This window comes from Apostichopus japonicus, chromosome 15, assembly GCF_037975245.1.
Source record: "Apostichopus japonicus isolate 1M-3 chromosome 15, ASM3797524v1, whole genome shotgun sequence".
NCBI lineage: Eukaryota > Metazoa > Echinodermata > Holothuroidea > Aspidochirotida > Stichopodidae > Apostichopus > Apostichopus japonicus.
This window is the reverse complement of record NC_092575.1, coordinates 12,334,750-12,386,537: the sequence shown is the minus strand read 5'-3', so window position 1 is coordinate 12,386,537 and position 51,788 is coordinate 12,334,750. Positions and strand designations below refer to the sequence as shown.

Below are 51,788 nucleotides of genomic sequence, written 5' to 3'. Positions count from 1 at the left end.
ATCCCCTACATGGAAATCGACTTCCCCCTTTGTAAACCACTTGGATCCACCCCTCCGATATCATATATACGTCATGCATGGACAATAAAGAAGATTAAACTTCTTTGTGCGTTCGGTGAAAATATAATCATATGCATACCGACGAGTATTACTAACCAGAATGCAAAATGCATTGAGGTTTCGATGACTTCAGTGCACTAGACTTCTGGATGTTAGTATAACCAGAACTAGCTGTTACAATAGACATGGCCCGAACCACCATTTTGATACAATAACATAATGGCATGATAAACACAGGTCAGTGTGGCTATACACACCTCCACCAAAAACAATAGTGGTCTTGTACTCAATATTATGAATCCACACACCAAAGTATTAGAGGTATCCACGATTTCCACCGTTAGATATCATGTATAAAAGGTTTTTCAGAGTTTGACCTCTGGTGACCTATAGGAGATTTGACCTTCCGGCCAAGTAGCATGATTCTTTTTTACTCAATATGGCAAATCCATCTACCATTATGAAAAGTAGCCATGATTTTACAATCATGTTTTCATGGTTTTCAGGCTTCGACAATTTTTTTTTAAAGTACTCGCTACTTGGCGACCGTGACTAAAAATTCAAATTTAGGCATATGACTGTTGTTCGAGTCTGCAACATCAATAATTTCTGTGAAGAAAGATTAGACACTTAGGCAGATGCATGGTGCTACGTAATTGCACATTGGAAAAGTATGTTCCTGTGCAATATGAAATTTAACCTTTTCCCACCAAAAGTATGAACAAAGTGAAACATGACGCAGAACCATAAATAAGCAGCTAGGCCGCCCACCCGCCCACTGAAGTGTCTCAAACAATTAAACATAGGCCTACAACATCTGTTAAAATACCTACGAAGAAAGCTTGGCTTCTGTTATATTAGGGCTCTTCTATTTAACTAGGCATATACTATACAGTAACTAGGATTGCGTGAGTCATAAGCCTATGCAGTACCTCACTGCTACTTTGAACTGCTCCTCGATTAGAGCGACTGCGTAAATTTTCCCAATTATTTATCATGTCTTTTAGCTGCAGATTGATGCGCGAAAAAATATCGCTATTACTCCATTACACTGCCTAAATCAAAACGATCTTTTACGCAATGAAAATCTGAGGTTGTAAGAGCATCTATTTTCCAAAGTCCTAGCAGCAACAACAGCAAACTTGTTGAACAAATTGTTCTATACTTTGCAAATTATGACTGATAGCCAGTAGGAAAATTACCGTAAGAAATCATTAAGGAGATCCTAAGAATATTGATATTCTGACTGTTATTCTTCACGTAGTTGTGTGAACGAATCCTATTTTACACAGGTTAAGTTCAAGTTGTCCCATAATCATAAACGTGACGAAAGTCGAACGTTTCTTTTAAGGCCTAGCTATGCTGAAACTGGTGGAAGAGACTGATCAAATTGAGATCAATAGCCGATCCAAACTAAGAACGTTTTACACAATTATTTCGCACTGGTCATAGTAAAAATCTAACGAGACGAACTGTTGAGTTTCATAAACGCTGCCTGGTCTCAACGAAACTACATCCAACCTGAAATAAATACGACGGAAAATCTCCAATATAACCGCTGTACTACAAAGAGTACGTACACCTTTTTTGCCCGCAAAGTAAGACTTCCGAGCGACACGTTGAAGCCAATGCAATTTTGTCCTCGCTTTCAGTTTTAGATTCTAAGGATGCCCATTACCTCATTACCAATTGCCAAAAGCCTCCTATTCGTATGAGGCGTAACGCACATGTTATCTGATAGGCTGGTTGGTGGGAGATACGGTAGCTTATAAAAGAAGACATCCACAATTTGGCGTCTAAATACTAAATACATACTAAATATGAGATTCGTCCAACCTTCCCTTCTTGAGTTATCGTGTTCACAAAGTTTTCACAATTTGACCTCCACCAAAAACAATAGGGATCTTGAACTTAATGTGGTACCCCTTAACACGAAATACGACATTGATCCAAGTTTTTCCTCCTTAAGATATCGTGTTTACAAGGTTTACACAATTTACGCCTGGTGACCCCAAATGACCTTTGACCTCCACAAAAAACTATAGGCTTTTGCTTCTTAATGTGGTCCATCTACTCACGAAATATGAGTTTGGTCCAAGCTTACCTCCTTGAGATATCGTGTTCACAAGGTTTCACTATTTGGCCCCTGGGGACGTCAAATGGCCTTTGACCTCCCCACAAAACAATAGGGTTCTTCTACTGAAAAAAAGAAAGAAAAAAACAAAAGAAAAACAAAAGCACACAAACACACACACACAAGACGTAAAATAACCAACGCAGTGCTTGTTTCGTCCTTAAGTATACTTTCATTAAAATTTCCAGTAAAAGACGACGAGCGAGACAGATATCAAATTTACTATACTCAGGTCTTAAGTTCCGATCGGTTTCTATTGACAAGTTGTGCAAAATATTGCAATGCCCTACCGTATTTACGCGAAACAATATACCAAATAATAAAACCCATCCCCCACCCCAAAAAAAAATAAAATAAAATATAAAAACAGACAATCAAAGCGAAACAAACCTAAATCATCATGCATAGGCATACAGATATTAACAACAACCCCAAAAATAAATAATAATAATAATAATAATAATAAAAAAATAGTGCTTCGGCGGGGGGTCGAACCTAGGCAGACATGAGCATATATGTAACCTTAAATCAAATGTGATTACTTAGCGAGAAAAAGACGAATGAAGAAGGCAATAATTAATTTATATTAATATATTATAAAATGGAAGACAGAAAGCTAAAATAACAAGAGATTACGCCTCATCGAGGCCATGGTTTCACTGAACGTTGAACATCAACCCAGTCCGAATCGACGTGAGCCCTCCATTGCAAGTCAGCTAGCCCACTTCTGGCCTGGAGGCCGGACTCTCAACGTAATCTCCCGGATGCTTTTGCGAACTAAGGGAGGATATGGAATTGGGATCCTAGGCCCGTATAAAAATACCACCTTGGCGATGCCATTGTAAACAAAGCAGTGTCTGTCATCCGATCGGCGCGATTCACACAGCCTGACAACAAACACCGACGCGCAGTGCTGTCTTCCTACCGTTCAGGCCACCACGCCAGCCTGGTGATTATTGTGTCGAAATAATACTTAGACTTCCAGTTTGTTCCAAAACAATGTGATATGAATGCATAAAGATACCATGCCCCAATTGGAGTATTGTACATTCGCACAAAAGTTTAACTGTGGAAAAAAAAAACAAAAAAAAAACAAAAACAAAAACAAAAGCACATACTCCAGACGTCCCTTCTGTAATTCCACGATGTTACCATAGCAACGGAACGTTAGATTCGAAACGGAGCTATTTTTAGACGAATATACAAGTCCCATGGAATTGTCGTGAATTTCATATTTGTTTTGGTCATAATACGTAAAATACAGAGCAAAAGCTTGATAAGGTAAAACTTAGATAGATTTATTCGACAATGAGTAAAGTTTACCAGTAGAAAGTCCTAGTATGTCATAATTGAATCCTCCACGCTACTAGGTTTTATTCTCGGCTATATCTGCTGTATCCGCATTATATACTTAGTGTACTGTCATGATTACCGCACATTTCGATCGTTTTTAATGCACGGAGAGCTCGTGGCATTGTTTATGACGTTACTGTACCTTTTTGTATCACACTGTCTTTCAAACGCCTGCCTCAGTAAATCAGCATTTAAGAAATGTGAAGTTGTTATAACAGGAGCAAAGCTGTTTCCACACTTAACGGTTTATAATATAAAGGCTAAATAATGACACAACATTCCCGAAGAACAAATATCATCAAGCTTGTCAGAAAAGATGTAGCGGTGGCCTTACACTGTACAAAAGAAGCATTTCTTTTCATTGCAGGTACAGTTTTCGTCCTTATGTATATACTTTCATTAAAATTTCCAGTGAAAGGCGACGAGCGAGACAGAAATCAAATTCACTACTCAGGTCTTAAGTTCCGATCGGTTTCTATTGACAAGTTGTGCAAAATATTGCAATGACCTACCTACTGTGTTTACGCGAAACAAAATACCGAATAAAAAAACCCATCCCCCCACCCAAAAAATAAAAAAATAAAAACAGACAATCAAAGTGAAACAAACTTAAATCACCATGCATAGACATGCAGATATTAACAACAACCCCAAAAATAAATAATAATAGTAATAAAAAAATAAAATAAAATATTGCTTCGGCGGGGAGTCGAACCTAGGCAGACATGAGCATATATTTAACCTTAAATAAAATGTGATTACTTAGCGAGAGCAAGACGAATGAAGAAGGCAATAATTAATTTATATTAATATATTATAAAATTGAAGACAGAAAGCTAAAATAACAAGAGATTACGCCTCATCGAGGCCATGGTTTCACTGAACGTTGAACATCAACCCAGTCCGAAACAATGTGATATGAATGCATAAAGATACCTTGCCCGGAGTATTGTACATTCGCACAAAAGTTTAACCGTGAAAAAAAGAAAGAAAAAAAAGAAAGAAAGAAAAAAAAAGAAAAACAAAAGCACATACATATAAATACTCCGGACGTCCCTTCTGTAATTCCACGATTTTACCATAGCAACGGAGCGTTAGTTTCGAAACGGAGCTATATTTAGACGAATATACAAGTCCCATGGAATTGTCGTGAATTTCATATCTGTTTTGGTCATTATACGTAAAATACAGAGCAAAAGCTTGATAAGGTAAAAATTAGATAGATTTATTCGACAATGAGTAAAGTTTCTCAGTAGAAAGTCCTAGTATGTCATAATTGAATCCTCCAAGCTACTATAGGTTTTATTCTCGGCTATATCTGCTGTATCCGCATTATATACTTAGTGTACTGTCATGATTACCGCACATTTCGATCGTCTTTAATGCACGGAGAGCTCGTGGCATTGTTTATGACGTTACTGTACCTTTTTGTATCACACTGTACAAAAGAAGCATTTCTTTTCATTGCAGGTACAGTTTTCGTCCTTATGTACATACTTTCATTAAACTTTCCAGTAAAAGGCGACGAGCGAGACAGAAATTTTAACGCAACCACCTTCATTTCCATATTAAATCTTCTCCTTGAAAGGACTTTATTCAAGTGACAGCTTTCTTTGGTACTTCTGCAGTTGGTGGAATAGTGACCAACCTAACAATAGTCCAGGACCGCAGGACTGTATATGGTATGTACAAAACCAGCAAATGGAAGCTCGGAGACAAACGGTGCATTATGAACTATTATTGTGCATTGTGCATGGATGCAAGTTGTGATTAAACCAGCGATAATGTTACACAAAGGTTTATGATAGAAATTATACTCCTTCTTTGGTAAACCTGTAAAGATGTATCTTTTATTGATTTGTGTCTACTTGAAAATATGAATAATCGAGTTTTTATTTTGTTTTAATTCATATCATGTTTTAATGTGCTTTCACTCTCCCCGGTAATTAATCATTTTCTTTACGCATTTTCCGACAACAAGTTTCAAAAGTGACCGGTAATATGTTCCCAAATTGGCTACCTTTAGCCTATGTTATTTACTCCAATGGAGTGGAAATTCACTCTTACACCGGAATGTGCTCAGTGATCACTCCCATGGAGTGAAATTCACCTATGTTTTTATCAGTACAGTACAGTGCATATCATCATAGACGTACGTACGTACTACGTACGTTCGTATATCAGATGCACTCGATACCCACGATACGATACGGTCCTGGGGAAACTATTTCCACTCATCATTTTTTTAAGACGATACAGTAGTGAGTATTGAACAGGCACAACAGGAATTTCAGAATTCCCAACATTTTATATCTCTACCAGTAGTGAAAATCATGTTTCGACAGTTTCGTGGGCATAAAAAAGTTGTTTTAGGGAATATTCAATGACATATCAGGGGCGGATGCAGGATTTGTGACAGGGGGGGGTTCTGACTGGTCCAGCCGCGCTCGAACGTAAGACTATCTAAGCGGAGCGCCATCATGGGTTGGCGCGGAGCGTACAAGAAAATTTTTGGCTTTACAAACCCCCCAGATGGCCGGAAACGGCACTTCCCGAGTATTCTAAGCAGCATGTACCTAGCCTGAAAATATGGATCTCATGTCTGCAATTTCTCAATTGATGAGAAAAAAACAATCTATGAAATATGGTAATACATATCAGATGAGGTGAGATGATACAAAAATCATAATGCCTTTAGCCCCCAATGCCCTCCCGTTCCGTCACCACTGTTTGATGCAGGGCCGGATCCAGGATTCTGGAAGGGTGAGGGGTTTGCTCATGAAAAATTCGTTAGCGCATCCTAGCAGCCTACCGCTCTGTAACCTCACCGCCCAAAAAAATTCGAACACCACCTCAATTTTGAAACTTTTCGGTCTGAAAATTGAGATCGTTAGGCATTTTTGGCAAGTGTAGCACGAGTGCACACTATAGTTCATTTGACGGAAAAGACACACCTGGATGACTTGTGAGGATAACCGCTTTTCTGACGTCCTACATGTTTAAAATTGACGTTTAATTTAATTATTTTTTTTCTCTCTTTTTTTCTCTGTCTTTTTATTTTTGGCCAAGAGCAGGGGGGTCCGGACCCCCTGGACCCCCCCCCCTGGATCCGCGCCTGCATATATTCATTTGACTCGAGGTAATATATGAAAACCTGATACCTCGGCTCAGTACAAACGGAGCCAATCTTTTGATAGATTGTTGCGCTAGGTGGAAGCACTGAACATATTTTCAGCAGATATCGATATCGCGCAGCACAACAAGGTTCGTGGTGTATGGTCGCAATCGTCGCATCGACCATTGCCATGCCATGCTGTGTGACCATTCTCATGATTACTACAGATATTGTATTATTCTTATTCTGCCAGATGCAGACGAGATAATTGTGTAACTCTATTTCCCAAATTATTGAACAAAAAATATAAGTGAATCGCACTTATTTTTTATTTTTTTTACAAACATTTTTTTTACCCCATTCCCAGTGGGGGCCAGTGGGGGGCCAGCCTATTTCATGGGGGGCCTAGGCCCCCATCCCCCCGTAGCTAGGCCACTGATCACGCGTGGGGCCCTTTCCCTCGAACGCGGTAAAAAAAAATCAGGATTTTCAAAAAGGGGGGCCCGGGCCCCCCGGGCCCCCCCTGGATCCGCCCCTGCACATCGCTGTTTTACATTCTAACGTCTTGTTTTAAACATATCATATTCTCATCAGCATTGTATTTAGCTATTTGGAATCACATATACGTGTTGTATACCATGTGAAATGTGCCATGAGTTTGAAACAGGTGTGAAATATTTTGATCAAATAGCTTACGATCATTAAGCAATTTGGTTGAAGTTTAATGTGAACATTTTTATCACAAGTGTATTCGTTACTCTGCTTCTTTGTGATAATATGACGGTTTCCTTAAATCCGACTTGCTCAAGTCTCCATAAAGATAATCTAGTTCAGAAAAAAATACTTTAATGTGAGTTCAATGTTTCCTAAAATCACGTGAATGCATAGTTAATGGTCATTGCGTGTTAGTGATAGACTGTCATAAGCAAATAAGAAGAAGATAAATTAGCTTGGGTCTATTATTCCACGAAACCATTAGACAACACGCAACCTAAAGGAAAATATCAGTGATGTTTTTATTTGCCGTTAAACATGGTATAGGCAGTTTTGGGTTTCTGTAAGAATCATATTTGCAAGTTGAAAAAAACATATAAAATATAGAGACATGAAAAATGTGGTAAAGATGATTATAATAAAACGCCGTTTAACTGAAGTTACAAAAGCAGACTTGGTTAGCTTATATAAGTTTATGTTTAACATTAGTTATGGGTGTTTGCATCAATACAATACACAACGTTGGTACGTCACGTGATTGAAGAATTAATCACAACATGTGTTTACTTTGCATTTAAATGTTGTAGTCATGACACTAATGAAATATCATTTGCAGCGTTCTTTGGCTATACTTGTTGTATTGAGAATAAATGGAATTAATTATATTACATAGGCAACCACTTACTTAACATTATTTCAGCATTTCGGCTCTCTCCTGTAGTGCGATCACGATTACTCTTTAGTGCTATGATGTATTTACTGGGTTAAATGGACTACAGCTATAGAAACATTATATATAAAGGGAGAAAAAGATGATGATGATGATGATGATGATGATGATGATGATGATGATGATGATGATGATGATGATGATGATGATGATGATGATGATGATGATGATGATGATGATGATGATGATGATGATGATGATGATGATGATGATGATGATGATGATGATGATGATGATGATGATGATGATGATGATGATGATGATGATGATGATGATGATGATGATGATGATGATGATGATGATGATGATGATGATGATGATGATGATGATGATGATGATGATGATGATGATGATGATGATGATGATGATGATGATGATGATCATGATGATGATCATGATGATGATCATGATGATGATCATGATGATCATGATGATGATCATGATGATCATGATGATGATGATCATGATGATGATCATGATGATGATCATGATGATCATGATGATGATCATGATGATCATGATGATCATGATGATGATGATCATGATGATGATCATGATGATGATCATGATGATCATGATGATCATGATCATGATGATCATGATGATGATGATCATGATCATGATGATGATGATCATGATGATGATGATGATGATCATGATGATCATGATGATCATGATGATCATGATGATGATCATGATGATGATGATCATGATGATGATGATGATCATGATGATGATGATGATCATGATGATGATGATGATGATGATCATGATGATGATGATGATCATGATGATGATGATGATGATGATCATGATCATGATGATGATGATGATCATGATCATGATGATGATGATGATGATGATCATGATGATGATCATGATGATGATGATGATCATGATGATGATGATCATGATGATCATGATGATGATGATCATGATGATCATGATCATGATGATGATGATCATGGTAGTGATGTCGGTATAGAAGTGAGCCGACCTTTACATATTCCTCCGTATTAGAAATATTTGTTCTGCCTATCATATAAGGTACATCTTAACTGCAATACATTGGACTTTCCTGTGGATTCTTCATAATTCGTCCCTTATTTTCACACGACTACGCATGCGTATACGTGCAAATTTGCTTTATCATATAATTGTATACGAACTTGTTGCTAGTAATCATACTGTCAAACATATGCGTGTGCTGGCGCGCACACTTGCACTGGTGTTCAGCGTTTGTGTAGATATGAGAACGGCACGGGTCGTGAAGCGAGCGCCTTCAGCTCTAATAACTATTCCTTCGGTTACACTTGTGAAGGTTGCAAGTCAATCTCATGTTTCCCATTGGAGATCCCCTTTGACCTCAGTTACCATGGTACCACATATTTTGTAGAAGGTGACATGTCCAGCACAACTGTAAAGCTTGGAAGTTACTTCAATGATTCCCTTGCAGTTATACTACATGATGTCATGTCACTCAGGAGACATATCGTCATATCACCCACCAAGTTTGAAGTACACGAGCCGTCCCAACCAGACCTCAAAATGGATCTTCCTTTACCTTATCCTATAGGACCATGATGGACCTCATAGTGCACGTAGTCACTAGTAAATTTTTCACATTATGCATGTCCATCGTTGCCTTGGTAACAGTCACACCACTGCCGGAAATACTCTTGTTAACAAAATGTTTCTAAAGTCAAAATAAAACCATAACTATTTGATAAAAAAATATATATATTTTGAGTTTCAATTCCAGCCAACGACAGAAAGGTCCCGATTAGAGTCCAATTATGTCTATCTTTTCTCTTTCCTCCTTTTTTTCAGAATAAACAAGTAGCTCCCAAGGTTAGGCATAAATTTTGTTCTAGCATAGCTTCAGCAGCCGTTTTTTTAAGAACAACGTATTCATAGACTTCAGTCAATTTCAACACCCAAATACAATTACTTATGATATCGGATACCCAAAACTACTTATGTGTTTGTAACTAAATTTTAGCCTTAATAATGCTACTATGCTTCAGCTCCAAAAGGATTGATAGGCTATGCCTCATAGTATTTAGTGAAAGGTGTCCATGAAAATCAGAGAACGAAGACTTAGAGCAGCTGGTCACTACCACCGACACCCAGAAGAAGCAGTCAACAAGTTCATTCTCTGGGAGCCAAAACATGATGCCCCTGGTGCAAGGCATAAAACCTTCCTGCATTTCTTACAAGAGGACAGTGGGCAAGGGCGGCGGAACCGGGGGGCACAGGGGGCACGTGCCCCCCCCCCCCCACTTTTCCTCAGGTTAAAAATGTGCCCTTTTTCTACATGAAAATTGAGGTGTCTCAAGTTAGCAAGAGGCCAGGGAACCAGAATGAACACTCGGGAAGGGCCGTTTCCGGCCATCTGAGGGCATTGTAAAACCAAAAATTTTCTTGTAAGCTCCGCGCCAACCGATGGTGGCGCTCCGCTCAGATAGTCGTGCATACAACTTTGCAAATCCTTGCTACGCCCCTGACTTTTAATGAATTTCTGAGGGTCAAACTCAAAGCTATTTCGAATGGACAAAATTTGTTAAGATTTTAACAAGAAATAAACTCTAATTCGGAAGTTCCTACATTAGCAACTAGCATGATTTCACCTCATTCTGTCTCAAAAGAAAACTTGTTCCTTGTTTCCCAATTTGCACATTGGATATTGCAGTGCTAGTATACATATTTTCCTTGAGGGTGGGGGGGCGGCGGGCGTTGATGGAAGGATATGTATACGCAAATAAGATAATACAATAAGAGTTATAAAGGGTACTAAATATCAGGCTGCATCAGTCCAATCGAATTTCTGCAAAGTGCCCTTCGACGTCGGTGCCCCCCCCCCCCAGATTAAAAGTGCTTCCGCCGCCCTTGACAGTGGGGCTGAAAGTACGTCTGAGCTAGCAACCCTTATGGAAGACATAAATTACTGGAAATCTCGATGCCAGGTTATTGTCCGGCCAACTTCTCCTACCCCTCATGATGATTATGGTCGACCGAGGTCGAACTGATGATGATGAAGAAGTGTAATGTTAGACTGCAACAAATAGAACTTTAATCGGCAGGGGTTGTTTCGAAGAATCTTAAACTTATGCCAAAAATGTGCATGGTACTCATAGCCCACTAATAACTCACATCTTGCTGCAAACGCACTCGATATTGCAAACACACTGCCTGTTATAAACAAATTTGGTTTGGCAAGAATCTTTCTTTGGACAAACGCCCGGATCTCTTGTCTTCCAATAACTTAGAACTCCAACAAAACGAAGATGAATATATTGTGTATTTTGAGTCATGAAAAGTAACATTCATTACACGAATTGTATACAAATATTGTTACATACATCCTTGCAATTAAATAATTTCAAAAAAAATCTTGAAATAAGAATTCCATTTCTACCATGGTTTATTCGTTTGTATGTCTGAGTGACGTAAGTAGGTGCTAATCTGCGGTAATCGTAGATTTGAGGTTCAATTAGACGCACTTTTATCATTTCCTTAGTCATTCGGAACATTAGCTAATATAATTTTAACCCAACAAAGGCACATAAGGACTTGTAGGTTAACATGCCACAAGTATACTATGTCTTTAACTTGAGGGCGTGAACGTCGCAGAGTTGCCTTAAAAAGGTGACGATAAGATTGGCGACAGTTAATTTGGTCGGTGACAGCGACGTGAGCAGGCTGATGTGTTGTTTCGCTGGCTAGTTTGGATAATATTATATTTTCAATTAAAATCTAAGAAGGAAACTAATATTGGTAAGAGTTCTGTGAAATTTCATGTTTTTAATTGGCTGAGTAAGATATAATCATATATATGTATATATATATATAATTATATAAACAGAAGACAGACAGAGAGAACAAGAAGTAACTCAAATGCACACTGACTGACAGACACGCACACAAAATAACAAATAACATACCGGAGGAAATGAAGTGAACGGCGAAGAGAATGGTATAGTGATAAGAGGATTATATTTTAGTCGATATTTTATATACATCTACTGTTTGGGGTACTATACACCCGATTGAATGTTTATATTTTGTTTCCTCTCGGAGGTTTACGTGTCATCCATTTGGAACCACAAGCGTTACGTTCTTGAGAATTTGACGAAAATGCGTCCGGAAAAACTTGCGCTCGTCCTCTTAACAGTGATAGTCATGGCGGAAGGTAAGCGTAATTTTTCTGTTGTGGTTGGTACGGTAATGTACGTTTAAGTTTTAAGATTCATTTACGCAGATTAATCTCTCAGAAGCTTTTGTGTGTATATATATATATATATATATATATATATATATATATATATATATATATATATATATATATATATATATATATATATATATATATATTGCATTTATACATTTCGTGTTTGTTATACTATGCATTCAAGAGTCCAATTAATGCCTCTAATTCAAATTTAGATTTAAGTAAATAAATTACAGTTTTACTCGATCTTTTACATGTGACAGGTGTTAAAACATCAAACATTGGATACCCATGTAGCCCCCCTAGTATACCATCGAAAGTTCAAACAGACAGCAACACAGATGTGTCTCCCTCTATTACAGAGGATAGTGAAACCACACCCAGTAAGTATAGATTTCTGCTTCACTTTGTAGCCAATTAAGAATTATAGTTGCAAAAGCAGCTAATAGCATAAAGGGATCAAGTGAAAACTTGTAAGATAGAAAATAATACAGGGGGGAGGAGGTTTAATGCAGCATTCTAGCAGTATTCTACAACAGAATAAACAAGGACATCTATGATCCCCTTTCTGACGTCGAATGACATTTGGTTTTCTCACTACGATAACAATACGTGTATATTAGTAAAGATAAAGCATTCGACAGTATAACATATCATAAAAGACATATAAATAGCTTAATATGATGATCAATATGACGGTAACGATGATGATTTGTTAAGATGTTTTTATATTATTTTATTTTGCTAAAAATGAATATTTACAATCAAGGTTGCAATTGTTTATTGTGTTATTATGCAAGCAGTTTTCGTTCAAATAACACCTCACGATTTTACAGCTACTATTTTTTTCGTTCTTTCATGTTTGAAGGACTGACGCCAATCAATGGTGACACACCTCCTAGCAGCTCAAAGGAAGCTCAAAGCGACAGCACTACAGACGTGCCTCCCTCCACTTCAGAGACTATTGAGAATGCACCTCGTAAATATTCATTCTGTGCCTTTTTAAAGATTGTATCTGCATAGCATTGTAACAATAAAAGAACCAACACACCTTTAGCATGACAGAATATCTTGAAAAATCCTTACACTTAGCAAAATGAAAGAAGTCAAAAATGTCTTAATGAATCATTTTACAACAGAATTAACAAGAACGTAGTGTGTCCAGTCTTAAAATCACGCCAGTGTTCGATAGCATGTATAATTAATAACCTACAGACACCTTTTACAATTCTCCTCTTTCTGACCTCGAATGACATTTGATTTTCTCGCTACGATAATAATATGTTTCATTAGCAAAGGGTAACACATTCGACAGTACAACATATCATAACAGACACATAAAGAACTAAATATGATGATCAAAATGACGGTAACGATGATGATTTGTTAAGATGTTCTTATATTATTTTATTTTGTTTAAAATGAATATTTACTTTCAAGGTTGCAATTGTTTATTGTGGTATTATGCATGCAGATTTTATTCAAATGAAACCTCACGATTTAAGAGCTAAAATATTTTTTCGTTCTTTTATATTTAAAAGACTGACGCCAATGATAATTTGGTACAATGTTCTTATTTTATCTCGTTAAATTTGAATATTTATCTTCAAGGTTGCAACTCTTTAATTGTTGCTGTAAAGAACTATGACATGGCAAAGAATGCCTGTGGAGAAATTGGAGGGAAAATGTTCGGTTATGAGCATGTGCAGTCCAACAAAACAGCAGAGGTAAGCACGGATATTTAATGTGGCGATACATTAAAACCCAAAATCCTGTCTCTGTTGCTGCTTTAATTATCATTCTGACTGGCTTAACTAGGTGTGCTTACATGGGATTGGTAAAAGAGAGGAAGAAGGGATTGGAGCCAATGAACCTACACGGAGTGTCCTGGAATCTTCTGTAAAGTTCAAATATATGTAGAATGTCATTAAAAATAAAAGTTATTCATACAACTAGTATCTCCACCTCTTATAGTTTGCCCCTTCCAAACTTTTAAACACCTACTGGTATAATGGAAAGGCCAACTTATTGCATAATCATAAACAACTATATATATATATATATATATATATATATATATATATATATATATATATATATATATATATATATATATATATATATACTTTATAATGGGTCTTAGTCTTGTTTCTTGTCAGTGTTATGTCAGTAACCAGTGACTGTAGTTTAGCCGATATTTCATTCTTTCATCAGGAGACATTCAGTAATCTGATGAGTTCACATGTAAGTTCTTCTTCCTGCAATTATGTGTGGGTTGATATTATTCGAAAAGATGATAATCAATTCGAATGGAGTGACGGTCCCAACTTTGGTCTACAGGATAGGTATGTATCAGGCTAGCCTAAATCTTTGTCCGTTCTTGCGTTCCATAGCTGCTATACAGCTATAGCGGACAAAATATATCAGGCTAGTTCGTTGATTTTCAATTTAACATGAAATAATTGTTCTGCGAGAAATGTATTTTTGACCGATGAACAAAGAACAACATATTCTAACCAACCAGATGAATTTTATGGAACGCCAAACGGACAACACCGAGGACAACAAAAGGAACGCTAATAGACTACAGGATGCATAAAATATAAATAAAATTATACACCATGATGAAATAAAAAGCTGATTTTCGTTGTTTTGGCCGAGTAGCAGATTATTTCCTATTACCGGTAGCAGCAGTGTGTTGATTTTACTGTCGAAAATAAAGTGGATCTGTAACGACGTGTATAACGATTGTATTAATTTACTGCAAACCATCTTCATCATCTCCATCTTTCATCAATTTGAAAGGAGTATTCTATTTGAACAGTTGTTGCTTTTGTTATTTCTGCAGTTGGTGGGATGTTGATGCACCTGGAGACTTGGAGGAATGTGTGGCAGGTCGGCAAAATAGACAGTGGAAGCTTCATGACGTACACTGTACCATAAGTTTTTGTACTATGTGCATGGATGCATTGTGCAACTCTGTCTAATCTAATTATTCTGATAAATTTAAATATTACATAGGATTATTTAAACTATTCCCTTTCTGCGATAAATGAAGATATTTTCATATGTACGTGTCTATACACAGTTTTATTGGTATATAAAGTGGTCAATTGATGTCATTAAATTAACATGTTATGATCAAATAACAATCATTTCATGTTTAAATTTAATTGCTCGCCTTTTGTTTGTTTGGACGTAGACCGATTGTAAAAGCTGCTATTTGTCCGTATTCTATTTCTGTGCTCTCTTATACTCTTGAAACACAATCTCATTGGCGAATATCTTGACAAACGGAAGAAATAAATATTAGTCACAAAGTTATAGTCGTAGCTTGTTACAATGGGGAGGGGGGGGGAGGAAGGAAGGGACAAGCCTTATTCAGAAGATCCTGCAGGATGGCGGGTATATAAAGCAGAATAATATGAGGAAACTCGAAAGGTGTAAAGTAGATAAGCAAATTATTCAGAATGGAAACATAAAACAGCAACCAACAACCAGCCAGGGGAATGGATCTGACTACACTGACTGTCCCAGCCCTGTCAAACCAGCGTACCAGGAGTAACTAACCACGAAAGTAGAACTCTCCCTGGAAGTAAACTTTACAAGTTTATCTAAAAATCCCTTAATCTAACGGGTTCATAAACTGAGGGCCTCTCCCTCTGCCAGAACCACGGTCCTCACAGTTTATGCAGTCTAACGTATGGTAACATACGCCCATTAAAAGCCCAATTGACTTACACACTAAATCACAAAAGTAATGTGGTCTCTAAGTCTAGATAGAAGTTTTCACTAGCTACACGTTACCCATCACCGAATAGCTGACAAGCTGGCCTTTTATGGCACCATCAATTTTCCGTATCATGACCAAGTAGATTTTTAGCTATCCGAGCCGGAAGTTTTCGTCACTTGTAAACAAACCTCTTCACTCAGTGGTAAACAAATTTCCTACGCTGCTCCTGAGAGGCCTAAAGGGGTATAAAATTGCCTCAACTGACCCAACTTTCTCACCACATGTACTTCCATTCATGCTCTTCAACATGCAAGCATAAAAAACTAGATCATGATTGATGACAGGTCAAAAAAGTGTGTTCTCCTGCTGCTTTTTGGCACTTTTCCTGAAGGAGAACAATCGAGCGGATGAATAAAGACTCTAATAGGAGTATGCCACCTTAACAAGAGAGGCCTTTAACTTAGTTTAGCATATGTTTTAATCACCAAACACCTGGGTAGGAGGTCCGTAATGAGGGGAACGAGGAGAAATGTGTCTTTTACATATATTTTTGGACATAATTGTAAATACCCTATGAGGTATGCAAAAGATATGGCTAGGAGCTTGGAGGTATGGAATATGCCATACAATACAGTGGTATACATAAACCTTGTAAAAGGTTTAAATAAAGCCTTTGCTCTAAATTGTATGCTATATATACTAAATAGTTTTTGTTTTCCTACACACGAATATTGCTGTTACGACTTAACTATAATCACTAATTTCTAAATTTTAATTGAGTGTACCTAAAGATGGTTAGAGAAGGAAGTAGTGAGCGTTTTAGGAAACACCTTGCTGTGTGTAATAACAACATAAATGGTTAACCAGAAGTTTTCATGCCCATGTTAATAATATATGTATATCAGAGATTATATATTGGATTGCAACTTGGTCTATGAGATCTTATCTGATTATGCCCTTTGGTTCTACACAGTTATGTCATGTGGTTCAAAACTGCTAATAGCCTATACTTTGACCACGTTGGGTAAAGAATTTACCCAGCTTTCGTGTAGGCGCAGTATAACAGCAAAGGTTTGGCTTTTTATTCTGTTTTGCACTTGTAAAATCTTTGAGTTTTTTATCATGTACAATGCGTGTCCTTTCAGTTTTTCTTTTCATCGTTAAAGAAACACACAATGTAGTTTAGATAGAAGACGGTTTCGCTCAATAAACGGAATGTAAGTTATCGGACTTACTAACCCCATTGGAACCTTTTCTTTCCCGTCTATTTATTAACTCTTATTTGCGTTAAACACCCTAGCAATTATATTCATGGAATCCCCTGAAAAGATACTTATGAATTGTCATTATTTATCAAACGTTTTCCAGTTATATGTCAAGGTGGACTAATTTATCGAGTATATAGCTTTAGTCAAAGTGAAAATACCTTACATCTTAAATTATACCGAGCCATAATCGCATTTTTTTAATGCCAAAGAAATATGCAAATTTATGAGTGACAGTGAAGAGGATTGGTGATCGCGGTTACTAAGACACACTTCGACTTCGACAATATTTGTATACATTTCGTGTAATCATCATCATCATCATCATCATCATCATCATCATCATCATCATCATCATCATCATCATCATCATCATCATCACTATTATCATCATCATTATGATCATCATCATTAACCACTTCATCTTTATCACGTTTAAGTAATACACAGTAAAAAGGCGAAGTACATTCTTTTTGATGTCATTGTTTAAGCTTCCTTATAAAAAAATCCTTGATTACTAAAACACAAGACAACATGCATGTATTTCCGAGCGTAACGTTGTGCATTAAAGGAGGAGTTGGGAACAAACTTGGCTGTATTCAACTATCAAGACCCGCCTTATGCTTAAAATGCACATTATAATATTGTCGAATCAGTATAAATTCAAATTAATTTATACTTAAATGTCTAAGTTAATGGTCGGAATTATATTTCACATTATGATTTGAAAGATATTTCATTATTACATTGATAACTATAAATAGCTACAAAGGGACTTCGTGAACGTCACCAGGATTCTTCCTCGTTCATCAATTTAAAAAATATGTAACTCTGGCTGTTAGGAAAACGATTCTCTTCATACCATGAGTTAATTCTAAACATATATTTATATCAGGACTTGAATGTGTTGTGTCTTTATTGTTGTGTCTTGTATTCCCCGAGGCACATCAAATATAGGCGCACTACCATAAGTCTAACATCCATCGTGCCTTCTGGTCTTATTATAAATATATGTTTGAAACAAAACAAACAACTCTGAGACCCCATAACAAAAACACAGAATATCTACTCCTTTGGGATGTATCATGCTTTCAAAGTCATGTCAGAGGCTGTCATTTTGTCAAATTAAATATGTGATTTCATAGGTACCACTTGAAGGTTAAACCATTTGCTTGTTGAACACAAGATTTGTGGTAATGAATCCAATATTAGGTTTGGTCATATTCACACATACACTCAAAAATTATATATTGAGGAATAAGCACGTTGGCAAAACTCACATCTATATCGTTTAATAAGCAAAACAGTCAGTATAAACGAACATAACACATCCTATCAAAAGTGACTCGCTGATATAATACTTATATCTCTAGCCTTGCTCAAGTTTCCATTATTGTCTATTGTCTATTGTCTATCGCTTGACTGTTCAAAATATTAAACGATTCTTTTCTTTCTTAAAGAGGAAGAAACTCAAAAAAGATATAAAGAGAGAGAGAGAAAAAAAAGGAGGGATCAATAAGGAGAAACAGAACAAAAGGCACAGCAAGCAGCAGTCTCATAAAGTGAATATTAATAAAGAAAGGTAATTAGAAAACGTTGGCTTAGGAGGGAAGAGTTCGAACGGAAATTAAATATCACATCCTAAAAGCGTTACTTTATGAGAAACAGACAGATTGATATCGCTAGAGAATATATTAATTTATTTCTTCTTTGATGTATATAAAACTAAAGACGAATAATAGCAGACGATATTGCTAGTTATTGATATAGAATCCTATGTGAGAAGCACTGTTCAGTAGTTGCACTTCATAGGGTTGTTTATGTCTTGCACTATTCAATCGAATGGTTCTGTGAAGGTGTATATGCAGATTAAAATAACACGTGGTTAGTGATGAAGCCAAAACATACTCTTAACCCGTCTGTAACAGAATCACCGTCGACAGAAAGTTGTTTCTAGGAAATAATCCTCGTTCTGACTTTTTCCAAACATAGCAACGACAAAGAACAACATTTTCTTGTTTGAATCTAAAGTAAGGGTTATATCTTGGCATAGTTGTTGTTCTCCTAGCTTAACGTTGAACCTTTAACTTTTATATATCTATATCATATATACATACATATATATATATATATATATATATATATATATATATATATATATATATATATATATATATATATATATATATATATATATATATATATATATTATATATATATATATATATATATATATATATATATATATATTTATATATATATATATATTTATATATATATATATATTTATATATATATATATATATATATATATATATATATATTTATATATATATATATGTATATATATGTATATATATATATATATATATATATATATATATATATATATATATATATATATATATATATATAGTGATATATTGATGAATATGGACCAACAACAATGCACTCTTTTAATCCTGTTGGATTCGAGTGCAGCGTTCGATACTGTTAACCATGTTATTCTTATGAACATATTGCGTACCCAATTTGGTATTGTTAATAATGCACAAAAATGGATTGGTAATTATCTGTCTTTCAGAAAACAGCATGTATCTATAGAAAATATCTCATCGAAAGATTTTTCTTTGAATGGTGGGGTACCACAGGGCAGCTGTCTCGGTCCTGTTCTTTTTCTTTGTTATGTTTCTCAGTTGTTTACCATTGTCTCTAAACACCTTCCTAACGCACATACATGTACTGTAAAAAAATGGGAAACCTTACACCCAAAATGTGAGGAATCCTGGTTTCCCGGTGTTAGGCCATCAGCTGAAGGTCGAAATTCGCTTGTTTCGTTCCAGCAACTGCGGGTCTAAAATTTCTCTACAGCATTGAATACATAAATTAACTAAGATTAATGATCCAAAAGTTCTCCATGTACTTTCCTGCAGTTTTTTTGCAATTCCGCTTGAAAGATCGAACTATATTTTTTATTGCGTATGTTAAGAAACCTGCCGTTTTACGTTCAAAAGTTGTGCGCCAGTGAGATATCTGTACCATGTGATATGAATTGTCCAATGAGCCATGAGTTTTGTGTGCAATCTTTGTAGAAAACAACAAACATGGCGGCTCCCACGGAGAATCTGAATCTGTAAAATTTGAAGCATTCAAGGCACTGACGAATAAACGATGGAATAAAGTTACTTCCTGCGCTAAAGATTGGCTTAATCTCAGCGGCGGAGACAGTGATATCGCCGTACTACTGATTACTCCATGGCCTACTACGATCAAGCGTGTGTTCAACAGCATAGTATGATGGGGTTCCACGATAAGTGTTACAGGCGGTTCATTGATAGCAAGCAAATTGCTGCAAGAAAACGGACAGTTGCAGAGGAGACCCCATATGATTTTAAACGAAGAATTGACGGAAAAGATCGAGGAAACCAAGCAGAAGCTCTGGTGTATTGCCTGTTCAATTTATTATATGTGGGAAAAGAAACAATACATTACTAGGCGTTGCAAACGGGACAAGCTGCAGCAGGCAGAGACTTTCGATGGAGGTAAGCCTAAGCATACTACACGACTCTACTTGTACTTCTGTGGCATAGTTGAAGTGTTAAGAGAAGTTGCATAATGCAAGATCAGTAGCTCTTAAGGGATAGAATCCAAGTCAAAGGGCACAGTGTTGGACCTGAACATAATATAATTACTTAGTGGCATGGTCATCTGATTTGTTTTGTTATAAGGTGGTAGGAACGGAAATTTGTTTCAAATTCTCCATCTGGGGCACTAGCCTAAGTGTTAAATACAGGCTTCATAGTTTTCTTACTGTGGCCCTTTATTTGAATGATAGAGATATTATATTAGTTAGAAAAATAAGTGTAACAAAGGTGCAATAAGGAGGTTTGCAAGGTCTTATGGTCAGCCTGTCTAGCTTTACCAAAATGAACAAGTATCTGTCTCCTTTATTATTAGTAACAGATATAATCTACCATTGTATAATTTAAACCATAACATTAAGAGATAATGTACTGTACTCTCAAAAAAAGCCTGTTTTAATTCATTTTTGCATGACACTGGTTTGCAAAATTTGAATGTGTCTTTGTTTGTCCATAGAAGATGAGCAGATCACATGGTATATAAATAAAATTGTCTTAGTTCTTATTTGTTCAAACTTACATTTTGATCAACAGAAAATGCAAAACAATTTGCTTTTTTTATTTCATTTTATTAAGGTATTGCTTCGACAAGCAGCAGAGCGGAAAAAAGATGAGCCAAGATTTTATGAATATTAGAGGAAAAGACCGTGTTGCCATTGAAGTGAGGTACCACTCTCTATGTTGAAGAAACTAGATACAATTGTTGACAAGGAAGACATACAGATCTTGAAAGGTAAAGTACTCTCTTCAATGTGTGGTTCATTGAGTGTTCAGGGGTGGATCTAGGACTTTTGGAATATGGGGGTCCTCCCACAAGGAAAATTAAAAAATTCTCTAAACGCTTTGAGATGCAATATCAGGTTAATCTTTCCATTGAAATTATTAAAGAAATTTGCAACATATTTCTAGCTGAATTGTAATTATATTTGGTACCCCATCATAAAATGTGAGACTCAAAAATATCCAATTTCATGGTACAAGGTGTTCTGTTCATCTCCTCCTCAGAGCAGAGTTTACCACCAACAAAAGATGCTCTGATCCAGCATGTTAAGCGCTGCACCAACCAGGCTGCTATTCACAGTAGGGCATTGCAGCCAAGGATTGATGCACTCTCACCAGAGGGACATGGATGTAAACTTGAAAATGATGACCTTATAATCACTTGGATGACGAAGCCACCTGACCCAGATGTTTTGCTTCAGTGTGTCAGCAGTAGCTGTAGAGTCGGCAAATGTCTTAAGGAAGATGTTCCTGAATGAATGCACAACTACCGTGTACAGACCTATGTAAATATAGAAATTGCAGCAACTTCCAAGAAGATGTTGAGATTGTTGATGCAGGGGAAGATGATTTGGAGGATGAACTGTGATGGTGTTAAATCTCGATATCTTAGTCTGAAATTTTAATCAAGTTTGAAGTTTGTGAAGAGGGTTAACTTTTTCAAAGTCATGTTGTCATTATTTTGTTCCCCAGAGTTTAAAGGAACCAGTAAACATGATCTTATTCATATATTCATTTTAGCTATTAGTAGTTTTACGTAGATTACCCTACCTACCAGACACCTTTGATAAATATCCACATTTTCTTCAAATCACACTTTTTTTTTAGAGGGGATGGGAGGGGGGAGGAGGGTGTTATGGGCATGCTTTACCTCTTGCATATTCACAACTACATTTACTGATGACGATGACGCAAATACCGCGTCCTGAAACCAGTCAAAGGTTTATATACTGTTGTTGGGGAACCATCGCCCCTGACCCTGTTCCAATATCACGGTTCTTTATTGTTTGCCGTAACATTTCGTTACCTGTTTTATTCATATTGTTAATATGTTCTGTGCATCTGTTCAAGTTTTGACTGAAGGATATTCAAGTCTTTAGTGACTTTTATTTCATCTAATTATCTTCACCTCTACTACGGAATAGACTTTCCCTTTTCCATACCATATCTGACTTCCATGCAGTGAATTGAAGTGGATACTGTTAAGACTAGTACAACTGTCCTTGGATGAACTTTTAATCACTTATTAATTCCGCGCCGCGCCTTTTGATGAAGAACCTGTATCTTGAATCATCGCAAAGGCCCAGCTCTACTACACCATTGAGTGTATCGACCCAGTCTTAATAGATACATTATTTCTTTATATCTGGGGCTTAAGTTAACTGTCTTCGTTATTCACTTATTTGTACCATTCACCTTTATTATTCATATTATTTGTAGAATATAGAACTATTATTATTCAAAATACCATTCGAAACCTTGTCGATCTTTTCTTTTCTGCAGGAATACGAATTATAAACATGTCGTTTCAGTAACAAGGAGAAAGTACCTAGTTTTGCAGGAGACTGTAGAAAGAGTACTAAGGTAACGGATATATACCGACTATAACTTTATTTCACATCTACGATATGCCATGACGTCTTAGTGTGCCAACTTATATATTGATTTATACAAAAGAAATAGCTCACTGGTCTTGGGGCATTGGTACATCTCATTGTAACTAGGGATTTAGCTACATGTAAAGTAGAGGGGGAGGGGGTCGCATTTGTAAAACAGTTTGGATGGGGAGTGTAACAATTATGGAGAGGAACTTTTCATTATATGTGTATATTTACGCATACATGCACAGACGAAATGCATTCATAACATAGGGGGAAAATCTAAAAATATTTGATTTATTACAAAGCATTATATCTGAGTTTATTAAAAGTTGTACATTTTTATAATTAAAACCCTTAAGTTATAATGTGCAAAAATTGTATTTCATATTTCAAAGTTGAAAATGTGATTTTTTACCATTTTGGCGAAAATGGAGGGGGGGGGCACAACTTGTAATGCCTGAAAACAACCCTCACTGACCCTTAGACCAGAATCCTCTTCCACCATTCTTGTAACCCTGACCCAACTATTATACAAAAAAAAAATATATCAGTCGTAATTTAACATATAAGAAAAGAGTGGTATGTATGCACCACTGTACCAAATCTAACGTTAGCACATGTGTTCCTAATACATAGCATCGTAGCACGTAATGTCTACATAACATACCCAATTTCAAGGGTTTCTTACAAAAATACTGCAGGAAATTTTTTGGAGAACTTTTGATATAATGTTTGTGATGCATTAAACTACCCAAAAATGCATTAAAAATCTAGACCCGGTGTTGCTGGAACGAAACTGATTTTACAGCCACATTTTGAGCTTCAGCTGATGGCCTATGTGGGTTACTTTGGTGTTACACCCGAAAGAGCGTTAAGGTAATATCTTCTGTCGATGACCCAAATGAAGGTTAACCGAGAGGTCCAATGATGGTGATTCTTATATTCTCTGCACGAAACGTCATCACGACAACGATTCTCGAGCAATGACACGGCTTCTAACATAACACACTAGCTCCGCCCCTTTGTTAATATTTCTTGCTTTGCGCGCGGGGGAATTAACAGACTGAACGTTGAAGTTATACGTACGTACGTATACCGTACCGAAACGTACGTAGACTATAGACGTGACGATGTACAAGAAGCTCGCACAAAAAGGTAAGATCATTTGAATCTTTAATAATTTACCCTAAAAAATGAAATCGTAGTTAAAATTCTGAACTGTCAACACATTGAAATGTGGTGTCATACACTGGTTGTGTTATATCTTGTTTAGCAAGCCGCATTATCACAAACTTGCCACTGAGAGATGCGATCAATTGCAAATCGACTAAACTATTAATGTCAACGTTAGGCTATCCAGGCTATGCCTAAGCTAGCTAAGGCTAGTGATAATTGCTACTAGCATAGCCTGAGTTAGCTTAGGCCTAGCCTAATTGTAAAGACAGGTGCATTCTCCAAGCAGGCTAAAAATTAAAAAAAAAACATGGTGCCGAGCCTAGGCCGACTCATTTACTTTGTGGTCTACTAAGGAATGTGGGCCTTGGTCTAGGCTAATTAGGCCCCCTATACTAGTATTAGCCTATGCCTATAAGTAATAATACTCGGGAGTATTAATGTCAACATTAGGCTATCAAACTAGGCCAGCCTAGCCAAAATACTACTAGGCTAATTGATAATGATAATGTTGGAGATATGTTAGCATATAACATTGTTCAGGTTGTGTGTAATTTGTTTGGGTTTATCAAACATGGGAAGACTAGGACTAGGCTGCTAGGTCTGAGTTAGGCATTGTAAGGCCAAATAATTTTTTTAATTGTTTAGCGTCTCCGCTTGCTTCCTTTTTGGAGGCCGTCAGTTTTTTTTCTCCAAAAACTACAAAATTCTAATAGCCTAACTGTTAAGTATTAGGCCTAGCTTAACTTTTGTTTGGAAAAATTCATGGCTCACCCTAGTCTAAACCATGTGATAGGCCTATGATTTAATGAATATCTAATTTGATGTTTTCAAGGTTAATCTGGAGACAGGTATGCATTACTGAGTCAGGCCAAATTCATTTTTAGCCCAGAAAAAGCATGATAGGCCTAGGGTAGAGTACCCAGAACTTGACCGCCACCCAGAACCTGACTGCTAATTAATAAATAACAATTAATTGAACAAACATTATACATTTTTGTGATTTATCTATTCCACTATATTTTTCACATTTGTTGCTGATGATAAAGACCAATATTTTAGCCATTTTGATTACTAATACTGGTAAATAACATAAATTCAAAAATGGAACTGAATTTTTTTGGGGAAAATTCTGTTTTCTTGAAAAGACCTTTAAGGATTTCACACTAATTAAAATGTGGTAAATATGTAAAAATAACTCAAATCTTTTGGATTTTCTGACTGCTACTATTTAATGTGAAATTATTGAACACTTCCATTAAGGCATAAATTATGAATTGATTGAAGTACATGAGATCTTTTTGGGAAAATTCTGTTTTCTTGAAAATACCTTTAAGGATTTCACACTAATTAAAATGTGGTAAATATGTAAAAGTAACTGAAATCTTTAGGATTTTCTGACTGCTACTATTTAATGTGAAATTATTGAACACTTTCATTAAGGCATAAATTATATATTGATTGAAGTACATGAGATCTGGGGTTGGTCATGTTCTGGAACTAGAACTAAATTTACATTGCAGTATTCAACCACCATATGGGAAATACACACTGTAGCTGTATTAGTACTGTTTTAACACCAATATGTGATCAATGTTTGAATACACAAATATGCCACGATGTTGGTTCCTAAATTATAGAAAAATTATTACATAATAGCTTAATTCTTCAAATGTCAATATCAAACTTGGCAACCAAACTGTATGTCTGATTTATTTAAACCACATGTATTGGGATATATTTTTAGCAAGTCAACAGGTGCCAAACACTGAAACCTGATACTGAGTTAACAATGCAGTGTTTTCTGCCTAGTTAGATGTGGCAGCATGAAACAAGTAATAAATTAATGGTCATACCAGACTGAAACTATGCACTTCAAAGAGGCAAGTAAATCACAAAACCTTGGTTTTCTGGTTATATTTGCATTCTCTTTCAGATTCATTTGTTATCCTCTATCAAAACTGACCCAGTTATTCACTGACCCAGTAGCTCAACAGTGTTGGCAGCTTAGTTTTATGCCATATGGTAGTGATTACAATGTTCAGTATTACCAAATATCTCAAAACCTTTTGTTTTCTCTTTTTGTATGATCAGGCAAAATGAGGAGAGGTCAACTGGAGTCCAATCATTCCTGATGGAGAAGACGACAAAACCCTTAAAGAACATACAGAGGTTATAAAGAAGGAATTTAAAAAAACACTCCAAGCGTTGATCTAATCAAACAACGAATGGAAATAACTTATGCTCAAAGGCGTAAATTAATTAACTCCTAACCACTTATTGTTGAAGTTCAAGAGAATTACCCTGTATTGTTTTCGCCATGCGAAATTGGCAATGAATTCAAACGTCTAACAGATACAGAACTTCACAAAAACTTTGAAAGCTTTTTAAGCAAGGCTGCAAGTAAAATCTTATCAGAAGTAAAACTAAAGCCACAACTTTTGCCAATAGTGATGAAGCACCTGCAAATTGAGTAAAAGACTGTTGCTGCACTTGTAGTCCTTCCAGTTGTGTTCGGAAGCAAGAGTTTCTTCAAACTTTACGAGGTAAGTGATCAACAAATTCATTGCAACGTAGGTGATTTGTTTCTTCTCTAATTTCTAGACTTGTTGAGAAGTTGCAAGGAACTAACACACTCATGTTGGCTTTTTACAATCTAAGGACAAAACATTCAAAATAGTATCTTAGGCAAGGTTTCTGCCAGAAAATTTGAAGGGGGGAGGGGGGGGGTGGTGAAGTCGGTGAACCACCTAAAAAAGAAAAATCAATAAAAAACAACAAATACCCGAGAAAAAAATCTGATCGTGCTCACTCGCGAGGGTGATCGCCAAGTATAGGCATAGAGTCAGCATGCGATTTTGTCCCAAAATTCACTGTAGCAATTTTCAGATTTTATATGTCATTTTGGTAAAAGCTAATAGATTATAAAGACTTGTGGATTCCTTGCCAGAGCCAAAAGGAATCTCAACCTATGCAGTCATGCTTGTGTGTGTGTCTGTGATCAAGGCTCAAAATAAGACCACACAAATGCGCACCCGCAAATGCGGGAAAAAACGGTTTGCGGGTGCACACAACAAAGGCAAACGAAAAGATTTGAGGGTCAAAAAAGAAACGTGTCCGAGAACAACTGACGGCTGCCTAGGCTCCTTACCGTACAAACTTGTAGGATGGTCCAGTACGGAGCCTAGTCACGTGTCGAATGTTTTCGGACACAGTTTGTTTTCTGGTAAACAAACCTCTGTGCTGGCAGACAATGCGATTCCACCAGCAAAGGTTTGCGAGTAATAAAAACCTTAATTCGAGCTTTGGTGACACCGCTTGTAAACATAAGTGAACAATACAAGATCCAACTATTCTCATACTTAGTAGGTGCAATACCCCTAGTGAGTACATGATCCTTATTGTTTTTGGCCAAGGTCAAAAAACCTACACTGAGTATGAACATTGCTTGTAAACCCTAATAATAATAATGTATGCTTTATATAGCGCATTACACATGAGTCTCAAGCGCTTTAAATCCATTACCACTGGTCATGGTATAACTCGTATGACCCACACATACGTGGGTACAAGGCGCTGAGATCAGCACCAAATTCACAAGTTACACCTCTGCAATCACAATTAGTATTTTTTTTTTAAATCAACCAACTCAAAACCGAACATGGAAGCCAATGAATAAAATATCCTGCTAACATTTTCCTATCCCCAGCTCTGATAAACAAACTCACTGAGTGTTTATAACTTGTGGTTTTGCTTTTCTATTCGCAGGAAGAGAGATTATGTTGTGGACACAGCAGAAAATGCGGATCCATGTGTTGCAGTTATTGGGGACATAATGAAGCCAAACTGCTGTTATATCGTTGTTGAAAAAACACATTGTATTTGACACTGCAAATGTTATTTCTGCGGCCAGCTTTTTGTTCGGACTCCTGTACGCCTGCAACATTCACTTCACCACGACTACCCTTGAAACATACACCTTCATTCAGAAATTCTGCATGAAATTTAGTGACAAACTGAAGACCCCAAGGAGAGTAAGGACATTCGATGAAAAGATTAGAGAGTGAGTTAGTCTTTCTTTATCTTGACTGGAGTACTTGTGTGCTACTGTACTGTCGTACTATACTGTAGCAAGCAATTCAGAAATTCTGCATGAAATTGAGTGACAAACTGAAGACCCCACGGAGAGTAAGGACATTTGATGAAAAGATTAGAGATTAGTGAGTTAGTCTTTCTTCATCATGACTGGAGTTCTTGTGTGCTACCTTACTATTGTACTATACTGTAGCAGCATCCTTCTTGTGTGATACTGTACGTCTCAATGCAAACTTAGTATCATATGACATGTGCTATAGCAATTTTACAATTTTGCAACTAATTTTATAACAGACCATCATCTGATAGCTTATGTTAGAATATATTTATTTCTTAAACTGGCAATTTTACCTAATTTTAAGGATTAATTGCATAATTAACATGCAAAACAAACTTGCTGTTCCAACTTTTTACATGTAAGGGCCCGGATTATGTCACAATCTTACAGCGTTTTGTGTGATTGTGTTTACCACTCATTTAATGTGAGTGATTAAATTAAACATTTTTGGTAATATGCAAAATTATCACGTTTTCCTGACAAGACGAGGTTCTAAGAAAAACGCAATGTGCCACTATAAACTAATATTGAAAAATCATGGTCCTGCATGTAAAAGGACGAAATATTGGGCTGCAAAGTGATCATTAAATACAAATAAAAACTTAGGACAACTTTTGATGTACCGAGACAACTTTTGCGGCAAATCAGAAACTTTGTTATTTTCTTAATCAGTTTTTATTCAACCTTACATTTTTCTAACTATTGACAACTTGATTGTTTATAATAAAGGTCCTTATCTTTCACCGCAAGTCTACCAGAGATTGACTTAACTGGTCAGCTTAATTGATGTATTGTAGGTCATATACAGAAATATCCAACCTGGGATGTAAAATTCTCTTGTGGGCGAGAAAAATGGATCTTTCAAAACAATGTAATAAATAATTATAATTCATGTTGGTCAAGGGGGGGGGGGTAATTACAAGTTCATTATTTGTATCAATTTATTACATTACAAGTAACTCCTGTCAAATTTAGTATTTAATGTTAGGGGGGGGTAGGGGACAGACGCACACTCAGAAACCACAGTCTATTTATAATCTTTAAATGGTCATTAAAAGGATTACACACGCATGTGTAAGGGATTTACACAGTACAGCATATACCCATGGCTATTTGTATTTTTTACTCCTAGCACATGGTCCCTTTGGTTGAGATCAAACGTCATCAAAATATTAGATCTATGATATTGTTATTGCTCTTCTCTAACTGGTGACTAGTTAAAAGTTACAATCTCTTTCACATATCTTGCTCAGGTAGTAATATGTAATATTTCACTTGCATATAATTAATATTTCGACTATTAGTTCCTAACATTTCATGCTCAAGGCCTAACCCACTATATAGTTAAGAACGACAAATTGAAATGTGGGGGGGAGGGCATGTATGACATGTGTATTAATTAAACATATATACTTATTATTTTGTTATAGTAATCCTACTGTTTTTCTTTTTATCAAAGCTTGTTTAAATCGTTCGTTGAAGTTGTGACAATAAATACAGTTGTTTTTTGAAAATATATTCTTTGTTACTTATTCAGCAACACTGGGATAGTATATCCTGGTGTACTGTAGTTTACCCCAGATTTTGGTGTAACCTGTAGGTTACACCACTTCCTCGGTTGCAACTTTTGCTACCACCAGAAAGTGAGGAAACCTTTACTTACCTCAGATACTGGTGTAATAGTCCCCAGCTATTTAAGGAATGTATGTTACCTCCCAAGCAGGGAAACCTCTGGTTTTCTCACTATCTTAGGATACGTTACTCCTAAACTTGAGGAAACCAACAAACCCTTGGATGTGAGGAAATGTTAGGTTTCCCCAATACCTAAGGAAACAATACTACTTAACTTGAGGAAATCTATGTTTGACGAAAACCCCAAGTTTGAAGGAAACGTCAAGGTTTCCCTTCGGGTGCGGAAACCTGGTTACCCCAAAAACTGGTGGTAGCCTAGTTGCACCCACTTTTTGGGGTAACCTGACCCCTTTTTTTTACAGTGTATAGTTATGCTGATGATACACAGTTATATTTATCTTTCAATGCTGGTTCTCTGTTATCTGAGGAACGGGCTGTTCTGGCAATGCAATCACTTATATTCGAAATAAGACATTGGATGATCAGCAATAGGCTAATGATCAATGATTCTAAGACTGAGTTTCTTTTAATTGGGACCCGCCAACAAGTTGCTAAGACTCGGGTTCAGATGATAAAAGTAGGTAACGTGGGTATTAAGCCATGTGATAGTGCAAAAAATCTTGGGTTTTATCTTGACAGCAACATGTCAATGGACATTCATATTGGAAAAGTTTGCTCAAGGGCATACCATGGACTCTATAATATTCGCCAGATCAGAAAATTCCTGGATGAGGACTTTACTAAAACTCTTATTAATGCTTTTGTAATTAGTCACATCGACTACTGTAATGCACTCTTGATTGGTTTACCTGATTATAAGCTTCGAGTAGAGTTCAAATGGTACTTAATGGAGCGGCTCGTTTGATTTACGCTCTTCCTAAATTTTGTCATATTACTTTTACTTTACAATCTCTTCATTGGTTACCTGTACAGCAACGCATTGAATTTAAACTAATCTTGCAAGTATTTAAATGTTTAAAAGGTCTTACACCTAAGTATTTATGTGATATGATCTCGGTGAAGTCTAGTTGTTACTCTTTGCGCTCACATTCTCGAATCACACTGCATGTTCCTTGTTTCAATCATAATACATTAGGCAATAGGGCTTTTGCCTACAAAGGACCTCGGTTGTGGAATTCACTTCCGGTGGAATTGATGCGTATCGACTCCTTGACCCTGGATGCTTTCAAGATAAAGTTAAAAACATATCTGTTTAAGCTTGCTTATTCTGATTGACCCGACTGGTTGGCTTTTTCCTTGTTAAGCGCTTTTGAATGTTTTGTACAAAATTAGCGCTATATAAATGCATTTTATTATTTTTATTATTATTATTATTATTATATATATATATATATATATATATATATATATATATATATATATATATATATATATATATATATATATATATAAATATATGTGTAACGGAAAAACTGTTAAACAACTATGCTGCATATATATATATATATATATATATATATATATATATATATATATATATATATATATATATATATATATATATATCACTGTTTTTGATTTTCCAACTCATTACGATTTTCATTTATATATATTCATTTACCTTTGTCGTTTACCTCCATTGCATTAAGTTCATAAAGTCTGTTCAAAGTATCTCTTTCGAGATCCGGCTTAGGAATCACAAATGATTTCGAGTTGGTTAGCATCATGTTTGATCTCTAGAGTAAAGCAAAATATGTCACCAAAAACAGAACTGGTATTGTTCGATACAGGTGACAAACGCCTACAGTGGAATTACGACCTTCCTTACCGGTTTCGAACCTCTGGACATACAATCAGCGTCCATAGCCTAGTGGTTAGGGTGTCCGCGTACAGAGCGGAAGGCCCGGGTTCGAATCCCGGTGGAGGCTGGAAGTTTTTTCACTGTTCTTGACTTTCCAACATATTACGATTTTCATTTATATACATATATATATATGTATATATATATATATATATATACACACACATATATATATATATATATATATATATATATACGGACACCCTAGCCACTAGGCTACGGACGCTGATTGTGTGTCCAGAGGTTCGAAACCGGTAAGGAAGGTCGTAATTCCACTGTAGGCGTTTGTCACACGTATCGAACAATACTAGTTCTGTTTTTGGTGACATATTTATATATTATTTGCAGGACACTACGGATTTCATCCGGAAAATTGGGGAAATAAAAAATCTTCCCCTATCTACTCTGTTACTTACCTTGGATGTGTCGTCGTTATACACAAATATCCCTAACGAAGAGGGCATTTCGGCCTGCACAAAAGCATTCAAACCGAAACGTGGCAAAAACCCCACGAAGAAAGAATTGGCCGAATTGATGCAACTTATCTTGACCAGCAATAATCTGGTATTTGGCAACAAACACTACCTCCAAATTCATGGCACCGCAATGGGTACCAAAACGGCACCGTCTTTTGCCAACATCTTTATGGGGAACCTCGAGAAAGAATTTCTATCTCGACAAAACTTGAAACCACACAAGTGGTTACGTTTCATTGACGATATCTTTATGATATGGACCCATGGTGAGGCAAATCTAAAACTCTTCATTGTTGACATAAACTCGTTTCATCACACTATTCAATTTACTCCCGATTTTTCTGGACATGGCGTTCACTTCCTGGACACCACTGTGACCCTACAAAATGGTTCACTCAAAACAGACTTGTTCAATAAACCCACGAACAAGCACAACTACCTCTTACCAAGCAGTTGCCATCCACGTCACTGTACCAGAAATATTCCGTACAGTCAAACGTTGCGCATTCGACGCATTTGCTCCTCTGCAGTTGATTTTGATTCACGCACTAAAGAACTGTCACAACACCCCCTAAACAGACAGTATTTTCGGGGGACTATTGAAAATGCCATCAAAAAGTCTAAAAGCAAACCCCGTACCGAAACATTGACGTACAAAACTCGTCAAACCAGTTCCAAAAGGGTACCATTGGTTACTGAATTCCACCCTGGTCTCCCACCAGTTTTCAAAATCAGTTTTCCCAGAATTACCTGTCATCGCTTTTAAAAGACCCAGCAACCTACGGGATATCTTAGTTCGGGCATCCTTTCGGGATGACACCCCATTGGGGAAAGCAAAACAGAAACTACAGGATCATCGCCCTGTACACAAAATTGCAAAACGTGTTTACTTGTCGATTCGACCGGGGCCTTTCAGAGCAGCCAAACCAAACGCACGTTCCAATTCGGCACAAAATTAACTGCCTATCCAAAAATGTCATATACCTCATCTACTGCAATATTTGTAACTTACAATATATTGGAGAGTCAAAAAACACTCTTAGAACTAGAATGACACAACATAGATCGGCGATCAAAACAAAAAAGATCTACCAACCTGTTGCAAATCACTTCAATCTCCAAAATCATTCAATTGAGAATTTGCGTGTTATTGCCATTGACCAGAACGATTCTTGGACAGATAAATCTAGGAAAGCAAAAGAAAATTTCTGGGAACTAAACCTAAAGACCACGGCACCATTCGGTTTAAACATCAGAAACGATTTGCCGTCCCAGGTAAACCAAAACAATTCCTTTACAATTACGACGGAATCGGATTAAAATAATCCGACGCGGATTAAAATAATCCGAATTTCTAAAACTTCTGCTCAATTCAGCAGAAATCAGTAAGTCGCTTTGCCCTTACAACCATGCCGACATCTCCTCTATAAAACAGTTTCAATTCCTGCTACTCCTTGTCACTTTCGGTGATCATGCACTGAAGAAGAGCTAGTTTTGCTCGAAAGCTCTGCAAAAAACATACATTGGCTGTTTTACTTCCAATCACTTACCTAATTCAATTATTGTATCTCACTCGAGATCCAGCCTTCCTCTAAATGCAGCATAGTTGTTTAACAGTTTTTCCGTTATTCCTATATATATATATATATATATATATATATATATATATATATATATATATATATATATATATATATATATATATATATATATATATATATATATATATATATATATATATATATATATATATATATATATATATATATATATATTTATATATATATATATATATATATATATATATATATATATATATATATATATAAATATATATATATATATATATAAGTGTATGTTTTGGCTTCATCACTAACCACGTGCTATTTTAATCTGCAAATACACCTTCACAGAACCATTCGATTGAATAGTGCAAGACATAAACAACCCTATGAAGTGCAACTACTGAACAGTGCTTCTCACATAGGATTCTAAATCAATAACTAGCAATATCGTCTGCTATTATTCGTCTTTAGTTTTATATACATCAAAGAAGAAATAAATTAATATATTCTCTAGCGATATCAATCCGTCTGTTTCGTAAGTTTCTCATAAAGTAACGCTTTTAGGATGTGATATTTAATTTCCGTTCGAACTCTTCTCTCCTAAGCCAACGTTTTCTAATTACCCTTCTTTTTTAATATTCACTTTATGAGACTGCTGCTTGCTGTGCCTTTTGTTCTGTTTCTCCTTATTGATCCCTTCTTTCTTTTCTCTTTGTCTTTATGTCCTTCTTTGAGTTTCTTCCTCTTTAAGAAAGAAAGAATCGTTTAATATTTTGAATAGTCAAGCGATAGACAATAGACAATAATGGAAACTTGAGCAAAGCTAGAGATAAAAGTATTATATCAGCGAGTCACTTTTGATAGGATGTGTTATGTTCGTTTATACTGACTGTTCTGCTTATTAAACGATATAGATGTCAGTTTTGCTTTTTATATAAATATATATATTTATATAAATATAAATATATATATATATATATATATATATATATATATATATATATATATGTATATATATATATATATATGTATATATATATATATATATATATATATATATATATATATACGGTATTGGTTCTGGTTGGTTAATATAGTATCATGTAATCATCACCGATGATGTGTTGTTCATTATTCAGTAACGGTATAGTGTTCTCATGTACCTATGTATGTGTGTTTTATCAGCAGCCTATTCTAAGCGTCCTGGCTACAAAACATAATGTCAGAGAATTATGATAATGCGGTGTTGCTAGGCAGCAGAAACAACCATCCGGTATTGGTTCTGGTTGGTTCAATATGATATCATGTGATCATCACTGATGATGTGTTTTTCATTCAGTAACGGTATAGTATGTTCATATAGCTATTACGGATGATGTGTTTCATCAGCTGGGTATGATAAGCGTACAGGCTACAAACCATTATGCCAGGGAATTATGATAATGTGATGGTGTTGCGAGGCAACAGAAACATCCATATCAAGATCATTGGAACCTCTAGTAATAAACAACTGAATGAATGAATAAAATCTGAATCTCTGAATGGCAAATATCCTTAACAACTTAACTAATCCACTACATGTAGTTTTATACCGATGCCCATGCATAAATTAAATAATGGGACTAGTTTAACATACACACAATTTTATCTGTAATGTGGCATCAATAAATGCAATAGGATTGTTTACAAAGCATTAGAAAATTTTCAAAGACAAATAGTGTTGAATATCATCCAACGGGGGCTTTATTGTTTACATGAAGTTAAAGAATATAATTTGGTTGAGTTATTAGAATATGAAATCCAATGGATTAATATTAAACATTTTGTCCTGTATACTGATGAACCCATTTCATCGTTCCTTAAGTTTTAGCTATTGTCAGAGTTTTAACATGATAAAAGAATTATTCACACACTCAGTTTTCTTGGATTCATAATTAATAATAATTAAAGTCAATAAAGTCAAGCGCTTTATGACGGTATAGAGTGAAAAACATCCGACTTCTAGCTTTCGGGTTTCATGCCCAACCAGAGAATCAGATTCTGAAGACCTCATATTCAAAATATGCTTCTGTGGAGTGTCATTGAGCGGGGACCTACCTTAGATGTGGTATTCCTGTTTTAGAAAATTACAAACTAATGTTTGGTTCAGCTAGTTTTTAGTGTTCTCCCACATCATGGTTAATTGTGGTGCCTTCACTTTCCTCAGTATTCGAGCAAGTGAGTAGATGCTGTGTTATACACGCTGCTCCTTCGGATGGGGACGTTAAGTGACAGCCGGCCCCGTGAGGAGGAATTAATCAACGTCAAAGACGTCTTTGGTTGTCTCTCTTATATAAAACTCATTTATTGACAAAAAGAAAATAATATTGTTACAATCAAAACATAAACAGTTGAATGAAAACTTGGCAGCTAAGCGAGTTACTTTGCGTCACATTTTGACAGACAAATTAACAACATCATTATTAAAGTAAAGTAACTTTTGAAGACCATGTGTCATTATGACGTCACAGCCAACCCGAGTCCTGTATTGTGATTCATTTTCATCAAGTAATAAAATGATTACTTTAGTTTACAAAACGACTCACCATCAGATAACCATATCTAGAATTATAGAGTTGACAAAACAAAATGGTGCGATAGGGCTTCCACGTTGTAATGAAGAGTACTTTTTGTACGTGGTGTTACATTTTCTGGCTGCTGTCGACCACAGTTAAATTTATCGTTTACATCTTTACAGGAATGGTCGACGGATAAAGAACTAACATTTAAGCAATTATGGCATAAACTGTGACTATACCTTTGGTAATCAAAATACTGAGTCCAAGGTGATCGACGTTTGTCTTCTGGATGAAAATTGGGATCAGAGGCGGCGGACGATGATGCAGTTTGGGACGGGGAGGGGGAGGGGAGAACACATATTCGGAAGGCAGTAAGTGGAACATGTGAGTTAGATTCGATTGGGTAAAAACAAAAAAGGCAAAGAGCCGTTTTGGTTTTTTGCTACCACTGGTGGAGTGGAAGGAGTTTTCCCAAAGTACTCCCTGCTCCACCTCCCCTGATTGGGATGATGACGAACGCTGAAAGATATATACACAGGATACCAAAATGTACTGTGGTTAAAATTTCACAAACAACCGACCAAGGATTTGAAAGCTCAACGACCAACATCTCGAATGGTTTCCAATGAGATTAATATTATGTGTTTTTTTTTCAATTCAATGGCTACAATGGAATATGAGATCATGTTTTTAATACTTAACATGTATGCATATAACGTGGCTCTGCAATAAATGTAAGCACGTGTGTAATTATATATAAGCACACTATTACCAATGAACGACAACGGTTATATTTGTTTTGTTTTAAGTTCATAGAGCTACGCGTCAAAGAAATCTTCACAAAAGTAGTTTGTTTTACCATTGTGTCAATTTTTAACATTCGGAGAACAATCAATCTGTCTCTTTCACTTATTTACCTATCGGAAGAAAACGCACATAAATGAGCTATCACCAATTTATAAGAACCATATAAACATCAGTTACAAGGCCTGTTTTATTCCACAAGGTTGTTTTGAATTTTTTATAATTTACAAAATTTAATAAAAACGTTCGGTCTCTGGCAGCACTGAATCAGATGTACTTATACTTTTATATACGAGGTGTACACAATGCGAAAGACTTACGATAGTTTTATGATACCGCTTAATATGAGCAAAACCCGTTGACATCTAATTAGTTTTCTACCGCTTTGGATATAAAAGGATGAATTTATTTCCCAAGAAAAGCAAACAAATGAGAGACGACAACAATTGATTCTCTTAATTTTGTATTGCTCGACTAGAAGGTACCGACTGAGGTATTATGAAAAGCCAACAAAATCAGTCGCGTTAGCTATAGGCTAGCTGAAGAAAGCAATGTAATTAACTACCTTGCGGGTCACTCCATCGTTTCAACGGCGGGCTATGTATTAGTTGTTCTAATGCGCCTGATCTGTACATCTCCTAGGTCTCGCACCACAATTAATTATTCCGTTGACTTACACACTAAACTCATCACTTTAAAGACATGCCAGAGCATAGATATAAGTTTTCAACTGGTATATCCTACCCATCACACGATAGCTGAGATCTTGACCTATGATGGCATTTTCAAACTTTTATATCATGACCGTTTAAATTTTGAGCTAGAAGAGGAGCAAGTTGAGCATACCGAACCCCCACCCTTCCATCTGCTTGCTCGTAGTATATCAACATTTAACCAAAGATTTTCTAAAATGAATATATCACCCTTCGAATCCTCCCTATATTCACACCATCTGTACTTTAAATTATGCTCTTTCATATAAGGCAGAACAAACAAAGACAGTAACTGATAACATGCTTAAATAAGCTCTACCTTAGGTATTTTTTTTTTCTCTGACATTTCGAGCGCATGAACACTACTTTAATTGTGGTGCGGTATACCTTTACAGATCTCTGAAGTTCAGTGCACGATTGCGTGAAAGCGCTCATGAGGATGCAAACACGCCGGATGAACTTGCATAAAGACTCGATGGATGATTGCATAGTTCAACGTTCCTATGGTGCAGTTTTGCAGAGCGGAAAGGGGGATTTAGGTACTGCACCACAAATTAATTGCTACCATTGACTTACACACTAACTTTGTCACTTTCCGTGGCCTATAGAGCATAGATAGAATAGCATAGATGAAAACGCTAAACGTTCACTGTGAATTCTGGACTGCTCACATAGCGTAAACATCTTGTCGTACAGGTTTCAGTAATATGAAAGCAAACTGCACCAACTGAATGACATTAATCTCTCTCTATTGTTATAAACTTGTTTCGAATATGGAAGATGTTGTTTTGTCAATGAGTATCGATTAGTGTGTTACGTGTTGGACATAACGGGCACTACTTTTCTTCATATGTTCTTTGTTCATCAACATGTAGTCCATTGACTTGTAAAACAAATAGAATAAAGAACAATGAATCGGATAACATTCTTCCGAGATCAAACTAATTTTATCCTGAGACGTGTACAACGAACAGATAGACCTAAGAGTTGAAGACATCCCCGAAGATCATGTGTAGTATCTGTTCCCTTTCTATGGGAATGGTGATACACACCTGGCGATGATCACACAGTCACAGTCTCGATACAAGGGGACTGGGGTTGAGAGCGGATCAGACGTTCGGTAGTTTGGTTTTCGTGCCCTGGTTCTTTCCTGGGTGACTTTTCTAAAAAAAATTATCCCCGGTATAATCAATCATGGGAGAATGACCGACAGGTAGATTTTGCTGTAACTTGATAACTCTCTTTAATAATTAAATAATGAATAAGGCAGAATTTTAGTCTTGATATATTATGATATGAAAACAGACAACTTTGAGTCCAATAATGTTTCTGTAGCTATACCAGTATTTTCAAGATATGTATCGTTAAATATACAGTTATTACTTAATTTCTTACTTAATATACTTGGAATATTCGTTTAGGCTAACTTGATGGTGACGTCGGCTCCTCACTGCAGTTCTAATAGTTAATGTTAATCCGTTGTTTTTGAGGTCAACCTGCAGAATATGTTCGTTAATCTTCATATAAGCAACGGAGCACCCATGGTTGGCATTCGACATCATTTGTCCTTAACAAATTTGTAATAAATTATAAACATGTCATTTGAGACCATATAATCTTAATTTCTCCCATTGAGTTTTGTAGTGCAACCGAGGAACTAGTCTGATGAGCTGTGTAATAAACTAATAGGTCCAGTCACTTTAACTAGTGAACCTCAACTGTTTAATGGTCCATTCCAAAAAATCAAACAAAAATAAGTAAATGTGCTATACAACCCTAGCTAGACCGAGAGCAGTGGTTTTTAACGGTCCATGGCATCAAAGTTAATTTTGTTCCTGAAGTTATCAAAACACAATACGGGGTATATTTTTTGTGAATCTCAAACAAAGTTCTTAAGAATCACTCAGTTTCCGAAACTACCTACTATCCGGTGTGAAAATTTGCACTGTTGCTTATAATGGGACCATATTGACACTGGTATACTTTGGTTTTCTTGCAAAAGTGATATAAATTTAATTCTATGTATATGAAAATTTTATCTCATGGTCTTGCTGGCTTGCATGTCTCTGGCATTGCAACGAATATAATACTTGTTTTGGTGTAGGTTGTTTAAATCTTTGCCAAGTTGAACACAATTATGTCAAACAATGAGTTTCTTTAAGTTCCTGCAAACCCTTGTGAACCTCATGACTGTTTGAATGTTTTGCTTGGCTTACCATAAATAACCCATTACAATAAAAATCATTCCACCTTTAGGGTGACAAGAAAAAAAGGCTTTTAGGGAATTCGATGGCGCTAGTTTGGAACAGGGTGTTTTTTTTTTATTTTATAAAATAGTTATATGGCTTTTAAAGGCATCCGTAGATTCACTTTTAGGAGAATAGCGCCTCATCAGGCCACGTATTTAGTGGACGGTGGCTGCAAGCATGCCGGTCGCAGAGATGTCACCACCTCTGGCCAAAGGCAAGGATTCACGCACGCCACCTAGTACGCTTCTGGTCGATTTGACCGACCTTCTGCGCATCCTCCCGGGTTCTTTTGCGACAACAAGGGAGACATGGTAAGGGATCCTAGGCCACAAAAAGTACCATACCTACAGCCAAAGGTATTATCGCCAGAGGCCTGTCTTGAACCCTAGCCACGATTTACACGACCGACGAGGAATGAGTCTTTCGTCACCCTCTTAACAGCATCGGCCACCACATCAGCTAGTAAATTATATGGTTGAATTAATATATCAAGACTTCAACGTGGACTGCTGAAAGAGAAAAAGAATTTTTGAACGTGTATAATCATTGATGGAGTCGAACTCAGTTCATCAGGTTACCAGTCCACTGCTCTACCCTCTGAGCCATTTGACAAGTTAACATTTAACGAGCTTAAATTAGTATTATTTGTTGGATACAATCTATTGGTAACAGTAAATGACACTGCCTTCAACGTAATCTCTATTCATCCTGTTTCACTCTCATTAGAACAACGGATCTGAATATCTTTATTAACAAGAAGCTCACCCTTCAATGTCTTTGTTTACGTTGCAGCAAGCAGTAAGAATGTCGTTTCCTTTCAAGACGTAAATGTACAATAGGCTTATTCCCCGATACTATCGATGAATTCGAAGCAAGCAGTAAAAGAAAAACGGATTCCGTGAAATCTTCTCAAAATATTCACAAAAGGTTGCTTACGATTATGCTCGAAAGAGATTTATTGCTGTAAGTTGTCTCCCTTAACAACTATTAGTCAGGTGGCTTAGCAACAATTTTTAGGTTTAACGTTACCGGCCGGAAAAAACTACCAAATTTGGCATGGAGTTTCTTTTCGACCTATCTATTGATTTTCTCCGTGGAACCCACTTGATCGGCTCCGATTTTCCAAGATGGCGGCCAAAATCCAAGATGGCCGCCAGAAAAAAAGGAAATGCCATATATCTGGCTGTAAAAATCGGAGATGAACAAATGAGGGGTCAATTCAGTGTTTCCGGGGTTCACTGAAACAGATGATGTTCATGGCATGTTGCTTGGGCAACCCATTTCCAAGATGGCGGCCAACATCCAAGATGGCCGCCTGAAAAAAAAGGAAATTTCATATATATTCATTCCTCAGACCCCCTGTGCCCGTTACTGATCGGGACCATCAAACCTTCCGTCCTCAAACGTGTAAATGAAACCGGGCTAGCACCCTGACTATATAATTATGGCTGGTATTCTAATTGTGTTACTTTGGCTCAGGAAGCCACTTAGGACTTATTTGGGAACTTTGAGGTGTGATCGACCGTGGATAGACACTGTCGCAAAGCCCGTTATTATATGGGAGTTACGAGTGTCATGTAAGACTGATTACATCAGTCCCTCATAGTAAAAACGATAGCTTGGGTTCGAATCTCTCCGTTGATGAGCTCTGGACAGCGGTAGCAGCGATGGAGAAGGGAAAGTCCCCCGGTCTCGATGGCCTCCCTGCTGAGTTCTATATGACATTCTGGGAGGTTCTCGGTGGGGACTTGAGAGACGTGTTCGCTACCTCTTTCCAGTTGAATTACATAAGGCCAAACACAGCGGGTTGGAAATATTGTTCTCCTCCCAAAGTCGGAAGACCCTTTGGACCCGAATAGGCGTCCTATAACGCTGTCAACTGTGGACTACAAAATACTGGCCAAAGCATTAGGAAATTGCTTAGCGGATTTGATGCCGGATATTGCAGGTCCTCTCCAGACTTGTGCTGTGCGAGGCAAGTGTATTTAACATAAGCTCTGGTTGATGAGAGACTTGATCGAGTTTGTTAAAGTTCGTGATTTGCCATGTGCACTGGTCTCCTTGGACCAGGAGAAGGCCTTTGACATGGTAGATCACGACTTTCTGTTCAGAACCTTAGAGTCCTTCGGATTGAACTCAGTGTTTATTCGTTGGGTCTCGTTACTATATAAGGACGTCTCGAGCACGGTCAATGTTAACGGATTAACTTCTGGTCCCTTCCCGGTTCGAAGGGGAGTCCGTCAGGGTTGTCCCCTCTCCCCGTTGTTGTATGTTCTCTTCAGCGAAATGCTCAGTACCTCGCTGGACAGATGCTTGGGTTTTCAACCCTTCAATGTATCGGGTGGGGCTAGAGTTACAAGCGTGCAATATGCAGATGGCGTCACTTGTATTGTGTAGGACCTTGTGCAAGACCAAAAGGCTGCGTTAAGGAGGTTGGCGCGGCCAATCCCTCCCATTCGATGCTACTTGGTCAGATGTCATGATCAGGGTAAATGGCGTCTGGCGAGGTTATGGTGCCCCAGAGGCCACCACTTTGGCCGAGAAGGCTGATCAGGTGGAGGCAAGGCTCGACACATTCAGTCGGAGGTGGCTCTCCCTCCCTGTGAAGGTTACAGTTGTTAATCGTTTTATTCTTCCTCTCCTTTGGTATCCTGGTACGGTGATCGCTGCACCGGATCATGCCTTGGTGAGATTAGAGAGGATCATTTTTGATTTCATTTGGGGAAAGCGCAAACCAAACCTTGTCAAAAGGACCGTTCTGTAAAAGATACCATTGAGTGGTGGGCTTGGTTTGGTCCACCTTCCATCTAAATTGCGCTTTCTCCTTTGAAAGGTGTTTTCGTTGCGTTTGAGAATCCTTCGTTTCCCTTTGCCTTTTTTGTTAGGTTCTGGGTGGGTATCTTTTTCGTCACCACTGGCCCGGATCCTTTTCCAATAACCGGCCAAAGGCGACACGCCCTTCGGGGGTGTATACTCAGATTGGTGACTCCCTTCGTAGAATCAAAGAGGAGGGTGGGCCAGATGCCTTGCACATCTCTTTGTCGATGCAAATGTTCATCCAAATAGTGTACATCGACTGTGAACTGTCTGGTAAAGAAACATCGTATTGAAACATTGTAGACAGAATTCCGAATACTTCCAGTAAGTACTTAAAGGTCAGTGGAAGTGTAAACTTGAAGGTCACTTTAAGTGCAGCGGATTGATTTGAAACTTACGTAGATGAAAAGAGTGTATTTCATAACCCCAAATATCGAATTTTGAGTTTCAAACTCATTTCGTTTTTGTGTTACCTAAATTAAATGTCCGGGTCCGTTGACGTCAAGAGGGGAACGAAATGAATGTCGCTATTGAGTTTACACAGTCATTAATGATTTTCCTTCCTCCGTAGGTGAAAATATCAAGTTAATGTTTTCTTCAAAGTCAAGGAATGCTTGCATCTATATATTCTTCAAAATTCTGTAACTTTTCATTCAAATCAGATTCGCCGTTCTTAAGTGGCAGAGTTTTGAAAATGTAAATTTTGCATTATCCTTTGCTTCCCCCCCTCGACGTCACAAAAACATTACGTAATAATAAATCTGTCTAATTTTCACACTGCATCGACTAAAAGTCAGTGTGGTGGTTGGATTTTCAATACTAATCAGAAGGAATCAGAATCTTCAAAGCCAAGTCTACACTTCCACTGACCTTTAACAGTGACAACAAGTGCATTTTCTGTTATATTGGCCGCCATCTTGGAAATGGGTTGCCCAAGCAACATGCCATGACCATCATCTGTCTCAGTGAACCTAGGAAACACCTGAATTGACCCCTCATTTGTTCATTTCTGATTTTTATAGCCAGATATATGACATTTCCTTTTTTTCTGGCGGCCATCTTGGATTTTGACCGCCATCTTGAAAAACCGGAATCGATGAAGTGGGTTCCACGGATAAAATCGATAGATAGGTCGAAAAGAAACTCCATGCCAAATTTGGTACTTTTGTCCGGCCGGTAACGTTAAAGTTGCTAAGCCACCTGACTATATATTCGAGGCAGACAATCATGAACTGGGATTAAGCCTGAAATTTCAACAAACAATACCTATTCACATTTCAAGACCTTTTCGAACGAGGGAGGGACAATACTTATTAAGTCAAACACGTTAACTACATGTGACTAATCTTATTTAGGGATCTGAATGGCTGGAAATAGCACAGTAATTCGAAACCCGAAACAGAATTCATAGGGTTTTGAGTTTATGCAAGTAGATTTGGGAAACACGGGGATCGGGAATTCGTCAACTACAAAACTTTCCTTAGTCCGCAGTGACTTGTTGTGTTTATTGATCCTCTGAAAATACAGTATTTGCGTGTACACCCCCCCCCCCCCTCAATGACTGTGTTCCACACAAATACAGAACTGTGTATTTAGTTTAATACAAAATATTAGAATCATCTTTATTAATATCAAATTTTGATCTATTATCAGCCAACGTTGTTTACAATTGTTGCATTTTGAAAGACTGAATGGTAATGAGGAAGGGACGGTGACGGGGACGGGGTTTGAATGTTTTTATAGCTTTTTTTATGTGCAATACAAGTCAACAATCTGAAATGGTTGACTCTATCAGCAGCTAAAATCTCTATAAAGCATAAATTATAGGAGGCAATAGCATCCCTTTCAAGGTCGTAGCTACTCTCCCTTGACCGCCGCCCTCCTTCTCATTTAATTTGCCGATACGTAACTGAATCATGAAAATTGTATATTAGATCAGATCACTATAACAAAGAAATAAACGAACGGAATAAAAATAGGTTTACTCCTCCTATTGATTTGAAAAGAGGTATTTGCGTCACCTCTCATAAAGTGTGGGTTTGAAATAATTGATATAGAACAAAAAATTATTTGTCTTTCATCCAGAACTCTGCTGTACTTTATTATTTGTCTTTCATCCAGAACTCTGTTTTACTCTGTTTAACAAAAGATGTTGTGTCATTGAAATAGGCATGACATGACAAAAATCAGGTTTAAGCATGCAAGATATAAACGTAGCTCGGTAAATTGGGTAATCGTACGTAACCATGGTATCGTCCTGTATTAGGAACTGGTATTACCATTGGGTAACTCGCAAACGCGTCACGCTCACTTCATACAGTTTGGCGCAAATATATCTTGTCATCAAGAAAATAACGTGACAACAAGGGAGTAAGTAAAGACGGTAGCAAAGCGAGGACTGATGCAGAAGCACGAAATAGGGCAACGCAGCGAAACACCCCCCCCCCCAAGCGAACCCCTTAGGGATTTTCACCCCCATCATGTTTTTCTTAGGTATTTACACCCCATCATTTTTTTTCGGTAGGCTAGGACCCTCAGCTATCACAATCTGCTTGTTTGCGATAAAATTAATGGTTGGTGTGGCCACCAGCGCTGTTGCCATGGCAACAAATTCATTAAAACTTGGAATTTGAGAATATGTCATATCTTTGTAATTAAATATCCTAAAAGCACAACGTTAGTGTCTCAGTATATATATTTGAAGCTGCCCTGGTGAAACCAATCACAATCAGGAAAGTCAAAGTCATCCCTAATTAGGGCTGTTGCCATGGCAATAGCCATGATGAAAATTGGACTTTGAGAAAAATATCATATAATATACATATACCCAAAAATACAGACTAATTGTCTTTTTACATTGATTTGACGCTGCCCGGTTGATTGCAGTCAAGATCTGGATCATTTAAAGTCACTGTCATGTCTGAATAGGGCTGTTGCCATGGTAAAAACATGATGATAAATTCAAATTATAGAACAAAATGTAAAATTACTAATGGCTAACTGTATATTTGAGCAAAAACATGACATTTTCTTCTCAAATTCGAATTACAATTCTGTCAGCATAGTGTTGCCGTGACAATGGTCTTGATTGGGAATGAGCTTGATCTGCAATGATAATGATCGTGATCTAATCTACCAGACAGCCATATATCTTTATACCTTGACACTTAGGTTGTGTTTCTATGTTGTTTAGTTACATAACTATGACATTTTGTTGTCAAAGTCCATTTCAAATTATTCTCTACCTCTGACCTTGTCAAGTTAAACAAACAGTTGTCATCTTGCAGAAAGCTCGATCGCAATCGTTCACTTTTCTGTTGACTTTTCATGTTCACTTTCATTTCCGTTTTAAACTGTCATTCGCGAACTGTATTCCTTACTTCTGTTTGTACATTTGAACAGTTTTGTAAACTTTCGCAATATCAAATGATGAATTTTTACGAACACTTTCATGGACCCCAGTTTTGTGCTTGAAATCATTTCGTAATCACGATCACTGTTGTTTGAGAAACTAATGTTGCGCTACGATATAATGTACGTTGCACCTTTTGGTTGTTAATGCTACTAATGTTTCTAAAAATATCTCTGCTTTAAAGGCCATGTTTCTGCACATCTGACATGCTCATACCGTTAAAGTTGATGTGGCTTCGTAACATCAGTTCAGTCTTCTGTTAATGCAAGTCCATCATTGTTTTCGGCATACTAATTACTCAACCAAATAACATTCTCATAAAAAAGAGACCCCCCCCTCCATAGATGATATCCGACACCATTTGCCCTTGAAAACTTGTTCTTTGTTATTCTCATACTAAATTTTGCTCGTTGAATTTTGGGTTGCTTCTGATGAGCTAAGTAGTGCAGCCGTTTTGATTGACGAGACTTAAAGTACAGCGGTATGTAATACAGTGCTCGCTGAGAGCAAGTACGGAAGCCAATATATTCTGACGTTTGTTACAATCAATGAGTTATAGGTATGAGTATTAGGTAAAAATATTTTATATACGTTAAGCGGTTCGACATGCATCCACCACATTTTTGATGGTCGTTTTCTTTTGTAGTTTTATTTGGCATGAATTATGCTTTCTGTTCCGAGTTTTCCGAGGGCGAAGACCAATTTACCCAATTCCCAATTGCTCAGTCATTTTGTATCGCTTTAATTTGCCATGTGTCAGGAAAAGTGAACACTTGATTGAAATTAGATAACTTGTATAATCCACCCCTGCTTCTCTGACTCTATCGTAGACTATATATCCCTATATATAACCCATTGGTTAGTTATTATTACTTTATACACATTACGCACTGTATGGAATGTGTATTTAGAAGCTCCAAATAGACATCTTTCACTACTGATATTTAAGGCGATTGCGCGCCTGACACTGTTTCATGTCGTGGTCCAGATTTCCTAATTATTGACTGCTAAGTGTATAGAGGAGGTAAAAGCTTTACTGAGACATAATTGGGTTGGTGGTTGATCGACGTATAAATCATTCTCAACGGGGTAACACATACAAGCTATCGATCACGGTGTTGTAATTTCATTTCCGATATATGAAGCAAAATCTTCATCTCTGATACAAACGAACACAGTGACCTACCATGCATGGAATCACACAGCATCCTCTCCCCACTGGTGGTGATGTGTGTGTGTTGGGAGGGGGGGGGGGGGGGTTTCTCTGCTCTGCCGGCTGAATGTCGACATTAAATGAATGGTGTTGGAGGTGTGGGTATATCTGAAGGGGGGGGGGGTTGTGAGAAAGAGGGAAAAGCAAATCCCTGTCGGGGTTATAAAATGCAGTGCGGCGTGCTGTAAAGACGAAGAGGACTTTGGAATGTCCTAGTGATGATGTTATAATTGTTGGACACTTCCAGCTCAATGGATGGCTGGTTACATTATTGCTTAACGGTATTGCGGTTTTCAACAATTTTAAAAGACCCATCGAAGATTAGTCAAGATGAGGTCATCTTTCGAAGTAAGACATAGCCTACCTTTAAAAGACAATTTCATCATGTGAAGGTCAACAAGGACAATAATGAAGGAAAATTGATTCGATCCTCAACTCCATTCGCTCGCCCCATAACTTCCCAAAACACCAGTTAGGCCCGAACCAATTCGGACCCCTGGGCGATTATGTCAAATGTCCTACTTTATGACTTTATCTGTCCCGTGGCTGTATTCCCCTGACCCGCCCTCACACACACACACACACATACGTCATCATGAATTCAAAGGTTACGATTATCATCGAAACCAAAAAAAATGTATTTATTAGCACAACCATGTGTTAAGACCCTGTGGGATGCCCCCGTGAAGAGTCTCCAGACTGGAAGTCTGACAGTCTGATAGTCTGACAGGAATTTTTTTTTTAAATCCTATATATGCCGAACTGTAACACATTTAGTATAAAATTTACTTTTAAAGTCCATCATTTTTATTTATGCTTAATTTCTTGGGCATTAGATCAAAAGAAAACGAGAAAGGCAGAAGGGGATGCTACTTGAGTTGGCTGTATTCTTTTGTATCTTTTACAACAAAATATGTTAACATAAAACAACAAATGTAGGTGACTTCCTTTATTAAAAAAAGGCATATACATCTGTGTTGAACTCATGCATGATGTTACCTGAGCACTTTATGGTATCCACGGCAAGTGATTTAGCAACCTCCCCCCCCCCCACTTCCCCAACCCACTGTCTACTTATCAAACCCTATGCAGGAATCTCTCCCAATATGCATATCTGCTACCCAAAGAACTGGCCCTATAGCAAGGTGACCTTATATTTTCCTGGAAAATCCGGGACATGATATCGCTGGAAGCATTGCTATTAATCAGTAGGTGCAACATGATGTTATTTGGCACGTCTGCTCACCCACTCCTATTTTAATTTTCCTACCGCATGAACCATAAACAATATGATACACCAAGCTCTCAAGGGAATATCTGTGTATGGATATGTACTACAATATTGAAAAATATTTCTATGTTGCTGAGCTTAGGATAGAAATTTACATTTCATTCGATGTGGTTGGCTATACTGTACTTATACTGCCTACAAAATGAAAATATGCTAATATTTATTTTTTGCTTTAAATGATTTCTCAGGCCCTCTGAAAAACATGCCCCTAAACAACTTTCGTCCCTATTAAAGCTCAAGAAATGTACAGATTTTGTTCATTTTTCTTGGAGAGTGTCTTCACCACCACATTAAGTCAACTTCAATTTGGCTTTGGTGCCAAAATGTTTGGAATCTTTAATACACAAAGTCCAAAAGCTTCATTTATTTCGGCAGATGAATGAAGAACATTAATGTAGGCATCAGTGACATAGATAAATCTAGACGTCTGACTTCACAGTAAGTAAACGTACCAACCATGGATTTATGAGAAAATTAAACTTTTCTAAAATATCAACTAAGAACTGACACAAAATGTGTTTGTTCCATCTGTCAACTTTTAAGTTAAGTGTAAATGTATTACATTCAATTAATAATTCTACCACAAGAACACTTATTCTCTCCAATTTTATTTTAACTTGATACGTAAAACAAGCTAAGCATTACAGATACTCAATTAAGATTGTTTTTTTCCCCGATTAGTTTATGTCAATTGTTTTAATATAGTACGATAATTATAAGATTCTAATTATGCACAACTTGAATTTGTTTTCTGTATTCTTGAAAAGTTGATAATGCCTAAAAGATCATTTTATTGGGTTCAAAACGTTTCCCATCGTCCTTTTGTAATACTAAGTAATTATACTTACAATAACCACATATTGTAATCTATTCACACGAATTGAAGTCAGAAAAAACAACAAATGTTTCCTCAGATACGGGTTAGATAAGGCTGACACATCGTTAACCCTTTTCAGCTTCCTCTCTCCACCTACAACTGACCCATTCCAACAAAGACATAATCACTATAACTCAACAAGTCCCTATGATGGGACTGGAAGAAGGACATTAAACGGCATGGTTTTAATACCCATTAAGCACCTTTAGTACCTTAGAAAAGCCCCTCGCATGTTACAATCTTAAGGAATATTCGAGGTACATAACATTATTGTTTTCATAAATCTACTGTAAATTTTTGTCATGCTTATGTATAAACCTAGACCCTGATAGCCTTGTTTTGCTGTGAAGTTTTCCAATATCTTTTTTCATTTTTATTTTTCTATCTGGCAACAGCAGACTGATTGACAACAATTCCATTGTATTTTTATGATCAGTGGCTGAATAAATATCTACCTATCATAAAGATGACCTGAGCATATTGTCCTTGCCTCCTCTCCTTTGACACATACAAATCACTTATCAAGAGGAATAAATCCTTAAAAAACCCAACAACATTGAATTCAGAGTGCAAGACTAAAAAAACAAGAATGCCAATTGTATCACCTTTCAGGAGGAAACTAATGACAAGACAAGAAGCAGAATTCAAGCATTTGGTAATAATTGTCCAAAATATCAACATCCCACACACTGTGATCCATTTACCAACTACTCTGAAAATTTCCTGGGGGTAAAGGATGAGTTTATCGGAGAAAAATGTCACCATCAGAAAAACATATTTCTAGTTCACAACAAGGTATTGCAATGGGAGTTTTCCAAAAATATTTGTTTTTTACATTTTTTTCCTTCCATTACATGTCACATTGTCTGCTTAACTGAATTTTATTCAATTCGATAGCCTTATTTCTCTATCCAAAATACGCCGCCAGCCGTTATGTCCAATGACAAGGAATTACTACCTATCATCATCAGGTAATTGGAACCTAACTTTACTATGGAGATCTCCTTCAAAGCTGGGAGATGTCGGTAACCCGCCTCTCGTCTGCGAGTTCAGGGCCTGTCTAAGGAAGTCACGGCATTGGATGCAAACGTCCTCTTTGTGAACAACTTCGTCCTCTTCTACCAACTGTCTTATCAAACTTGAGGAAGCTTGTTGATGTATTTTTGGAATTGGTGGCTCTGATGGGCTGTAAGAGAAGAACAAACCAGAAAACCAATGGGCTTATTGTGATTCCTTGCCGATGGAGATTATAATCCCAAGCTTTCATCATTGTTGATTAAATTGATCAGCAAGGTCCTCTCACTGACTGTGGACGTATACCTACTAAATATGTTAACTTACCATGTTTACAATTTTTAGCAAAATCAACTCATGCCCTGCCCCCTAATAAAGGTGCATAATATCACATTGAACATATATTATCATGTACCCGCTATCTACCAACACCTTCACACACAGTATGATTCAACTCTGAAAATATTCACATTTGACCCTGTGACCTCATTAATATTCTTGATATGTGCACCAAAATCAATAGGGCTCTTCTACTCACTATGGCGCATATATGTACCAAGTATGACTTAAAATCAACTTGTCGTTATTCAGTTACCGTGTTTACAAGCTACTTTAGTGAAAATCAACTTAAGCCCCGCCCCCTAATAAATATGCAAAATATC

The 51,788-nt window shown here is 36.9% G+C and overlaps 1 protein-coding gene, 2 long non-coding RNA genes and 1 other non-coding gene across 6 annotated transcripts; all 4 read left to right on the top strand.

The window, feature by feature from the left end:
• Positions 1-11,709: 11,709 nt before the first annotated feature.
• LOC139981108 (uncharacterized) lies at positions 11,710-17,302 on the top strand. Of its 2 annotated transcripts, XM_071993289.1 has the most exons (7): positions 11,710-11,883; positions 12,187-12,298; positions 12,601-12,720; positions 13,206-13,316; positions 13,949-14,064; positions 14,552-14,682; positions 15,186-17,302. In XM_071993289.1, the coding sequence occupies exons 2-7, from the start codon at positions 12,244-12,246 to the stop codon at positions 15,322-15,324; spliced, it is 672 nt and encodes a 223-aa protein (XP_071849390.1). In that variant the 5' UTR covers positions 11,710-11,883; positions 12,187-12,243; the 3' UTR covers positions 15,325-17,302. The 2 variants fall into 2 exon arrangements, with proteins under 2 accessions (XP_071849390.1, XP_071849389.1); XM_071993288.1 differs by lacking the exon at positions 11,710-11,883 and having other exon boundaries at positions 11,971-12,298.
• A 3,165-nt stretch (positions 17,303-20,467) lies between these two features.
• On the top strand, positions 20,468-23,225 carry LOC139981170 (uncharacterized). 2 transcript variants are annotated; one of them, XR_011797807.1, is made up of 3 exons: positions 20,468-20,877; positions 21,553-21,709; positions 21,987-23,225. It is a non-coding gene; the product is annotated as an uncharacterized lncRNA (long non-coding RNA). The 2 variants fall into 2 exon arrangements; XR_011797806.1 differs by having other exon boundaries at positions 21,982-23,225.
• Positions 23,226-24,201: 976 nt separating this feature from the next.
• LOC139981171 (uncharacterized) lies at positions 24,202-30,258 on the top strand. Its single transcript, XR_011797808.1, has 3 exons — positions 24,202-24,512; positions 26,625-27,076; positions 28,299-30,258. It is a non-coding gene; the product is annotated as an uncharacterized lncRNA (long non-coding RNA).
• A 1,874-nt stretch (positions 30,259-32,132) lies between these two features.
• On the top strand, positions 32,133-32,204 carry Trnac-aca (transfer RNA cysteine (anticodon ACA)). The gene has a single exon. It is a non-coding gene; the product is annotated as a tRNA-Cys (tRNA).
• The last annotated feature ends 19,584 nt before the right edge of the window (positions 32,205-51,788 follow it).

Coding starts and splice junctions, on each gene's coding strand:
- LOC139981108 (XM_071993288.1), top strand. CDS start 12,160: ATGTTTATATTTTGTTTCCTCTCGGAGGTTTACGTGTCATCCATTTGG. Junction 12,721..13,205: donor GGATAGTGAAACCACACCCA/GTAAGTATAGAT, acceptor TCATGTTTGAAG/GACTGACGCCAATCAATGGT. Junction 13,317..13,948: donor GACTATTGAGAATGCACCTC/GTAAATATTCAT, acceptor TTTATCTTCAAG/GTTGCAACTCTTTAATTGTT.